Source organism: Coturnix japonica, chromosome 1 (assembly GCF_001577835.2).
Source record: "Coturnix japonica isolate 7356 chromosome 1, Coturnix japonica 2.1, whole genome shotgun sequence".
Lineage (NCBI taxonomy): Eukaryota > Metazoa > Chordata > Aves > Galliformes > Phasianidae > Coturnix > Coturnix japonica.
The window spans coordinates 98856750-98910689 of record NC_029516.1 but is presented as its reverse complement, the minus strand read 5'-3'; the positions used below and the strand labels follow the sequence as shown (position 1 = coordinate 98910689).

The 53940-nt window shown below is 44.0% G+C and overlaps 2 protein-coding genes and 1 long non-coding RNA gene across 10 annotated transcripts; 2 read left to right on the top strand and 1 right to left on the bottom strand.

The window, feature by feature from the left end:
• Positions 1 to 577: 577 nt before the first annotated feature.
• Positions 578 to 13910, top strand: LOC116654393. The gene is made up of 2 exons (XR_004309624.1): positions 578 to 660; positions 11639 to 13910. It is a non-coding gene; the product is annotated as an uncharacterized LOC116654393 (long non-coding RNA).
• Positions 13911 to 22959: 9049 nt separating this feature from the next.
• Positions 22960 to 36232, bottom strand: CRYAA (crystallin alpha A). 3 transcript variants are annotated; one of them, XM_015883544.2, is made up of 5 exons: positions 36067 to 36232; positions 26977 to 27069; positions 26111 to 26750; positions 25066 to 25188; positions 22960 to 24037 (listed from the first exon to the last, which is right to left on the bottom strand). In XM_015883544.2, exons 3-5 carry the CDS (start codon positions 26606 to 26608, stop codon positions 23828 to 23830), a joined length of 831 nt encoding a protein of 276 aa, XP_015739030.1. In that variant the 5' UTR covers positions 26609 to 26750; positions 26977 to 27069; positions 36067 to 36232; the 3' UTR covers positions 22960 to 23827. The 3 variants fall into 3 exon arrangements, with proteins under 3 accessions (XP_015739030.1, XP_032305051.1, XP_032305058.1); XM_032449160.1 differs by having other exon boundaries at positions 26111 to 27069; XM_032449167.1 differs by lacking the exon at positions 36067 to 36232 and adding an exon at positions 27710 to 28509 and having other exon boundaries at positions 26111 to 27069.
• A 1757-nt stretch (positions 36233 to 37989) lies between these two features.
• On the top strand, positions 37990 to 53504 carry U2AF1 (U2 small nuclear RNA auxiliary factor 1). Of its 6 annotated transcripts, XM_015883506.1 has the most exons (10): positions 38046 to 38123; positions 39581 to 39668; positions 39888 to 39944; positions 42600 to 42666; positions 43451 to 43517; positions 46791 to 46840; positions 47448 to 47546; positions 48286 to 48419; positions 48752 to 48844; positions 50732 to 53504. In XM_015883506.1, the coding sequence occupies exons 6-10, from the start codon at positions 46811 to 46813 to the stop codon at positions 50865 to 50867; spliced, it is 492 nt and encodes a 163-aa protein (XP_015738992.1). In that variant the 5' UTR covers positions 38046 to 38123; positions 39581 to 39668; positions 39888 to 39944; positions 42600 to 42666; positions 43451 to 43517; positions 46791 to 46810; the 3' UTR covers positions 50868 to 53504. The 6 variants fall into 6 exon arrangements, with proteins under 6 accessions (XP_015738974.1, XP_015738982.1, XP_015738992.1 ...); XM_015883532.1 differs by lacking the exon at positions 43451 to 43517 and having other exon boundaries at positions 38048 to 38123; XM_015883513.1 differs by lacking the exon at positions 39888 to 39944 and having other exon boundaries at positions 38060 to 38123.
• Positions 53505 to 53940: the final 436 nt, after the last annotated feature.

The following is a 53940-nucleotide window of genomic DNA, read 5'->3' as shown; positions in this document are numbered from 1 at the left end:
CCTGTTCTGCAGCACACCCTGGCCCTCCCTTGGGGAGATGCCAGATCCCCAAGATGTAGTCTTGGGTACTGCATCCAGACTTAAGGCCCCCAGCACAAGAAGGATGCAAAGCTGTTGGAGAGGGTCCAGAGGAGGCCACAAAGACTATTAGAGGGTAGGAGCACCTCTCCTGGGGAGAAAGGTTGAGGCTGCTGGGCTTGTTCAACCTGGAGGAGAGCTCTAGAAGACATCGCTGCAGCCTTCCAGTACTTGAAGAGAGCTAAGGAACAGGAGGGCAGATAGTGGTTTTAAACTAAAATAAGGGAGACTTAGGTTAAATGTGAGGAAAAAATTCTTTCCCCAGAGGGCAGTGAGGCACTGGCACAGCTGCCCGGAGAAGCTGTGGTGCCCCATCCCTGCAGGCGCTCAAGGCCAGGTTGGATGGGGCCCTGGGCAGCCTGAGCTGGTGGGGGGTAGCCCTGCCCATGGCAGGGGATGGGGAGGGTGGGCTTTGAGCTCCCTTCCAACCCAAACCATTCTGTGATACTATGATTCCAAGTGATGGCATAAGGGAGACAAGTTGTTGGATCATGGGTGCTGGTATGGAGGTGGCTAGGTGGGCTGCCTGCTCTTCTTCCCTTCTATGCCTGGTCTGTGTGCTTCCTAGCTACGAGCTGACAGGTAACACAGGAGAAATTCAATTTGCTCCCCTGGTCTGGGGGAGGCAAGGAGGTGACAGGGGCTGAGAGCCACCCCAGGGAAACAAGCCTTGGGCAGAAGAGGTGCAGTGAGGCATCAGTGGGAAGGTTCAGACTGGAAGCATGTGTGCTCATGTTGTGAGGATCATTAACCACCAAAACTGCTTCCCGCAGCCCTTAGGTCAGGACTGGCTGCTTTTCCCCAAATTTATTGGATCTCCAGAGGAAGTTCTGTGCTAGGTGTGCAAATCACAGGCTGTGTTCTACCAGGGGTCACACTAGTATAATGGCTCCTCCCAGCTGCCAAATTTATGGCTGTTGTCAGAGGGACAAATAACTCCTCCAGCAGGCACTGCATTCCAGAGGGAGAGCTCCTGGGGCATGGTACACTTGCCCAGTGCAAATTTCCACTCCCTGTATGAGCGCTGGCTCCTTTTGTGCAGGAACTTCCAGTTTTCTCCCCATGAAATGACAGCAGCAAAGGCTGTAAGGGGGAGGAGAGAGTCTTTGCAAAGCTTTAACCCCGGGGGTAAATCTTCAACAGGATGTGCACACTTCTGGATGTGCAATTGTCATTGACGTTAATGGGAGTCATGTGGCTAAATAACTGTACTGGAAGCACCCTGGTCTCCAGCTGCCTGAGTTAAAGAAACAAAAATAATAAAAAATGCAGAACAAAAAGGTTCTGTTCTCCCACTGCAGGAGGCCAAGAGACCTGTGGCAGAAGCAGAAATGTCACTCATTCCTCACCCATCACTGCGCAGGGCAGCAGGGAATAAGCACTGGCGATGCTGAGGGAAGGCCAGCAGGTCTCTGGGCATATGTTGGTGTAAATTTTAAATTAGAGCCTCCGAGGGGATGCAAAATGACAAACCCAGCCATCTGTGGGGTGCTGGCTGCCAGCAGAGCAAAGTGGCGATTATTTCCTATCCGCCAAAAGATGCGGCTCTTTGCAGACAGGCAGATGTGTGCATCTCAGTCCCTGCCTCACATGGGACCCATGGCTGGGGCAAGGGCTGAGGGCCCAGGACCAGGGTTTTGCAGGGTTTTCAAACCATCTTCAGTGGGGAACCAGGTTCTGAGCTGCCTCTTTTTTTTCCCTCCTAATGGATGCAGCTCAGCAGCACCACACATTTCAGGACAAAATGGCATTTTATGAACTGAGCTCTTGGTGGGAGCGTGTGTAAATAAAGTAGTTGGTGAGGCTGTTTACATTAGCACTCATGCTGGAAGTGCTCAGATTATCTTCCTTTTCAGCTAAACTAGGGAGCAGGTGTGGCTGGGAGTATCACTTTAACAATTACTGTCCTCACTGCAGTTTGGAGAATGGGGGTTGTTATCTTCCATGGAAAGCTTTTATTCAGCAAAAGTTTCCCTCGGTCCAACCACATTTTCTATATTTGGGGTTCCTGCAAGCCTGGGCATGACATAAGCGCTGGTGGCTGCTTAATCAGAGGGCCCTGATGAGGCTCAGTCATCCTAAGCCCGTCATCAAGGCCATGAGTCATGTCACAGGTGGGCTCCAGAGTGATTCAAGGACGAGATGCTCCATCCCAATGCATTCAGTGATAATATTACCCAGGAGAAAACACATTCAAAAGAATAGTTTCTAAGCCTTATACCCCACCTCCTCCACTTGAGCCAGGGCAGCCATGTTGTTAGCTGCTTGGAGGAGTGGAAGATGACTTTTATTCCCCATGACCTCCGTTTGTGACTGGCTGCCAGCCTGACAGAACTCTGTTTGCTACAACCCTTTGAGCCCAACCCAAAAGCTAATTGTTCGCCCATTGACTTATGCTTTTGTCTAGCCATATGCTGGACATTTTCTCCAGAAGGATACTGTGAGAAACAGTATCAAAAGCTTTACTGAAATCATAAAAGATAACATCAACTGGCTTCCCTTGGTCAACTAGATGGGTGACCTTGTCATAAAAGGAAATTTAGTTAGTTAAACAGGACCTTCCCACTTGCTTTCTGTCTACCCAGGCTGGACATAAGAAAAGCGTTTCCCCTGTCTGTCTGGGACAGCCATACCCTCTGGGGGTTTGGGACAACAGTGCTGCTTCTTTGATGGTAAGCCAAAGGAAAGGCACAAAGCACATCTAAAACCAGCTGTGGAAGCAAGGATAGCCACATGTGATTGATGCTCAGCTGTTGGTGTGGGTGGATCACTGGCTACAAGCAGCTGTTTGAGAACTGTGTGCACCCATTGTGCCCTGTAACAGTGGCTGAAGGTCAGAAGGAGTTTTATGGCAATACTTTCCATACTGGTGAACATTCACATAAGGGTGTCTCAGGAGCAGCAGCATCGCTGCTTACCGCATGTACACCATGGGTCTCTAAGAGCCACTTCTTGGGAGAGTAACATGAAGACATATGTTTGTGCATGCCGCAGGGAAGCAAGAATGCCCAGCTGTTCACTTTATGGTCACAGACACGCTGTTCCTCTCTCCTTCTTTATCAGACTGAGAACAAAGGAAACATTTCCGCCTGCAACCTATTATCTGAAATATTTGTACTAATTCTGGTGTCAGCGTTTCAGTAGTGGTAGGTAAGGAACACCACAGCCCAACAAAACAAGCTGGAAACTTGAAAATAAAGGGTTCTCAGCCTGAAGGGAACCTCTTTTGCTACACAATAAACAGGCATGTAAGTAACTCTATTTTATGCTGCATGTGTCCATATTAGGACGTTTTCTCATGCATATGCAAAAGGATGAGACCAGCAAGGCACACAGCAGGGATAAATTAATCTCCTGGGTATAGTATAGGTCTGCACCAAAATCTCTGCAGTTTTTATCACTGATTTCACCTCACATGGGTGAAAGTAGAAGCTCTGATCTGGGAGCTTTGCCCTGCTGGAAAGGGGAAATTCTCTAAGGATGCAGCCAGGATGCATCCAAGGATGCATGCCAACCTTTAGCCTCAGAAGGACTGGAGATGTCAGAGGCTGTCACAGAATGCAATTAATTTTATAGCACTCATGTGACAGACACCATCTCCCAAGTGAGCCCTGTACATTTAGAGCACAGGACAACTAAGCATTGCAGGCAACAGGATTTGAAAAATTATTCCATTTTAAAAATAAATAAATTAATTAAAATGTTAAAACTTCCCTAAGGATAAGCTTCAGCACACCACAGGCGACCTTCAGAGAAACATGGGAAGCTGCTCTCTCGAGCAAGGCATAAGGGGCACTGATGCTTATCATAAGCTGCACAGTGTTGGTCCTGCTCTCTTACTTATGCTTCTTCTACTGTTCTATGGCTGAGCCCATGGCAGGCACAGGAATGTTTTGGTCTGAGGAGATAAGGCATTTTAGTTGGATACTTAGCACCTCCACCCAAGATTTCAGTGTAATACCACTTTGTGTGGCACATGAGCCCCCAGGCAGGGTACCAGTGCTAGAGCTGTACTCCTCTCCGCCTTCCCCAGCCAGGGGTGGCTAGAGGTCAGGTTCCTCAAGCAGAGCAGAGAAACTCCTGAAAGGTTGATCTGGATGAAATCTGAACTCCTTCTGGGCTTTCACTAGAGGGTTTTTGTTCATGGAAATTCACAGGGAGCTCAGGAGGTGGACATCATTTAGTCCCTGGCTACATCTCTAAGTGATGGAGATGGTCACTCCACCACCTGGCATGCCACAAAAGCTGAGCACAGCATGAGTTCTGTCTTTGGGACTCATGACTCCACTGGCACAATGGAAAAATTGGCTATGCCATGTATCAAAAAGCCAAAATTTTCTTGACCTTCCCATTAATTTTCTTGAACTCTTTTCTCGGTCAAGACAACAAAGGGTTTTTGTTTGCATTTGACTCATTCAGTAGCAGTCTTACAAACATAAGCTGCTTGTTTTGTAGATAAAAATGTTTGTTTTATATAAAAATCTGTGGAAGTGGCAGTCTCAGAAGAAAGAGCAATGGCTCTCTTGCCTCCTCTCTCATCTCTTATCTCTTGTCAAATACGTGGGGGCACTGGATGGGCACGGAGGGAAATCCAAGCAGCTACTGGGTAGGGAGAAATATACAAGATTAAAGGTTTGGGTATTGACTAAGAAACAGATGGCAATCTTGAAACACTTGATTTTCCTCTGCTCTGTATTGACTTTCTCTTTCTTCTTACTATAACAGGTAAGAAATCATTGCCTGTGTTTCCACTGAGACAGTTCTACTGTCAGCAGACCCCAGTTCTTCTGGTCTCCTCCTCCCCTTTTTCACAGATTAGCTTCTCACTGAAATGGAAAATTGTCTTCAGATGATGTTGGCAGAGGCAAGGCTGACAGGAAGACAAATCAGGCAGTGGGCACAAGCCATAAATATTGTTTACTATTTATTTCAGTTTGTATTGCCCGACTTCTGGTGGAAAATTATATACAGCCTTAAAAAACATAGCTGCCAGTGAGCATAGGTGATGGTCTTTCAAGGGTTGTGCTTGTCTCTCTGTACCAAAGTAATGCATAGGCATCCCCAGGAAATGCACAGAGAGGTACTGGAGCAATGATTGCTAGGTCTTGCACCCAAACTAAAAAAAAAAAATAGGATAGTTTTCAGCCTTTCAGAGGTTGTTGGCCCTATGGAGGGGTATACAATATTGGAAAAGTCACAGAGCAGACAAATGTGAGCAAAATTGCTGCTCTTCATCATGTTTTATAAGACTGCATGGATGTCAAGGCCTCATAACATCTGGCAAAAAAACATCAGTCTAGTCAGTTGAGGCTGAAGACTGACTGCACCCCTGATTGTTGGACTGAGGCTCACCAGGTGAGGAGGAGTAGAATGCCCTTCAGCAAGGACTGGCCTCATATGGGTGTAGAGTAACTTGCATAGTGAAAACAAGCACAACAACAGGGAAATTACAGTGCATTGAACTGATCTCAGTCATGTATACTCCCTCGGAATAATTGTTTCAGTAAAGAATAATTCCAAGTGGGACTGTAAAAAGGGAAGATAGGTTAGGTGAAAGTCTTCCATGAGATCAAGCTAACCTCTATCTCTGAACACATTAACTGATCTTAATATATATTTTAGGCCTATCCTAAGATGATGTTTTCACAATTGAAAGAAAAGAGAATGAACACTGTTATACCAGTGACTTCAAGAGTCTAGAAGGAATATACAATGCACACTGCTCGTCTTCCAGTGAAGTGACTTGACCTTAGGCAGGCACACAGCAGCATCTTATGGCACTTTTCTTACAGGATATCTTAGTTTCAACTGGAATGAAGCAATTGCTTAATTGTTTGTGCATCACTTGTTATATAGATTTACATGCATACATAGTTATGACTATTACCCTTTTCCTTTTCTCTGTCTTAGTAAATAGTTTTATCCCAACCCGTAAGTTCTACCTTTTTCGTCCCAATACTCTCTTCATCCTACTGGGAAGGGGGAGATTGAACAAATTACTGTGGTGCTGAGCCACCTGCCATGTTAAACCATAACAGTCATCAGACTTGTCACAGGGATGGAGTGACCACAGGACCAGTTGTATGTGTTGTGGCATCTTCAAGGCCTGCTGTAGCAACCACAGGGCCTGTTGCAGAAGCTGGAGAGACCACAGAACTCAGGCAGAATGCACCTCCCTCAGGAGGAATGTTTTTCTTGTCGCAATACAAGCAGCAACCATAGGACCTGTAGCTGGAACAACTGCAGGGCTCATTGCAAGGGCTGGAATAACAGTAGGGTCTGTCTGAGGAGTTGGAGGATTCATTGCTTTGTCATCAGATCCTGAAGTATTCTCTTCCCCTTGAAGATGCTGAATAGTGTTGAACACAGCTCAGTAGGCATAGACCAGGCTCCAGCATGCTGGGGAGGCTGAAAAGCCTGAGTTCATGCATTCCTCTACATCTTCACACTGAAGTCAAGAAAAAGAGAACTCCTTTTTAAACAGAACAACTAAACATAATCAGGAATAAAGAAGTTAGTTTTAAAGCCAAGTGAGGCCCTAAAATATTCTCCAAATCGCAAGAGAGGCAGCCAGCCTCTCTTGTCAGTATTTATGTATAGACTTATAGGACATGGTTGTCATCCACAGCAGGAACCTGAATTCAGTGGCCCAGGAGTTCTTTTCACCCCTGTGCTTTGTATGTGCCTCTGCCTTGCAAAATCATGGAAGCCCTTAGGGACTGTAAAAATACTTCTCTTAATCCATTAATAAATTCTGTCCAGTGCCCACAGTGCAGGGTCTTAAATGCTCTGTGCTGCTGAGATTTTTACAAGCATGTTTTGCTCCGCATTCAATCAACAGAAGCCTACAGCATCAAAGGTCATTTATTTTTGCAAGGCCTTAGCATTTCTGGACCAACAGGGAACAGCTTCCACGATTCATAGACACTTTTACAAACAGAAACAGCATTACCCAGAGGCTTTACTTTGTCTAAGATCTAGGTTTGCTTTCTTGGTATGAACTAATCAGATCATATCAAGTGCCATAAAGGTGTAGAGGAGAGGTAAGGATCAGGAAAATTATACTGCTTTTTTAAAGCCAGTCTATAAGCGGGAAAGATGGATATCAGATACTTCGTTGCTTAGAATGCCTACCTTTGAAACAAGAGAGCAATGAGAAAACTAGAGGCTGATAACAGTAAGTGAAGAAGGGCCTCCTCAGAAAGCTCCTCAAACTCAAATCCATTGTTGTCCTAAGATAAGCCATGCAACAACTCTTTCTTTCTGTCAGAAAACAACTCTTTCACCTCTACTTATAGGCGGTTTTTTCCACCTTTGTAGTGGCCTTTGCTTATATGCGCTTTTCTACTAACAGACTAATCCATCTGTTTGCTTTGTTTCATTTTGCAAAGATAAAATGTATTCTTGATCCCTATATTTGAAGAGCCCTTAGGAAAACATGACTCGAAGAAGGGATAAAAAGTTGTGGCAAAGGACTCTGTTCCGAGGTAATTTCTTCTAAATCCTGCTCTCAGTTTATTACCCTGACAAAGAGTCTCTCGGTTGCAGAGCAGAACCCTACCTCCCGCAGGGGATATACTGAGGATTATCTACCCTGAAATGAAAGTCTGTTGACCTAGGGAGAGCAGTTCACTAAATAACAGCAGTTGTGAATTGAAGGGACCTGCAGGGTATTAGACACGGTATAAAAGCAATTTAAATGGGCTAAGGAAAATATGTGGAAATAGTTTCAGGCAGGAAGGCTAGATAAGGTATGTAAATGAATACATCTGTGGGATGGGTAGAAGTTCTGCGAAAGAAGAATGCATTCTCTTTCCCGAATAGGTGCTGGTGTCCTTTGAAATAGTAGCTGCAGAGGTTTTCAAGCCTGAGCAAAGCCCTATGGCCTCTGAAAGGTACTCTCATGTAGCCAGCAGTCACCTGGCGACATCACATTTTCCCTATGCTGGAACTCACCCCTCATATCACAAGGGATCACTTTGCATTTGAGACTGTCCCCCTGTCTCTGCCTTCACTGGGGACTTCTGTGTTTTCAAGAAGATGATTAAGCTAGCAATGTTTGAGCTATACCAAATTAAATTTGTCAAGACCTATTGAATCACTTTGAGGCAGAAGGTGATATTTTTCTGGATCACATCATTAAAAGTGACATGTTGTTACCGCTATAAGCCAGAGTCAAAATGGCAGCCCATGAAGTGGCAACATGTGAATTCCCCATTGAAGAGAAAGTTCAAGATGCAGCCCTCAGCAGGTTAAGAGATGTGTGCTGTCTTCTGGGATAGGAAAGGGGTGATCCTTCTGGATTTCCCAGAACCTGAACTCTGACCAGTTCATCACAACACTAAGCTGAAGGCTCAAACTTCCAGAGTCAGCTAGAGAAGAATTATAGAATCATAGATTCACCAGGGTTGGAAAAGACCTTCAAGATCATCCAATCTAACCATCCACCTACCACCAGTATTTCCCTACTAAACCACATACCTCGGTACAACATCTAAGCAGCTCTAGAATACCTCCAGGAATGGTGACCCAGCCAACTCCCCAGGCAACCCATTACAGCCCCTGACTGCATCGTGTCATTTGATGAATGTGGTTCTGGTGGCCTAGTTCCCAAAAGGACAAAGTTCCTAAGAACTTAAGAACTTAATGGGTGCAACAGACAATCTTTCTCTTTCAGCATGGTAACACCAGGTACCAGTTTGAAGACCATGAAGCATATTGTCCTGCCACACTCACAGTATAGTCTGGATTTGGCACATTCTGACTTCCAGCTGTTCAGGCTGATGAAAGCTGCACAACATTTTCCTTGCAACAACACCATCACAGCAGCTGTGAAACAGTGGGTCACTTCCATTGGTGCAGATTTTTATGAGTGCAGCATGCAGGCTCTTGTCCATCACTGGCAAAAATGCATAGCTAATGGTGGTGACTATATTGACAAATAGTGTTGTGTAGCTGAGAATTTGCTCTATCCAGTGGTGTTATTGTGCTCTTTGTATCTCTTCTAGTTTCCATGGAAGTAAATAGGAGGCATTACTTTCAGGGTGATCCATGTACATCTGATGGTGGAATAAGCTGCTGAGGAAATGATGGAATAGCTATGGCTTAAGTCATGCAAAATGAGGGTGAAGAAAAAGACTTTGTGTACATGTATTCACAGATCCAGAGCTCACCAGGGGCTCAGCTGTAACTGACGGTTCAAGTTATAATAATGGCAAGAGCTGTCAGAATTGTCTAGTGATGCTCACATTCCTCCGGGTTTGGAATATTTTCTTCCAAAATCCCTTTTTACTGAAACTTGCTTTTATTTTCCTAAACAACTCTGAGAAGAACATGAGAGAAACAAACCCCTCTGTGTGTTAGATTCAACAGGTTCAACAGTAATTGCCAGGCCTGGACCTGAGCTTCTCTTAAAATAAAAATAAGTAAATTAAAGGAATAAATAAATAAATAAATAAAAAGAGAAGGAAGATGCTTCAATGATGGTTGCAATGCTCTCAGACATATGATCTGATTTTTTATGGTCCTGTATGGAGCCAGGAGTTGGACCTGATGATCCTTATGGGTCCATTCCAGCTCAGGATATTCTATGATCCTATGATGATATGATTCTGATTGTATGATTCTAAAGCGTGTGCAGTCCAAGGGCATACTGCTGACAACTCAGTTGTATGTAGAGTAGTTTGAATGCACATTGAATGCCCTGGATTGAAGGAAAATCAACTGACTTCTCTCGGAGAAGTGTGCCTTTTTGGCAAGGAGTGCAGCAGTGAGAGGCCTGTCCAAGGCACCGGAGGTGAGTTGGAAAATGAATTTCATCGTTTTGATCCAATTAAAAATATTCTGTCTGCTGCTTTCTCTCTGCCTCCATCCTGCTCTACACAGTTTCTCTCCCTCTCTCTCTCTCTCACTCTCTCTCTCAGAGAACTATTAGCACGTATTTAGGAAAGTAAACGTCCCTTGAGTTAAATTAGCACCTTAACAAATGTGTGCAAAGTGCTAATTGCACTTTTCAGGCAAAACCAACAACAAAAAACCCCAAGCTGTTAGGGCCCTGGAATGACATGAAAAATGAGGCCATCCTGAAGAGTGGGGAGCATTTTCAAATGATTTTCCAAAGTGATAAAAGTCAAACTGTGACATACAAAAAAATAGGGAGTAAATGGGTAGCCTTTACTAAATGAGTGTGTCAGACAGCTCTTTTGGCCCATGCTCTGCACTTCCAGATATGATGAAATGCTGCTTGAAGGGAGAACATGACCCATACGTTTGGCTCCAGGACTTGCACATATATTTCCTATGGCCTGTGCAGCAAGCGCTTGTCTGAGAAATGGCTCTGGTTGCTTTTTGCACGCTTGATCTCTCATTTTCTCCCATAAGGACACGTGCCAAGCTCTCGAAGGCAGATAGCATAGTTCACTCTGCAGCACAGGCAAGTTTCTTGTCTACTTAAATTGCTTGGGCATAAAGGGTGCTGCTGAAACGGCACAGGGGAAGGTAGTACAGTATCACAGAAATACTCCTGGAAGATAGCAGATGATCCTGCTTGCCAGGAGGGAGGTAGGCAGCTCCATGCCCCAAGCACCATGCAGACAAACCACACACACCCTTTGTGTTATCCCTACATCAGTTTTTTTCCATATGACTGAATTGATGCTCATGCCCATTCCTAGTCATCCTTTCACCTAATTTGCTTACTTCAATAATTAGTCAGATTATGTAAATACTTCTCCTTCTATACATAATCTTCACATTTGAGCAGGAAGCATGCTAATTTATCAGAAAGCTACATGGAATTTGCATGTTTTTCCATATGACTTGGTAGCATCGATGCTTAAAGCAGGTGCAGTGCTAATAAGATAACCCAAGCAGTCATCCCAGGTAGAGATTTGTGAATTGCACAATAATTTGTTTGGAAAGTCTCTGCATGTCTGTGCTTAGCGCTAATTGTAGGTAGGGGATGGGCAGGGAGGGAAGCTAAGTGAATAAACCTGGCCAGTAGGATGGCCATGGCACTGGGTGCCTGTGAATAGATGGTACCTGCAGCACAGCAGGTAAGAACACATCTTCCAGGGTCTTGCTGGGGAGCAGAGATGTGTCATAGAACCATAGAATATCCTGAGCTGGAAGGGACCCACAAGGAACATCAACTGCAAATCCTGGCTCCACACAACACCACCCAACACAACTTGTGTCTAAACTCTATTGAACTGGACTCACTGAGCAGGGAAAGGCAGGCACAGCTCCCATCCAGGCAATGCTCAGCCTGCAGGTGCTCCCACTGCTCCTGGCAGGTCCTGAGGTCAAATTGGACTTGACTTAAATTTCCTTCCACCGCAAATGTTTCCTCGAGTTAATCATTTCTCAACAATAGATAATCACAACACTCGCCTGCATTTTACTTTAAAATAAAAGCAGATAGAAAACAGGCTGATTAGTGACAGAAGTTGCTGGTTTGTTTTCATTTTTTTATTCTTTATTTTATTTTAGATAACTTTCAAGCAGGTGGAAAAGCAATTAATTTTGATCTGATTATGTTGTTTTGATTTATTCTTCACAGGAATCCTTATAAGGACTTCCAGCAAGTTGTGGCCTCATTTAAGAGCACAGATGGAAAGGGGGCACAGGAGGGCCAGCGCACTTCCCTGGGGAGAAGGAGAGAGAAGGACACGTGTCAGCTCACTGTGTTAAAGCAGGAACCCGTATTTGTTTCAAACACCTTCTTTAAACAATCAAGAAGATCCTGTGTGGGGACTCCCTCAAGGAAGCCAAATCCTGAGGACTCTGCTCTACCTCCACCCAGGCAAAACTGCTCCCTACATTTCCTTATGAGGTTTCCCATAGCAGAGAGCAGGCAGAAGCCATGGAAGAGCTCTGGGGATGGGGCTCTGTCCCTACTCCAGCAGCCTGCAGGCACCCTTGAGATATGTCCAAGGAGGAGATGTCCACTGGATTTGACTGGGAGCCACCAGCCTGATTCCAGCCACACTTCCATCCACAGTGCTAATGCACTCAGGCTGGGCTGGGTTCCCAACATTTCACTTGGGAAACCCTGGACATACATAGAACCACAGAATCATTTGAGTTGAAATGGAACCTTAAAGGCCATTTGGACCAACTACCTGCAGTGAAAAAGGACACCTACATCTAGATCAGGATGCTCAAAGCCTAGCACAGCCTGACCTTGAATGTCTCCAGGGGCAGGGTTTCTACCACCTCTCTGGGCAATACACTTTACCTGCTTTGACTTCAGTGGCGAATAAGGAGCCTGCATATTTCATTGCCTCTGAGCACAGATACTTTTAAACTGAAAGCACTTTTTTCCTTTTGCTTCCATGCATATCTGCTTACCCTACATGGGAATGAGAGCACACAGAGAGCAGTGGCTGCTTTGTCTCTAAGAAAAATACCTTGCCACAACTTCTGCCCTTTCCCAGAGAGAAAACATGCCCTGGTTTTACCGCAGTTAAACTCACTGACCTCAGCTGAGCCGGTCTTGACTGTGACCTGGAGCTTCAGGGATCTCCAAACACTGCCATGTGATGGTTGCACCGAATGGCCTGCGTCAAGCACTGAAGGACAACAGCGAGGTTGGCTCAGTGTCCACCTCAGCCACTTCCAACAGCCTTTCTCACACAGTGAGGTGACATTCAACAGGCAGTCATGCTTGGCCATCCTGGCAGAGCCCAGCAGTGCCAAGTGTGGGCAGACTGGGGCAGGGGCAGCCTGTGGGGTGGCTCCTGGGGATCCGTGTCCTCACTGTGCCAATGAACCAAGGAGCACTGGCTGCTCCCAGCTTCCTGTTGCTGCTGATACAAGCTGGGTGCGTGCTCCCCAACCAGGCTGATCATTGTTTTACTCTTCAAAAAACACACGCACTCAGGTGACTTGTTACAGATTCACAGCACCAGGAATTAGGAGCATTTTTTAATGCAAACATGATGTTATGTGTGTTCTCAGGGCACTGCAGCGTGTGGAAACTGAGGAAAACATCTCTCCCCTTAGAGCAGGACGATTTTCTAACTGGGACAAGAGAAGAGTTGTCCTGGGTGAGAGCCAGGCAGAACCGACTGCTGGCCAAGGGAGAAGCTTTACTCCTCTAAAGTCTCTCCAAAATCCCATTGGCAAAGCTGAGTTATACCACTGAGAAATAAACATCCTCATTTTAAGAACTGCAGTGACAAAAACTGTACAAGACACAGGCAGTGGGCACTGGGACTTGGCACACATCCCTTACATTCTGCTTTGTCTCAGTCAGAAACATTAATGGACCTCTTGCCTGGCTTGACCCAAAGCAATAATGCCTTCCTAAGAGGCAGAGAGGTTTCCTAATCTTGGCCCAAACTCATGTGATTCTCATCTCAGGCTCACCTATGCTTAATGAGCCAACACTTTAGTGAAGCTTAGCAACTCCAGGGCTTGTAACTAGACCTGAAACAAGAGGACTCTTGCAGAGCATGGATCAAAACCAAACCTTCAGCTGTCCAGTGGGGAATTCACATCATGGTATAAGGCTGTGCTCTGCACACACACTAAATAAAATCTTGCCAAGGACAAAGCCACAGTGCCAATAAATGACCTGCACTGCTTTGAAAAATGAATATATATTATCTCTCTGGATTACAATATAGGAATATGTCTTTTCCCATCAATTAGGAACATCCTACTGTTTATTTTAGTTTGCAGACCTGCTGCCAGAAAGGAAATGAGAATATTATCTCTAATGAGTCTTCTCATAAGAGTAATTTTCTGAAAGAGGTACCAATTCTAGATTTGTGTCAATAGTCCCTTGTCTGCAAGCCATGAAATAAACCTCCCAAGGATATTACTTCTCCACAGCCATTGTGATAATGTCTTGACAGAGCAGCAATTCAAAGTTTAATACTGATGTACGTTCTTCCCACATGTGTACAAACACATCTCAACCCAGACTGAACCTCTCGTCTCCTCTGAATCACCTAGCCCACATTACTTTTTCCCATTTATCTGTTGATTCTTTGCAACATTCTGGCTGCTCATCATTCAAAATACCTCCCCACAGGGATGACATCCTGCCTCATTTCTTTGGAGGTTCATCATTTTAAATAATTTGAGCTATGTCCATCAAAGTCATTTGAGGGAATGAGGGCAATATCCAAGAGGTCCTTCTGGCATCTTTGGGAGACCTAAAGCTCTCACATTCCTCATCACATCTACAAATGGGCCAGAGTTCAGTTGCCTCCTTGGTCTCAGTGCTGATTGGGTGGATGAAGCCCTAATCAAAAAGGCTTTACAGAAACAAGGTCTAGCTACTTTTAAGCCAGTTTTCAAGAGCAACTGAGATGTGTCAGAAGTCTTTCACCCAATACATAACCTAGCACCACGTGGCCAGTGATGTGAATAGGCAAGAATAACGTCTGCAAATTAATTCCACTGCTTTGAGTACAAGTTGGGTAAGAATTCTGCAAAGCCATCTTCTGTCTGGCCTTTGCACAAAAAGGTTGCATTGAACCGTGTCTAGCTGTTTTGTCTGGTCTAGATTTGATCACTCTGGGTCATAATTCTCCTTTTAAGAGAAAGTGTGAAAAAAAAAAATAAAGTAATGCTTGAGGGCTACGCAGAAACCTGGAGGTCCCCATATGGAGAATGCAGTTTAAAATACAGTGACACTATTACCAGTGACAAAGGTGTGCAACTGAATAGGGCTGGATTTTAATGGACCATTAAAACAGAAAATTCAGCCATGGAGTACATACTGAGTATACATGACACCAGCTTGTTTTTCCCAGCACGTAAAGACCTCAGTAACCTCACAATCAGCCAGAAGCATCTGAAACCTTTGCAGGATGCCCTTCAGCAGGACTTTGAAAATGAGCACTCTTGGTCAAGGACATGCTGGCTGAGTATACCCACAGGGAGCAATTAATTTCTGTGGCCTGGTATTAACTGAAAACCCACGAGGTACCTGGAGTTGTCCTGTTGTGGCAGGATCTAGATCTCACTCCAAGAGCACAAACACTTCCCATCCTCCCCTGAACAATACTCTCCATGGACACAAGGTCCCTGTTGCGTGTTCAGCTGCATCAGTCTCAGCTTCCAATCTGCTGTTTACTTCCCTGAAGACTGCTGCATTCAGACAATGCAATTTCCTACAGTTTCCTCTTCTTCTCCACCTTAGGAAACCATGGGTCTGTGTCCAGGTCATCACTCAGAAAGTTTTGGACAGGCCTCAGACCAAAGAAGGAAGGTGCCTTTCCTAGGGAAACCTGTGTTTTAAATCTTCCAGGAAAAGGAGATTCAAGTAAATATTGGAATCCCAGAGTCAGGATCTCCATGATGATGGGAATTACAGACAAAGGGACTGCAGAATGCTTCCACACCAGCACCGGTGTTTTAGGTCCCCATTTGCAAACTTTGTTTGCAAAATGGCACAGCATAAATATTGTACTTCCTCTTAAGCCAATAAAGCGAGTGAGACAAAATCAAAGTTGAGAGAGGTTCACAAATATTTCAAGACCAGTTCTCAAGCAGGCCTGAGCCAACACCTTCCACTTGTAAACTATAAAATAACCTTAGGCTGTGATTGAAGTGAGCAATGTAGAAGGGTTATGGAAGCCAAATCTACTCCTTACTCTGAGACTCTTTCAAACCTAGAATAGTGTGTCCAACTCCATTTTCCAAGTTAAGTGAGCTGAATCCTATCCTTACATTCCAGAAATGGGACTGCAGAATGCTCGAGCCATAGAGCTTGCCATTCACAACCTGATGCTAAGCCCTTTCTCAGCTGAACATTGCACGTGCAGTTCTGGATCTCACCTGCCATCATCCTGTACTGTAGCAAAGTTTATGGTCTTTTGTCCTCTTGATCTAAATTGGCTTAAAGATGGTCAGGAAATGCTTTGCGGTCCAGAGTGCAGTGAGGTGTGGGGAGAAAACCTTCTGTGAACCCCTGCTGGGCAGGATGGGCCTTGGGTGACCCAAGCCTTAGGTGTTCATAATGGCAGTAGGTCATAATGGCAGACAGCTCCACAGCCTCCACTTTGTCTGCCCCATCTTCTGCAACTCGTTTGTGCCCTTTTCTCTGACATTTAAAGGACAAAAGCCAGAGAGCTTATGTTTCCGCCAGCCCTCTCCAGGCACAGGGTGTATTCCTGCTAAGCCAGAACAAGCTGCACAGAAAGTAAATATACAACCAGGGTTCTACAGCAGTGCTGAATGCCAACCAGGTTCAGTGGCAGCCAGTGAGTTTGCGGACGCAGGAAGGACACTGCTTGGAAATGTGACAGAAGACCTTGATGACTCCAGACATCCCTGGTGCATGCGCACAGTGGTTATCTCAGTAACAGGTGCTAAAAGTTGCAGCTGGCTCAGGAACAGGCACTGCCACCCTCCCTCTCCCCATAGGATCCTATTCTCAGCAGGCTGACAGTGCCTAACCTGCTTATCACGCACTGTGGGCACACCAAATATTCAAGAGGGGCCATCCTTTAGAAAGGAGGGCCTATTTTCAGCAGCAGCCTTTTGCTGAAGCAGGGAAGCTCTGGCCAGAGGCCATGGAATTTTGTGAGGCTTTGCTGGATTGCTGTGCCAGCTGGTTCCTCAGCATGGCAGTGTCACAGTATCCACACCAGCTCTGGTAAAGCGATAGCTTGTTAATGTCAGCAGCTGGAGATGGTGAGGGTGCACTCTTTGCTCCTTCTCAGCTGAAAAACAATACGGCTTTGCTACTCCTCAGCAGTCAGCGGGGATATGTCCTGAGAACTGGCTGAGCCTGGCCAGCTGGGGAAGGGAAAGCAAGGGGGAAAACTGATGCTTATTGTACTGACAGAGAGGTGCCGGCTCTGGGATTCAAGGGGAAGGAGGAGACAGATGTCTTGGGTGGTTAGTGCTCAATGACAAGTACAGCTGCATTAAGACAGGCACACCAAAATGTCACCAGACCACTCTGTCATTGGTAGAAGGGACATGTTTCTTGGTTTCCCATTGCAACCTGGACATATTTGAGAATAAAAGCTGTAATAAACAATGGCTGAACTAGGTCATCTTAAAGGTCTTTTCCAACCTAAGTGATTCTATGATTCTATGTCAGAGGGGAGTTCCACCTAGGCACAGCTTCTGCCTTGAGACCTTTATTGCCTTACACTGGGAATAGTTTACTTCCACTCAGAAAGCAACCTCAGCACCTGTGTACTGTACACCAACAGAGCATTTCTTCAGTTTGAAAGGGGGTAATGTCTAACCCACCATAACAACCCTGGTCAAGGCTCATCTCTCAAAGTCTTCAGTGACTCATAGATGGGCTTTCATGCCCAAAAAATCCTCTAATTTTTTCAGCTCTGCCAGGGGGTATAAAGAAAAATATTACCTTTGTCTACAAACCTTTGACCTGGTGGTGTCCTGAGTTATTGCAACTATGGCAAAAAATGCTGGAGGCATCCAAGCCTGGTTCTTTTCCAAGATAAAGAAAGCATTTCACCTCAAATGCTTAAGAAACGTGAGATTATGTCTGATTAATTGGAGGACTTTATTCTGCAGTGCAGACAGGCGCTGAGTAACTCCTCTGAGCCCCAAGCACTGTGAGGGTGCACAGCAGAGCCCTGCAGGAGAGGTTGCCTCAACATGGTAACTGGTCACATCAGGCTGACGCCATCTCCCCAAGGCATCCATGCACGCAAGCCCATCCTGCAGCAGCTGGCAATGAAAAGCCCGTGCAAACAAAACCACAATTTCTATGGATATGCATTGTTCCTTCCATTGACACCATCTGCTTCACTGCAAAATTTATAGGTAAAGCATTGTCAGCTTCAGATTTCTTGTGGGGTCATTGTTGTTTGTTTGTTTGTTTGTTTGTTAATTTTTTCAAATCTTTTGGCTAAATCAATGTACTTCCAGATGATATATTAACAACTCAAATGCCAGTCACGCGGTTAGGCTGCTTTTCCACAATGAACCAGGCATGAATTGGAATGAGAAGCTGAACTTACACCTAAGCCCCCAACACTGGCACGCTCCATGCTTCAGCTCCATGCAGCAGAACATTACAGTCCAGCTGCAAAGCATTCACACACTGAGTACTGCTGCATGCTCTCAGAGAGCATTTACTATTACTCTGGATTTTAGGGCAGCTTCTGCACTTTATCCTATCAAACCATAAGAAAACACGTATCGCCTTTAGGTTTTGTGGTTTGTTAGTTCAGTTGTTTGGTTTTTGTTTTGGTTTTTGGGTTTTTTTGTTTGGTTTCTTTTTTCCTTTTAGTTTGTGTTACTGAACCAGAAATAAGTGGCTCTGTGGGTATTTATTTAGCTGGAGGCTTTGTCTCAGAGTTATCTGTCTGATCTCTGGGGGAGCACATGCAGGCTGCTCTTTTCTAGGCAGATAGGAGAGACAAGGACCTGTTAGAGCACATCTGAAGGAGGGCCACAAAAATGATCAGGGGGAGGAAACACCTTCCCTGCGAGGACAGGCTGAGAGAGATGGGGCTGTTCAGCTTGGAGAACAGAAGGCTCTGCAGAGGGCTGAGAGCAGCCCTTAGTTACCTTAAAGGGAGCTCCCTTAAAGGGAGCTGCAAGGAAGAACTCTTTAGCAGAGTCTGTTGTGATAGGACAAGGAGAAATGATTTCAAGCTAAAAGAGGGGAGATTTAGGTTGGATATAAGGGAAGAGTTTTTTACAGTAGGGGTGGTGAGGCACTGGCACAGGTTGTCCAGAGAGATGCTAGATGTTGCATCCCTGGAGGTGTCCAAGGTCAGGGTGGATGTGGCTCTGAGCAATCTGATATAGCTGTTCTCTGTTCATTGCAGGGGAGCTGGACCAGGTGTCCTTTAAGGGTCCCTTCCAACTCAAACGACTACATGATCCTCTGATTCTGTATGATAGAAATGAATGTTATGGCAGCTTCACTGGTTCGCCCACTGTTTCCACTGTTTGTCTGAATCTTCTGTTCAGGCCAGTCTCTGTTTCTCTCACTCTGTGCTCTCCTTCATAATGAGTTAAAATGATAGGGGATTACTTGTTGCTGGAAGAGCAAAGCCAGCCCGTGGGGCTCGCCCTAGGATGTCATCTCTGGTTTGTGCTGCTAGAGAAACTCCTGCCAAGCAAAAAAAATCATCAGCGATTGCTTTTCTTTACAAAATCCCTTTCACTGGCTCCACTGAATCACTCTGCCACTGCTAATGAAGTTCACTGTGTTCCATTTTCTCCACACTGGTGTGACAGGGCATTCATTTTGTGTTATGTTCAGGTGAGACTTGCAGCTGCCACACCAAAAATCAATGGGACAAAAGGAGCACTCAGGAGAAGCCAAAATGCCATGGAGCCAAATGAGCCAGACGTGCTTCTGCTTTCTGTCATACAGAATCATGTTGCGGTGTTGTGAACCTTGCAAGCAAAATGCTGACACCTTCACATTCTGAAACAAAGCTTTGCATGGATTCCCTCACCCTGCAGCCCACTGAGGACATAAATTTAAGCCAAGCGTTCCGCATTGCTGTTTTGTGGGCTGTTTGGAAGTGCTTCATAAATTATCAGAGAAAAAAAGGCCAGGCTGTTAGTGAATGCTTTGTGAAGTCAGCATCATTGAGAAGGGTTTGACATGCTTTGTTTATGGTGGGTGAAACGCCCAAGAAGCCTCCCAGCCAAACCAGCCAAAACGAGGTGAGATGTCCTGAATACTTCTTCTTAAGTAAAAACAAACACAAACAGTGAAAAAGCAGGAAATTAAAGCCCAGGCCTTCCTTAGGCAGCACTGAAAACCACTAAGCAGGTTACTCTCAATGAGTAACAGCTCAGCTTTGAGCACTGCCATAGGTTCAGGGTGGCTTATCTCAAGGAGTGGGTTATCTCGAGATAAACACCAGTAGAGCCAAATGTCGTGCCAGCCCTCAGCTGTGCATCCCAGGCTTGGTCATGTGCTGTGTATGGAGGAGCAGAACACCCCTTTTACCCCTTATCCTTATCACAGGGTGGGTGAAATGGGAAAGCACCTATGGGACCCTGTGGCCCATGCCCTGCCCCAGCAGGGTGTGCAGGCCCATGTTCAGGTGACTTCTGAAGGGAAGGAGATGAACAGTTTGGGAGACATCTGCTCACTCCATCCCCTTTGTTTCCATCCATCACACAGCGTCCTTCTGAGAGCATTGTCAGTGATGGAAGGAGAAAGAAAACTGAAGTAATTGCTGCTGGGAGGGGAAAAAAGAACAAAAGAAGAAGAAAAATAAAGACACCGCTGGAGGAATAGTCAGGAGATAATCAGGAAAATACCAAACGTGACCTTCCTGTTTGGCATTTCCTTCAAGCAGAAGGCCATGAAATCCCAAAGACATGCGGCTGCTGCCATCTTTTGGCCAGTCACGGGGCTCCCGGAGCTGCCTGATTTCAGAGGTCAGAAACAGCCATCACTTTGTTCAGCTGTCTTTTTCTTTCCCAGAGCAGATACATGTATTAAATCCGTTGATATGGCATCTCTAAGCAGTGCATTGGAGGTGTCAAGGAAACAAAACTGGGGCCTGTAGTTCTCTGGATTCTCCTCATGAGCCTTCTTGTAGACAGGAGCCACGATGCAAAGTTCCAGTCCTCTAGGGCCTCTCCAGTTGACCAGGAACACTGATAGATGGTGGAAAGTGGCTTGGCAATCACCTCCACCAGCTCCCTCAGCACCCTTAGATGGATCCCATCTGGCCCCATGGACTTAACACAATACAGATGGAGTAGTAAGTCTCTATTTCCATCTGAATTGTGGGACTTCCAGGTCAGGGGGGAAAGGATCCTGAGGATAAGTGATCTGACTTGTAAAGACAGGTGTAAAGAATGAATGAGAACCTCAGCCTTTTCATTATACTCAGTGGTCACATTCCCCACCGCATCCAATACAGGATGGTGATTCTCCCTAGCCCTTCTCTTACTGTTAATATACTAGTAAAAAAAAAAAAAAAAAAGTTTTTTATCTTTTACTAAAGTGGCCAGGTTGAGTTCAAGCTGGGCTTTTGCCTTTCTAATTTTCTCCCTGCATATCCTAACAATTTCTTTGTACTCTCCCTGAGTTGCCCATCCCTTCTTCTACAGGAGGTAAACTCTTTTTCTCTCCTGGAGCCTCTGTACATTTTAGAAATCTCCTAGATGACTTCTGCACTGTATTATATTTCCAGTATGTATCAGGAAGTTGAAGTCTTCCATGAGAACAAGGGCTGGTGATTGCACAACTTCTGCCAGCTGCTCAGAGAACACCTCATCAGCCTCTTCATCCTGTTCAGGTGGTCTATAACAGACCCCCACTAGGATTCAGTCTTGTTGGCCTTCCCCCTTATCCTTACCCATAGAGACTCAGTTTTATAATTTCCATTAATTAAATGGAAATTGTGCCTTTCTTGCAGGTACGGCGGGCAGTTACTTCACTCATCTATCTCTGCTCACATTCCCTGATGCTCCTTTACCTCACCATGCTAAGCAGATCTTCCCTCTGCTCGCACCTTACACAGGTGGAATCCCTGCTGCCCTCCACTGGCAGCAGCAGGCTCAGGCATTTCTACCTTGCTTTTGCTACACATACCATGAACGCCTGTACCATAACCCAATCTCATGTTTTTCCACCAAAGTGCCAGTCAGTCGCAATCTAAGTGCTAATCTCTTAATCCAAACTGGGATGGGATATCCCTGGCTGCAGTCCTGCTGTTTGGATTGTGCAGCGACTTTCCTGTACCATCCCCAGAACTCAATGATCCTTGTGGTTCCCTTCCAACTTGGGATATTCTATGGTTCTCATTTTATAAGCCCTGGTGCTGTTACCATCCACCACACTGTCTGGACACTGCCAGGTGCCATCAGCACCCTAAGGCAGGTCTCCTTTCACTCCACAATGAAGTCATCGTTGAGTTTCTAATAAAAAACCTTTCAAGAAATCGTGTTAGTACTTGAAGTGTGTTAGCAACACCTTGTTAACAGGTGAATTTGTACAGAAAAGCTCCCTCTTGAAACTGTGATCGTGGTTTGTAAAGACTTTTGTAAAAGAACATTAATCCCAGAGAAGTGAATGGTCTTTGCAGAGCCAAGTGCAACAAAGAGGAGGAGTATCCCAAAACCACATAACTAGAAGAAGCGGTGCCTTATGCTTGAGGCCTCGGTTTGAGCTTTAGGCCTCTGGGGTCACATTCCAGCCCTGCACAAAACACCAGCGTGTCTTCATACAGAAGCTTATAACAGCCCCTCACATTTTTAATAGGATCATAGAATTTTTCATAGCATAACAGAATGGCTTAGGTTGGAAGGGAACTTAAAGATCATCTAGTTCCAATCCCCTGTCATGCATTGCCATGAGAATGGCTTGATTCTTTCCTCCCAGCTCCACTGGGTTGTTGCCAGGAAGGAGAGATGCCAGCACCCAATAGGTGCCTCAGAAGGCAAAGGAGCAGTGGCCACTGGCCCTTTACAGTCAGGTGAGACAGAAAGAGGCAGCTTTTGTTACCATGACCTCTCCCAGCCTCCCAGCCCTGCAGTAGCAGCTCACTCCCAGTACAACGCCATCCTATTCCCAAACATGCTCATTCATGCATTTCCCCTAGAGATGGCACATTTTTTGGTTGAAAGCTTTGGAATTGCCTGATAATTAATCACAGTAAAAATAGGTTTAAAATAGTATTAGAGTTCACAGGAATGCTTTGCTCTCTGATTAACAACCGTCTCCCTCCTCAGCTTAAGAAATGGCTCAGTGCTGGGGTGTTGAGAATTTTCTTTGTGTTTTTTAATCCTTTTGTTTTGCTTCAGTGAAGGATAACAGGAAGTTGAAAGGACAAATACACAAAATAATTACAGAATGTGGTGGAAAGTGCATCCTCCGAGTGGCGCAAGGCACCACGTTCACTTTTCCACTTCAAAACCTTTGAAAAGGAAAAATCAAACCCCCAAAGCCAATTGCGTGTTTCCTATATCTCTTTATTGACTGCCAGGGACTGAGTTCTCAGGTTGACTGCCAGATACCAGTGGGTCAGATGGAGCTACACTAGAATTACAGCGAGGGCAGGAGCAAGGGTGTGATACGCACAGGCTGGGGAGAGTTTGGTGCGGTCTGAAGCCTCTGCAGAGCGGTGAGCCCCCTCTCTCCCCACTGCTACGACATCGGAAAGATGCACTTGTCCTTGTGTCAGATGTCCCTAAGGAAGTGACAGGCTGGTGGTGTGAACAGACACAATGAAACACTTTGCTGAGAAAAAAATATATGCTGTGACCCTCAAACATAACACGTTATTATCTGTCCTGTGGTTGCAAGGAACCTGTGGTACATTCGTCGCACATACACAGTATCCCAGTGTAGGGCTTGGCTTGGCCAAGTTGTGTTTTTTGGAGTAACCAGTTAACTGTGTGGGATAGAAAAAGTCTCTGGGGCTTCTACCCCACTCCAAGTCCCACTGCAAGCATTTGTGCACCAGGAGATGGTGTTACTTGCGCACTCCTTTCTGCCTGGTGGTGGTTGTGGACTACTATACCAGAGAAAGACCCTGTTGGCAACTGAATTGGCACGGCAGCATGTGAAATCCATGCCATCCTGACAGCTTGAATTGCAGGTTTATGCCTCAAAGTCCACCAGCCATTCACCCAGCACCTCATTCCATACAACGGGAGAAAAGAAACATAAAGGGGAGAAAAAAAAAAGAAAAAGAAGAAAAAAAAAAAAAAAACCAGAAGAAAAACCCTTCTACCCCTCTATGTATTCACTGATATCTATGCAATGGCTCTAGAAGTGAGACCTGCAGCCGGTGGCAGCCTGAGTACCGCAGAGGGTTTAGGAGGAAGGTGCAGAGGTGGGTTTTTCCTCCCGGGACACAGGGATGGGCCTCTCACTGTGGCTGGGGTCCATATTGGAGGGGACCTTTGGGCCCGAGAAGGTCAGCATGCCGTCGCTGGACAGGGAACAGGTGATGGCGGACTGGTCCACGTTGGCGGGCAGGCGGTACCGGCGGTGGAACTCACGAGAGATGTAGCCGTGGTCATCCTGAGATGTAGAGGAGAAAGCCCTGTCAGAAGCCCCTGGAGCCCACCCTTCCCTATCGTCTATCATTCATCAGAAATGGTCTGCATTGAACCTGGCTTGACCTGAGACCTTACTCGGGGCATCTCTTCTTTTTGTTTTATTTGGTAGGTTTGTAGGATCAGGTGTCCCTTCATGACACACTGAAACCTCAAAAGAAGTGTAACTTAAATTTGTTTGTGGGCTGTCAAGGCCTCTGATTTCAAAGACAACAAAGAGGAAGCCTGAGGCTCTACAAAGTGAAGAGCAATGCGTGTATTCACATGTGTTTCCCTAATAGGCAGAGGCACTTTGTCAACCAAAGGATATTGTCATGGACCACCTTTTTTTTATCAAAAAAACACATCTATTTATTCATTTACTTTTAATTCAGCCATGAAAAGGGCTGATTTTCTTCTCTGTAGTAACAGTTTCAGAAAAGAATAAAAATTATATTTAAAAAAAACATACACACACACAAGAATACTGTTTCCAGGCTAGAGTTTTCTAAGTCCAGAAAGTTTAGAAGAAGAATTAACCCCCCACTAGCATAACTCACTTTTCAATATCCACCAATATTTCCATGACATATGTGTTAAAAGTTTCCAAGCCTGGGGCATTTGGTTGTTTTGTTTTGCTTTTCTCTTCCAGATCAGCATATGAAAACTCTGTACCCCCTAATAATTCTGGCTTATAAAAACTCATCCATGCTGTGGCAGCACTGAATAATACTCTTCTTCTGGCCTGGTGTTATTAGTGAACAATGCACATTGTCATCTGATGGTTATGGAAGATGATGGTCAAACATAAACAAAGGAGAGCTGGATTAGCTCATTACTGCCATCAGATCAGATCTGGGCTCCATCAGGGCTGGATATGCCAAGAATGACAATTTGTAACTCCTCTTATTTGGCTGGTTTTGTTTTTGAATTTTTTCTTTCCTTGGGTAATGTTGGAATGAAATAAAACAGAGCTTGACCAGTTGCTTAACCACCCTGCTTACTTCCACTTACCTGTCTTTCACTGTGCTTGCCGTGGATTTCCACAAAGTCATCAATAATCTTCACGCTCAGATCTTCAGGAGAGAAGTGTTTTACATCCAGCATGATTGTAAACTTGTCCCGGTCAGACCTTACCTGAAAGGAACATTGTTAGCAATTAAGTCCCAGGCTTTACACACAAAGACAGCATCAGTCTCAAAAGCCAACAGCCATACGGTTCTCTCTAAAGGGGCTACAGGCCAGGCTGATCCACAGCCTTGTGAGAGTGAGAGTGTGAGAGTGAGACATCAGGGACTCTGGGGGTATTTGCAGCGCCCTTTCTTTTGCCCTGGGCAGATGCAACTTTTCTTGCCCCTATTCTTTTGCCAGACACCCCTTTGACTGCACTTAGAAATTTACCAGATGCACTGAGTATTTGTGCCCAGTAGCAAGAGGGGATTAAAATTAATACTCTGTGACAGCATGTGTTTTGTCCTTTCAGCAATTTAGAATGTCTTCATAGTTTCAGCTCTGTAGCTAGTTTCTGGGAGGAAACCAGAGGGCTAGAGACAGCCCCAGTCCCTGAGCTTCAGACTACAGCTTCCACTGCTCCTCATGCCCGTGAAGAACTGCTCCTAGGTCCTCCAGTATATGCTGGCAAAAACTGAGGAGCTGCCAAGGCAGAGAAGGGGACTGGAGAAACTCCTGCTTGTGCTCGCCCATGTCCTCTCCAATACAGAGCCCAGCTCGTGGGCACTTATTCTGGGAGAAACATCAGTTCCTCCCTTACCAAACAGCTGACAACTGTGAAGGCAACACAGGAATTCTGGTATGTGACATGATGAACAGTAGGGAGCCAAACAACTTTCCATTGCTTGAAGGGCAGCTTTCTCCCAAGCTAAGGATCTGGGCTCCCAGAAGGGGTAGGAGGCTGAGTATGGTAGCCCAGGCTGAATCTGATGGCCCCAGCACAGGGCTAAAGCTTTTGCCCCGCTCCAGAAAACACTGGGCAGAAAGAAGCCAGCAGAGGTGTGGAGAAGGACAGGAAGGCAAAGGAGGGGGCGGTGAGGAGCCTTACCTCTGAAATGCCCGACTCCAGCACGCTGCGGAAGAGGGACTGCCGGTAGTAGGGGCTGATAGTGGAGGAGAACAAAGGCAGGAGATCGTACTCCAGGAGACCCTCTCCAAAAAACTGGTCGAACAAACGGCTTGGAATCAGGGGTCCCAGGGCGCGTTTGAACCAGGGGTGCTGGATGGTAATGTCCATGTTTGCTGCTGCTATGTCTTGTTCTAACAGGAGAGCGAGGGAGCTGTGCAACCGCTCGGAGGACAGCGATGCCTTTGCTGGCCTGCACAGTGCAGCCCGGGGAAGGCTGCCCCTATATATACTGCACTCGCAGAATGAAGGCATTAGTGGGATTTCTCTGGAAAGACATGATCTCACGACGAAGGCAACATGGTCAGCAGAAATGCGGAGATTGACCTGGGGATGACAGTCTGGTGGGAACCAGCGCCAGATCTCCTGGAGGGATGCTGCCAGGCTGTGTTGCATGGGACAGTTTCTGCTCACGGGCATCAGCACATCCTCTGGATGCACAAGAGCTGCCAGGCAGATTCTTAGGGGTGTTTGGGGAGGACACCCATTCTGTGGGTCTTTGCCCCCAGCCCTTGGCTTCTTGCTTATGTGCTTTTGTTTGTGTCATTTCTTGAAGCAGTGTCTGCAAAAATACACATTAGTTTTCTTCCAAGAGAAGAAATAAAAGGTCTAACCTGAGTTTGTGAAAGGGACAATTTTTTGCAGTGTGCTATAAAGTGTGTCTGATACATCTGGGCAGGGATCCTCCAGCAAATTCCCCATGAGGAGCAAGGATGGGCTGCTGAGAGCCCCCATAGGCTGTGCTTCTCTGAGTAACAACAACCAGCAGAAGGAGAACAGCCACTTACCTGCACACCAGCCACACAGGGAGCTCAGCAACATCCAGCTGGTGAGATTAATCCAATACAGTCTGACTTGTGTCTCTCAGAAGGAAACTGTGTCTGGGAATACAAAGAGTGAAAGAGTGGTCATGAACTCCACTGATGTTATATCAAAGAGTTTGAAGAGAGGAGAAAGCAACAATTCTGCACTAATTCAGGGGACCAGGATGCACAGTCTCTGTATTATTATCATCTACTGAGCAAAAGCAGTGAGACTTGTTGATGTTATCATAAGAGGAACAAACTGAAGGATACATTCAAAGGTGCACCCAAAAGCTGTGCATCAAAGATGAGGCTCTCTCAAAGCCCCATTGCAAATCTCTAATGCAAGTACAACTCAAAAGGCCTCACTATAAGATCTGCTGTCTAGCTTGTTCTTAAAAGAATTCCTCCCTAAGCTATTATGAATAAACGACAGCACATGAGACACACAGTGAAGGCCAAGACATTGCCCAGGACAATTAGCAGAAATCCCAGTAAATCCGAGTAAAGCAGGCTCCAGCAACCAAGCACAGTCCTAGCTTGTTTCCAACTGCTTCTAGCTTGGATGCATGGCTGACCCTCACCTATTGGTTTCTGGGTGAAGCCAGTGCTGCTGGTAAGCACAGCACAAGCCTAGCACAGAGAAAAAGAATATTGAAGCGACTGGACAAGCACAACTGTGGAGGGTACATACGTGATTCTGAAGTGCTAATCTCACCTCAAGAACTGCTTTTGACTGCTGTGTTGCAACCCCAGGAGAGCTCAGATGGCAATTTCTCTGCTCTCATCTGCCTGCCCTCTCAAGGCAAGCAGTCTCTCCTGACCTGCAGGGTGAGTTATTCTTCAGGCAGATTTTGAAGATGAGAATGAGTTCCGATGCTTTTACTTTCAAGACCAGTCAACCTGAAAAGGCAGGACTGTATCCACTTAGATAGTCCTCTGCACTTAGGTGTAAGCTGAATAATAACAACATCAGGGACTGAATGACATTTGCCCTTATTTAAAGCTAAAATTGTTGAAGCACAATAATTAAGAGTTTTCCCCTTGGAGAAACATTTCTATGAGTACAGAAAAGGGTTAATGACAGACCCGCAGGTAATAATGTGAGTTCTTTGCAAGTTTTATTCCCAGCAGACTGGGTCCTGTAGAAAATACTCTGAAATATCTGTGATAGAGCTGGTGAGCAGGGAAAAAAAAATAAACAGCATGCTTTTCCTAGTCTTACATAGACCCAGCTTTGGAAAGGATGCAAAAAGCCCATTGAAGTCAACACACAAGCAATAAAGCCAAGCAGGCAGACTCACTAGGGAGACAATATTATCAGTTTTGGCTCATCCTTTGCCAAGCTGCTAAGCGCTTATTAGGTGCTTACTCGAGCAGTGAACACACAGTATTTAATTTTTTTCTTCTTAAGGTAAGAGTCCTTTCAGTAGAAACCTCATTTTCTATTCCTCAAATACACACATAACACAGAGAACAATATCATAGAATCATAAATGTTGGAAAGGACCTCTAATAACATCCAGTCCAACCACCAGCCCACCCTGCCCACTGCCCACATCCCTCAGTGCCACATCCACACGGCTCTTGAACACCTCCAGGGATGGTGACTGCACCACCTCCCTGGGCAGCCTGTGCCACTGCAGCACCACTTGTGCTGAGAAGAAATGGTTCCTAATACCCAACCTGAAACTGGAGTATCCAACCTATCACATCTGCCCTGGGATGCTGATGGAGGCAAGAATGACTGAGCACAGCTGCAGATGGCCTCACTTTCCCCAGCACTCAACCCCCCACTTAATACCACGGAAAGCACTAAAGTAACAATTTCTGCTGAGTTTTGGGTACTGTTGATATCCTACTAAGTCCATATTGATGGAAGGAAGTAAGGCCATGTTATCAGTACAATTTGCACATCTTGATTAACTATGGCTGAGGCTGTAGGGTTAACACAGTGGGAGGGCTGAAGTGAGAGGGGGCATATTTTATATTCTTTTATCACTGGATGAACAAATGTTTCTTGTTAAAAGCTAAATAACCATCTGAAAACCCCTCTTTGAGGACAGCTCTAAGAAAGAGATAAGATAGTGAGAGGGTTGTTGCCCACTGAGCATCTTTGAAAATCAGGCCCTGTACTAAGAAGTTTAAATATGGATCTAGGAATCTATCCATCAGCAAGTGTATTTAAAAACAAAAACAAAAACCCAAAAAACAATACTTTGGGTTGCTTTTCTTTTAAAGAGATGTCAGCATGTTCCTAGGGAACAATGCTTTGGTTTCACAGGTACAGCACTTGTACAGTTACCACTGGAGCCAAGGAGAGGCAAGCAGAGAAGGGACAAATAGTGGAGATGACGGTTCTAGTTTTCTTCATAAAAAGACATCTTTGTCTCACTGTTTTTGAGACACACACCACTGCTTTACTGCTGGCCTTAGGGATTTCCATCCCCACAGCTCCTTCCTCCCCATTTTAAAGAGATGGGGCTATTTTTATTTCCTGGCTTAAACAGATCCACAAATTTACTGTTCAGCTCTAAGCTGGAAAAGTTAAATATCCACTCTCCTTATGCAAAGACTGATATTTATTTTATCTAAAGAATTTATATAATACCAACAGTCTGCCTTGGTGAAGCCAAAGAGGCTTAAAAAATTACTAGCAATCCCTTTTTTCCACCTCAGAGCCCACATCCTAAACACTGAACAAATCCCATCAGTGTTTGGGGCACATAGCATCATTGTTGTCAAATCAATGGTGAATTTACATGCTGTTAATCCTTGGCATTTATTCAAACAAGCTCAGCAAGTTTTAGAAGCACAATGCATTTCATGTTTTCGTCAATGGATTTACATAGTGAATGAGAGATGCTCTCCTCTTCCCAGTCTGCAGCAGCACACCAGTGTGGGAGACATGAAGGCAGCATCCAGCACAGAGAGCAGGAGAAGTGGAAGAGAAGCAGGTCTGGAAATCTACAGCTGCTGAGTAATGGTGCTTCTTCCCACCTGTAGATCTCAGAGCACTTTACAGAAGAGGTATGTATCAGCATGGTGACTAGGAACAGTAAGTAAAAATGAGTTCTCACCCTGAAAGGCAGGGGTAAAATCTGAGCCCTTTTCACTCCCCTCATCTTCTCCATGAATAAAACTGCCTTTCCTCCAACTGCCCAGAGCTTGCTGCTGAGAGTCCCTCTGCCTTGCGACCAGGCCTCATCTCAGAGAGTTTTCCATGGCCTCTGTTCTTACAGAATCAAATATTACCTTTGCTGTGGGAATAATAACCGTTCTTCTCAGACTGCAGAACCTGAGACTGCAAGATTCTTTTGGGAGATGATGCTTACTGATCCAAAGCAAATAATCAAGTTGAGTCACATGAGAGTTTAAGGAATTAGAACCTTAATTGCTGTCCAGAGGAAATGAGGAATAACATCCATTGATTATGGCATGAACCCCCGTGTTGTTTCTGCATGGTCAACATGGCATTAAGCAGATCTTCCTACAGTGCCTATAGACTATTCCTGTAGATATTTTTTTTCTTCAAAGGATTACTGTGTGACCTGGAAGGAAAGTACAGCATACAAGGAAGAGCAGAAGCATGTCAGAAAATGTTCTATCATAGATATTCACTCGGCAGGTTGGTAATGTGGAAGGCTTAGGAAGCAGTCAAGACTAATGCTGCAGCCCTCTTAGTAACTCTACAGTGACCCACACAGCCCTCGTTTGAGTCCATCTCATTGTGTCTGAGCAGGGCTTGGGAGGAAAACAATAGACACCAAGGGTAGATGCTATTGAATGGGTAGATGTTATCTCCTGGGTGAAACCTCAAAGGAAAGTTCAATAAATTGCCTGATCACAGGTGATGCTGCAGCAAAGTCCTTAAGAGCAAGCTTGAGATCAATTGGACAGTGCTCAGGTAAACTGGCACTGAGAATTGAGATGGTTTTCAGCACTAAGAAAAGCATGGAGATCAACTCACAGAGAAGATGGGGTGGGTTGGACAAGAGGGCTGTGTCGGATACAGAAGGGACACTGATGGAAGGGGTTTGGGCAGACAAGCTGTATTAATGATTCAGGTTAGAGAGTTAGACCTCTGAACCTGCTACTGTATGTACACAGGCTATCAGTATAATTAAGTTATTTAAACTTACTTTAGACAACCTAGTGCACCTGCACAATGCAAGCACATCCAGCATCTACTGCAGGAAGCACATCCTTCAGCAGGAAACCATGGGATGCACCTCTTAACATCTGCAAAGCACCTGGGGAGTGCTACAGGACCTGAAAACTTCCCTGTGCTGTGTCCAACCAGCCAAACAGTGTGTAAAAAAGCCAGCTCGTGATGGGCTAATGATCGCCAGTCCCTCACGCATGGACGCCAGATGAGTCTGTTATGGTGGCTGCTGTCTGGTGACTTGGAGAATTTATTTTTACAGTAGATCAGTGATGGGAACCTTGGGAAAACATAACTTGGCAGAGAAAGACCCTACTGATCCATTTGTTTCAGCTGCTCCCAAATCCCCTTGCTGGTTTTATGTGCGCTCATGTGAAGATGAGCATTAGCATGAGAGTGGTGGAGGTTAGCAGCAAGAAGATTAGGGTGATAGGCCAGTGAGCACAACATTGAGACAGGCTCTGCATGCGTCACTGTGCACGCACAGGAAAAACGCAAAGGCTCGCTCTCAGCCCTTCTTACTCATTATGCACCACAGGTTTATGTCTGCTTTGCATCACCAGAGAAAGGAAACTAGTCGATGTAAGCCAGAGGTCTCCCTGATCAAGGTAAAAAGAGCACAAAGGCCATTGGCTGGAGCACGCTTCTGGGGAGAGGATGGCAAACTAGGGGATAATGAAGCTGAAGAGCGGCTTGTTTCCCAGACTCTAACCCAGTGGAAAGTGCTACTCTCAGGAACAGCAGATGGGAACAAACTTGCGCCAGCTAATGTAACACCAATGAGTAGGGCTCTGCTGTCTATAATTAAGGTTAAATGACAAAAACTGTCACAGGAGCTCCGGTCTAAGCCAATCTATCTTTTCACTTTGTTTTCTTTTCACCATATGTGTTATGCTTTTTGTCAAAGGTCATAGCTGTGGGGACCAAACATGGCGAGGGAAAACAAGCAAATAGAAAAATCCCCTCTGCAGCTGTTCAGTAGAAAGAAAGAAAGGAAATTTGAAGTTTACAACCCAGAGGAACAGCGTGGAGGAGGGGAACTGCAGCTCTGAGTGCAAGAAGAGGAAGAAATGTTAGAGCTGTAATTTTTAAACGCGGGGTCCAAAATCTAAAGTCACAGCATGCAAGCACAGAAGTCCTTGCATAATATTTTTCACTTACAAGAGTGACACAATTCTGATGGTCTCAGCTATAAAGGTTTAAGTAATGCATTTGATGAGTGGCTGTAGATGTAGGAGAGTAGTTCTGGAGGTTTCTGATAGTATTTTGGCAGAGGAGCAAATTGAAATCTACACTGGGTAGTGCTGCCCAATCCTTTTAGGTTCCCTCTCCATCTACTGCATGACTTGCTGAGCTATATGAAAAATGACCCTCTTCTAGTCCTAAATATTGTTTTAGCACTGACTGAATGCATCCAACCTTCCATTCTTATTCCAAAGTCTTTTATGACTCTACTCCTGAGTATCCAGGTTTCATTCACTGGGTTACATCTGCTTATTTCTGTGCTGATAAGTGACAAAAACTCTATTCAGTCTTTCTCTGGGTCTGTGTTGACTATGGCCTGGTTCCAGGTTAACTTCCCAAGAGCTGCTTGCTACCTCCACAACTCCCTGGAGAAAAGCAAACCACCACACGAAGAGAATAAAGACTTGATGGCTTTTACGCCCTCATTGTGCCATCTTCTCTTAGAGTCTTCACCTGTCCTGGAAGCTGGCTCCTACCCCAGGGGAGACCAAGAAGCAAGAGATGAGAGAAAGGGTACAGAGTAACTGACATGTTGTAACCAAATGTGGTCTTCCAGTGTGCATCAGCAATTCTCCTTTCTGAGATGAGGAGTCCTTCCTGGCTGGTAAGGTCCTATGCACAAGATGCTCAGACTGGTTTGAGTTACCCTGAAAAGGAAAATGAGGAACTGGGCACAATCACGTTGGCTGTAGTACTTTTTTTGTGTTGGAAGGGATCTTAAAGACTACCTCATTTCAACTGTCCTGCCATAGACAGGGACACCTTTCACTACACTAAGCTGCTTAGGGCCCCATCCAGCCTTGCCTTGAACACCTCCAGGGATGGGACATCCCTAGCTTCTCTGGGCCATTTATTCTACTGCCTCATCACCTCAGAGTTAAGATTTCCTACTTAATATCTAATCTAAACCTAAACCCTCATAGTTTGAAAACATTACCCCTTGTCCTATTGCTACTGTCTGTGATGAAGTGTCCCTTTTCTTTTATGTACTGGAGTATCTATTTATGTATCTATTTATGTATCTATTATAAGTTTTCCCCAGAGCTTTCTCATCTCCAGGCTGAACAAGCCCAACTCCCTCAGCATGTCAGAGTTTCTTCTATACTAGTTTGTTGGTAACCATCCAGTACTTCAGCTCCTGTGTGTTGCAGCAGATATTCCGCCTCATTTTGACCCCCTGCTCTGACCCAGGCAGCTGGGTTCTCTTGGCCTACAGGGACACAGCTTGGTCAAGGAATTAAAAAGCCAGCAACAAGAATACCTGCAGTAATCAATAAAAACATGAAAAGAGAATGGAATATGTCTTTGAGAAATTGAGGACAGCGTTACTGAAAATTGCTCCCCTCCTTCTGGGTTTTACAGAGCCCAAGAACTTCAAACCACATAGGAGAACTGCAGCTCTTGCAACATCACGCAGTAAATGTCCTCAAACAAAGCAGTAGAGACACGACCTTCTGTGACTGTTATTGCAAGGACTTCGACACGGCTACTTCATGGGTTACATACCATAGTTGGCAAGTGCTATTTCATCTCTGAATTGTAGCACAGGCAGTTTTTCCAGTGTGTTCACAGCGTATCAGAAGCAATGTGCAGTCTTCGGTTGAAATCACAATATGCTCTACATCCATTTAGTATTTATTCCCATAGGCCGCAAAGCTGGCTTTCCCTTTACAAAGCACTCAGGCAAAACACGCTCTAGGGGACTGAAAACTTGAGCAGCTCTGGAAGGGGTTAGTGGGGTCTCTGTTACAGTTTCCAGTCACATGTAAAATCATTTTTGAACCTCTGAGAAGCAGCAACACCCAAATTGCCTGAAGATAACCTGTGTTAGCTTGTAAGGCATCTGATCCTTCCACCAGCTTGCTCTATCAGCATTACTTTCCACATGAGGAGAGATACAGGTGCTTACTTTCAAATGATCTTTGCTTTCATTTTCATCCTTAAGCCAAGGTTTGGTTTTTAATCGCTTGTCTTCCAGCTCATTCTGGACCACAGACAACTGGATTTTCCCAAGCAGCCCCAAGCCTAGTAGACAAAAGATGATGTGTTATCATCTCAACAAAAGAAGCTGCAAAGGAAAGAGTTGAGGTTTCATGGGTGCTGTTGCCTTGTTTCACACATTTTTAGCTTTCTGTCTTCCAGACAGCAGCAGCTTTGGAGGTAAGAACTTGTTTTAAGTTGCTTGTGTGTTCTTACTTTCCAAGCTGAGTACATTTCCTTGCCCCCAAAGCTGAACTCTTCCAAACACTAACAGAAGCTCATGTCCAGAGCAAAAACACAGAAGTGGCCTTCAGTATTAGACTGATACAGTCAAGTTCCCTGTGGTGTACAAAATCCAGCCATGAAATGCCAAGCTTGAGACCTAAGCTCTCTAAGCACAGCTGCTGCCTCCATGGCCAAGCAGGCCCCTTCACTCCTGCAGGTGATGGAACCTTTGTAGCAAGTCCATCACAAACCCAAAAGTGGCACGTGAACCTCACATTACATTCAGCATCATGCTCTTTGAACAGAGATGGTAGAGGTGGGAGGGGACCCCTCTGCAGCATCTCAGCCTTCCATCACTGCATGGACTTCTACAAGCTGTAGGCAAACAGCATGCCTTGTGGCAGAGCCTCTGGTACTCAGTGCTGGATGAGCAATTTGTGTTGCTATTTTTCCCCCAGACTGTAGCTGGACTTCATGAGAGTTCAGGACCAGACACAGAAAATCTACCATACCAAGACAGAATAAAGAGTGACAGCTGTAAGATTTAACCTTGCTAATCCAGCTATTTATCAGAATGGGTAAATCAACAGCAGCTGTTAATGAGCCTACATCAATATACCTGCTCAATAACCAAGCAATGCCAACAGGGCATTTTTTCACAGCTGGGACTTTAAAAGCATTTCTGGTCTAGAAACAGTATGGCAAAATTCCCACGGCATTCCAATGAAGACAACTGCTTAGGAAAGCAGTTTACATGGGGATAAAAAACAAGTAGGCTCTTTTGTAGACATTGGCAAACTGATTAAAGTGTCATGTATCTCGCCTTAGGGTGCTCATTCTATCTGCTTATTTACTGAGAGAAACAAAGGACGGAGAGAGCATGCGTGAAGAAGGGCATAGAAATGAGCTTGGATGGACATCTGCTGCTGATCAGCCATTGCAAAGAATTAGCGTGGTCTGTTGTAACCACTACTGTTGTTCCAGGTGATATAAAGTGTAGTGGTAAAAATCCTTTAAGTGTTTTAATTAGCTGGTAGCAAAGAAGTCTGTCACTACAGCTACTGCCCCATAATGAAGTGCTACAAAAAGAACTCACAGGAGGTGGCACAGCTCTTAGCTGCACCAACACCAAAAGCTTTGATGCTGGTGATTTCAGAGCACTGACTAAACAGATCGATTAGATCTGCATCTGCGAGTCATAAATAGAAAGTAATGTTTGCACAGGATTAGAGTTTCTTGTTTTGCAAATAAGCAGCTTGGCTTTGGGTAACATTTCCCAAGGCACCTATGCAATAAAGCTGGGAAAGCAGAGCTTGTGCACCACAGCTTCTCCAGGCCAGGCACACCATACAGACAGGTTTTTCTGCCATCAGCTCCTAAGGTGTCACATTCACACACACTCAGGGACTCCCTACAGCCATCTGGTTCCTCCAGGATGTTTCCAGGAGATGTCACCTCACCTGGTCTAATAACGGTGTCCTGAGAACTTCCCATGTATATATAGGGTCAGCCTTTCCAAAGCTTCTCCCTCCTCCAAGGCAGATTCATGTCTCCTCACAGGAATAGAATCAGAGAATCATTAAGGTCAGAAAAGACCACTAAGATCACCCAGTCCAAATGCTAACCCATCCCCACCATGCCCGCTGCCCACATCCCTCAGTGCCACATCTATACATTTCACGAACACCTCCAAGGATGGTGCCACCACCTCCCTGGGCAGCCTGTGCCACTGCCTCACCGCTCTTTCTAAGATGAAATGTTTCCTGATATCCAATTCTGAACCTACTGGCTCAGGTCCTGCCAGTAATTGCACGGCCGCATCGGGTGAACCCTTTTAGCTGGCGGCCACCGGAGGGAGCTACAGGAAAGCAAATGAAAGCTCGTTAGCTATCATTTAGAGCGGCGGCTTCTGTCCCTTTGCAGCCAGCTTATTATTTTGGAGTGGTCAGTGACAAATAGCAGTTAAATCAGCAGTGTTTCTAACCAGGGCTGATATTACAAAAAAAAAAAAATGCCCCAAGATGAAGTTTCCTTAGCAACACCCAGATCACTCATCCACGTTCTGAAGTCTCAGGTCTAACACTGTTCACTTAGTCAAACACTCGGCATTTCCTATCCTCTTCCTTGCCACTCTTCCTGCTCCTCACGCCTGACTAATTACATTTACCCTAACCCCAGTGTCAGTGCAGGGCCCTGATGGCGATCAGTGCTGACCTATGAGTGATGTAAAGGTATGAATGCATGGAGAGGACCTTCTCCATGTGGCACAATGATCCTTCATTGTTGTACACCGTGCTCCTGATACGTAAACGCGTTCCTCCCCATGTCACAGAATCACAGAATGACCCGGGTTGGAAGGGACCTCAAGGATCATGTAGTTCCAACCCCCCTGCCTGGCAGGGCCACCAAACATACACATTTACTAGATCAGGTTGCCCAGGGCCCCGTCCAACCTGGTCTTGAACACCTCCAAGGACAGGGCATCCACAACCTCCCTGGGCAGCCTGTTCCAGGGCCTAACCACTCTCCTAGTGAAGAACTTCCCCCTAACATCCAACCTAAATCTTCCCTCTTTTAACTTAAAACCATTTCCCCGTGTCCTGCTATTGTCAGCCCTTTCGAAAAGTTTACTCCCCTCCTGAGTGTAAGTTCCCTTCAGGTATTGAAAGGCCAACCTCATTGGAATGAGAATACAGAGAATACAGATAAAGGGATCATACTCTATGCTGTGACACTTACTCGGGCTGCTATAATTAAGGATCTTTGATAAGATCTGCTTATATAACCACAGTGATTAGCAAAGTATAGAAATGGAAGCAGATTAAATGAGATTACCAGCTACAGCTGTATTATAGTATACACAGAATCACAGAGTGACCCAGGTTGGAAGAGACCTCAAGGATCATGTAGTTCCAACCCCCCTGCCTGGCAGGGCCACCAAACATACACATTTACTACATCAGGTTGGCCCCGTCCAACCTGGCCTTGAACACCTCCCAGTATACATAAGCTGCTTTCTCTAATTAATTTTCGATGCAGCCTTTCAGCACCTGAAGGGTACCATAACCAGGAGGGGAGTAAACTCTTTGAAAGGAGCGATAGCAGCAGGATGAGGGGAAATGGATTTAAGTTGAAAGAGGGTAGATTTAGGTTGGATGTGAGGTGGAAGCTCTTTCCTATGAGCGGTGAGGCGCTGGCACAGCTGCCCACAGAGGCTGCGGACGCCTCCTCTCTGGAGCTCAGCTCGCAGCGCCGCACCGCGCATGCGCGGCAACGACCCAGCGATGCCGAAGGAGCTCAGTGGGACGGCCCGCACAGCTCCACCAATCGGGCGCTAAGCGCTCATCGCGCATGCGCACAGAGCGGCGGCGCCCCCCGCCCTCCTTCTCAGGTCCCGCCGAGCAGCGTTTCCGTCGCGGCGGCTGTGACGTGTGCGGTGGGCGCCGGGCTGTCCGGCGGGCGGGCGGTGGGAGATGGCGGAGTATCTGGCCTCCATCTTCGGAACAGAGAAGGACAAGTGAGTGCCCCATCCCTCTAACCGCGCCGCTCCCGACATCCTGGGGGGGCTGGAGGGAGGCTGGTGTTGGGATCCGCGCTTCGCCCGGCCGTACCCACAGCTTCGCGTCGCTGCTTCCCCTCAGGGGCTGCGTCGCCCCGTCCCCTCCTCCGCGCGGCCTGTGCCGCTGTGTGGAGCGCAGCGCCCGCCGACGGAGCCAACGGGAGAGCGGCGGCAGCGATACCCCCCCACCTCCCCCCCACCCCGCGGCGCGGTGCCCTCCCCTCCCCCACCTCAGGGCTGGAGCGCGCGTGCGCGCGCCGCCTCCGAGGAAGGAGGGGGAATGCGCGCCCCCGTGTGCGCGCGTCAGCCCCGCCCCGTGTCCGGGCTGGGTCCCCCGGGAGCGCCGCCGCCATGCGGCCGTGCACGCGCCTCGTGGCGCCGCCGGGCTCCGGGCCTCTTCCTCCTCCTCCTCCTCCTCCTCCTCTTCTTCTTCTTCCCCGCGGCTGCGCCGTGCGGGTGGGTGTTGGGTGTTGTGTGCTCCGCGCGGCCGGGCCTCGCCTTCCCCTTTTGTTCAACGCTCGGCCCTCGCCGCACGGTGAGGCTGTGCTTCTCCGGGCCGCTGTTAACCATCATGTCCTTCATGGTGTAAGCGCTGCGATATCGCGGCGTAAGTGCACGTCCTGCAGTGAGAGTCCAGTCCCTCTGCTCACACTGTCTGTCTGAGAGTTAAAAGTTAGAAGGATTATTACTACACGCTGTAGAGTTATGAACATGCGAATAATGATTTTTTTTTTTTTGTCTTCCAGGAGAAATTTTCTTTCCCCTTTATGCACATCTAGCCCATCATAGCTTTTATGCCTTTGTAACTTTGCTTTCCGTTTTCCCAGCCGAGTTAACTAAACATTTTATGCCTTTTCTATCACTATTCTGCATCTGTGAGAGTTCTAGTGCCACAGAGCTGAAGCTGTTGTTGGGTGATAGTCGGATCAAGAAAAGATATAATGACCTATAATGAGCTTGCTTTGCAAAGAAATAGATCACAAAGGTGGCTGGGCAAGGAAATACACATCAGTGAGACAAGTCCTTCCTTTATGTAACACTTCTTTCCTGTAACTGAGTTATTTCAAATACCATCTTGGTAGCGCTTCTAGTTCCCATTGGAGTGTAGCCTTAAACAGGTGGGTTTTTAAAACGTTGTGTAGGTGTAGCTGTGTTGGCTTTAAAGCACGTTGTATTTACTAAAAGAAGAGGTTGGACATAACTATAGCTCATGTAACTTTGCAGACAGTTCCTCACCTCATTTCCTATCCCACCGCGCTACACAACCGAAGAGAAGACTGGAAGGGTAGAACAGCAGCAATTGCTCTCTTACTTTTCCACGTCAAGTTAAAAGCAGTTGGGGCACATCATATAAGAATTATATACTACTATCTTTCTATTCCAGCACGTAACTACTTTGGGTTTTATACTTGCAGAGTCAACTGTTCGTTTTATTTCAAAATCGGAGCTTGCCGTCATGGAGACAGATGTTCTCGGTTGCACAACAAACCAACATTTAGCCAGGTTTGTTTCCCTTTTGCTTCTTTGATTTGTTCGTTTTTAATTGGTAGAAGTATATTCTTTAAAACATAGATTCTCAAATAAAAGTGAATAATTACGGAGCTCCAGATTAAGTAGTTCGCTTTTGGCCCCAGTTTGTATGGGATTTTGCTTTTTTTGGGGGTATTCCATTTACTTCTCCCAGCATTTCTAATCATCTCCTGTCACCCTTAATGGCTGCAGGAAGCGATGCTGTTGTAAGCTTGCCTGTAGTAGAGACCAACCAGTGCTAACTTTCAGGTGAGTGTGCCTTCTCAGTGATGTTAGGCACTTAAACCTTCCCAGATTTTTTTTATTATCACAAGTAATAGCGGCATGTTCCACCCAGCCAAAAGGTGTGAACTTCAGTCTTTGCATATGAGAGAGAAACAAAACCCAAAAGCAACTAATAAGCAAATAAATGACTTTCCTGTCATTATCTTTGCTCTCTGACCCAGGCTCTTAAGTTTCAAATGTAGCTTCCACCATTCCTTTGAATGTGGAAAGATTGTTCCTCAAAAGTAAGTTGCCTGGTTGCTGGGGGCATATACATCAATTGACATGACAGCTTACCTAGACTTTGGTTATCTAAACGTTAGGGACAAGATGAGTGACTGCACATCTGCTTAAAGAAATGGTGCAGTGGGTGATAGGGTTGTTTTTGTTATTACGAGCTCTACGGTTTTCAGAAAACTATTGTTACGATATGCTTTTCCTTTTTCTATCACCGCTGATTGTCAAGGTATGCAGGTAAATAGATTTCTTTGGGAGAACTGTGTATGATGTGCTCGTGGAAGCTGCTGTTTTAGGAGCAGTTTTAGCTACAAAGGTGAAATTTACGTAGCGGTGGAGTCCTCTGGGCTGGTGGTGGTTAGGGGGGACTTCAGAAGGCAGGTAACGGCCATGAGGCTGGAAGTTAGAGGTGGTGCTCCTGAAGTTAAACCTACTAAATACAAGTGGGCTGTGGGAGTGGGATGCAGGAGTGGTTTGAGGGGCGGAAAGTGTCAGGGTTGTGATCTGTGAGCGCCACTGCTGGTACTTCATCAACACAGCGAGTTTTTCCATCTAAGGGAACTTAATTCTTAGTGTAGACACTGTTTATCAAAAAATATTGTCCATTTGCTGAACGTGTTACTGATACACATGGCCAGTATGCAGAAATCGATAAGTAATGTAGAGGCTTCAGCTTAGTTTCTTGGCTACTACAGAATCACAGAATGACCCGGGTTGGAAGGGACCTCAAGGATCATGTAGTTCCAACCCCCCTGCCTGGCAGGGCCACCAAACATACACATTTACTAGATCAGGTTGCCCAGGGCCGCGTCCAACCTGGTCTTGAACACCTCCAAGGACGGGGCATCCACAACCTCCCTGGGCAGCCTGTTCCAGGGCCTAACCACTCTCCTAGTGAAGAACTTCCCCCTAACATCCAACCTAAGAACCACCTAGAAGAAAGATGATGTGAAGCTAGACAGCTTCCACAGTGGTTGTTATAATGTAAAATATATATCTTTTTAGAGAGGGTTTATATGCAGCCATGTGGCTGCATCCTTCAGTTTTGCTGCAGAAGCTGCAGTTAGTGCTGCTGGCTGAAGGGGGTGAGCAGGGCATGCTGGAATCGTCTGGTGACATCTGGGAGCACTGCTCTTGGCTGCCACGCTGTATTGGAACATCTGCAGCGTGTGGGATTCCTTACAGAAATCTTTATTTGTGTGCGGATTGGTAATCAGCTGTGATAGAAAATAGAAGAACAAATGTGTTATTAATGGGAAGCCACTGCCTCTGTGTTTTTATCTTCCCCTAGTTCAGCCCTTAATGAAGGGCTGTATTAGGAAAGGTCATGCAATCCAGAGTGATCAAATTACCACCAATTAGCAGAAACACTGTAACTGTGTTTCTGGCTCTCTCTAGTTGTAGAGTAATACAGCTATTTTAAACCTGGGCCACAGAAGCACAAAGCTTTGGTCGCTATGACCGTACCTATTATAAAACACATGTGTGATTTATATGTGATCCTGCAGTTCCTGTGACGTTAAACGCCAGCATATGTAGGTATGACATTGCTGGTCCTATGACGTTTTTCTTTATGATGTAACTAATGATAATAGTGTGTAAGTTAAGATTATTTGGGGACTGCAATTGGTACTAACGTTGAGCTTGTATTTTAAGTAAGTAATCACGTTTCAGTTTTTGAGCTGCTTACAGTGATATGGACATTTGGATTTTATTTTTATTTTTTATTTTTTTTGTAATATTAGTTTACTAACTTAAACATGGTTTGTTTTTTCAGACAACTTGATTTTAAGAAGAACGGTACAAATGTAAGGTTTCAAGTCTGCCTGGGCTAATTCTTCAAGTAAAAAGCAGAAGGGCTAAAAGGATATTGCCCTTATTTGAAGGATCGGAAACATGCGAACCTATGATGCTATTATATTATTTAAACAGAAATTCCACCAAGAAATTCCCGATACACAAAACGAGATGCAGCTCGTGCCTAAAAACCCTTATTGTGTGGTGTAACGTTCTAGGCTCTGTGGCATTATGTATTGTATGCTGTGCACATAACGCTTACTTTTTTTTCTAGACTCACAGTAATGAATCTGATCTTCAAAATAAGATGAAGCTAGGCGTATCCATCCTATCACGTAGCTTGGTGTTTCAGGTTACTGTGCCTCACGACTCCCATTTTGAGGATAGCTGTTGAGACAAACGCAGCTCTTTCTTGGTGGTTAATTACAACTGTTTTCATAATATGATGGTCTGGATGCAATTGGAAGATTTTCTGCAAATACAAAAAGGAAGTCTTAAGAACAAACTATAACTATTAGATGTTTGCAAACAAGTTGTCTCTTTGCAATTGTCTATTATATGCACAGCAGCCAGTAGAATTCCCCTTTTTATTTTTTTTCCCCGCAGACCATCTTGATTCAAAACATCTATCGTAACCCCCAAAACAGTGCACAGACGGCTGACGGCTCACACTGTAAGTCCCACAGTTGGAGAAATTTTTTTAAAGAATGGTGTTAAAGAGCCCACTCCTAATTATGAGAAAATAATGTTGGCTTCTGAGCTGCTGACATAAAGCTGTTGCAAACAGGACAAGTGACGGAACTCTTCTTGCGCATATATCAAGAACTTGTCAAATGTGTGCAATTCAGAATGCAGAACGTGATTTCCTAAATTGGACTCGATGCAAATTTGATCGCTTAGTAAAGCTGCATTCTTTTGAAAGGGTTCAACTGCAGGCATTTATCAAATTCTTGATCCAACAACAACAACAAAACAAATAGGTCTATTTGTGATGTACGGTAAGTTTCCCGAACTGTGGTTTTTCTTTCGCCTTAACTTTTATAGGAAAATGGAGATCTCATGTCATGCTCCGATACTGTATTATCCATGTTCCTGGGGCTTTGTTGCTTAGAATCCGTTCAAGAAAACAAATTGAAGCGAATATGATTGCGGTTATAGTTTTGAATGCTGCTTTTGGGGGCCATTTATTACACACCTGCATTAAGTCACGCAAAACCCCTCCCCAGATTAATATTGGTTAATAAAAGTAAAATACAGTAGTGGAGTATCATGAGATCTCTTATTTTACAGTGTTAGGATCATTCAGAAAGGTCACCAGTTAAGTGAAAGTTCTCCTTCTTGGGAGAAAATAACCACCTCTCTTTCAGCACAGACTCGGCTAGAGCGACCCTAAAGGAAACCAGTTTCTTGTTAAAATTATTTTCTATAATATAAAGTTGTTGCGTTTTGTATTTCAGACCATTGCCCTCTTGAACATTTACCGTAACCCTCAAAACTCTTCCCAGTCTGCTGACGGTTTGCGCTGTAAGTTCATACAAGTTCCTTCACTGGTTCCCTGGGCTTGATTGTCAGAGCTCAGTGTCGACTTAAGCTGGTCTACCATATTAGTTTAACAGATCAAACTGACCACGTTTAATGAAATGTGCCCCCCAAAAATACCCAAAACTTTTTGTCCCACTCACCTTCTTCCCTACTCTGAAAAATATGAGGGGAATCTGAATACCATCTATTAAATAAGTCAGAATTGTACTTCCCCTATAAAGCAGTTTTGATGCACTGCCTTCATCCGCCCCTCCTTTCTCCTTGCTAGTTGTTTGCATCCTAGCAGTGCTTTTCTGTATGTTTTGTGGTATCCATAAGATTCCACCACCTAAAAGAGCAGGATAATGACACGTTGGCTTCATCCAGAATAAATTTCCTGCTCTGTCAATGTTAAGAGAAGCTGAATTTGAAACTCTTCAGACTTCATGCAGAAATTTGTCCCAGGTTAATGTGGCTTCCATTTGGAGTCTGCTTTGGAAGAACGCACTGATAATAGCTTCCCTTTTGGCAGCTGTCTTTTTGGATAGGTGCATGGTTACAATTCTTTCCATGCTTTGAAAATTCAAATTCCAAAACCGAGTTGAATATTCGTGTAGGAAAATATGTCTTTAAAAGTACTTTTGAGGAGGGGCAGCTGTTTGTGCGTGGTCACAAACTAACTTGATGACTCCTCAGGAGGTAGGAATGGACAAAGGAGGAAAGCATCTACTCTAAGACTGGTAGAAATTAAACGACCAAGATTACTGACCTGTCGTTGTGACTGAGACATCATTTTAGAATAAGATTAAATTTTAAAACTAGAATCAAAAAGGTTCGATATTATTCTCTAACTAATATTTCTTGTTGAAGTGAATATGACTCGTGTGGTAATAAAGCTTTGTTTGGCTATTCCTTTTTTTGGACTGTTGGATTATAGACTAGTTCAGATTAGTTACCAGCATTTGTGAAATCAGCCGCTACCTCAAAAGTCAACACTGTGTCTTCTGCTCTAGAAGTAATAATGGCCCAGTTAAGCAACTTGAGCTTGTTTTATGTGATGCGATCAAGCTAGATGCATAATGAGCTGTGTAAGTTTGTCTAGACGCTAAACAGTTCTATTGGTTTGTAGGGCTTGTTGCAGATGCTTTGTAGTTAATGCTGTTTTGGTAAAAAACAAAAACGTTCAGTTGGGTTTTTCCACTGTCCCTAAATTCTCAATGCGCTGGTAACTAATTTGCACGGTGACAGCAGTTTGGTCTGTGGAGCTATTTAGATTGTACAGCTGCAAGGGTCTTGACTTGAACAGACTCTCTAGTCTTTTAAAAGCTGGTGTCCAACTTCAGTTTGCCTTGATGAGTGGGTAGTCATTTAACGGAGCCCAACTGTACCTTGTGCGGTAGAGCTGGAGCTCTGTTATCAGTACGTTTGCTGAAACTCCCAGCTCCCTGTTTTTTTTTTCCATATTTTTGTCCCCACTTAAGTACTTGCATGTATTTTAAATGGATAATTTGGGTAGCTGCTGAATGTGTTGTTTGTTGTTGCTTAACTGTCTTCCTTTCTATTGCCGTCATAGAGGATTAACCTTAGTTTTGAACAATAATAGTTTTCCTGAGTATTTTGATTAGTAATTGGGCTTCTCAAGGTTCAGATACCGGTGGCCCTGGAACATGAATGTTTGTAAAGCCTGTGCATTTGTATGCTTCCCACCTAGAAGGACCTTCACATAGTCATTAACTAACTGTTGCTTGTGATCTCTTAATTTGACAGTGGAATCTCCTTAAAATTTCTAGCACTCGTCCATTTGGTCAAAATTAATTATTCCCTGTTGTGGCTCATGGAGCCCCCATCTGATATCCTAAAAATAAATAAATTCTCAGGTATTAATTAGCTATTATGAGTGGTGATTGCACCACCTTGGGAACATAGTTAACTATTACCTGGCTAGAAGAACTGGTTTAATGTTTGGTGTTTCCTTTGTTCGTTGTGTAACTGTGGGAAAGTGGTGGAGAAGAAGAAAGGTCTGAAAGCAAACATTTTTCACATGGGGAAACGTGAACCTAAGCTGCATGTCAAGCCTCCCTTAGCCTTCTTCAGGAGGCAGCTGGATGGGGGGAAAAATAACTGCAGTTCCAGAGAATGTGGCTGGTTACCATTAGAGACTTTAAAGAAAGATGCCGTGTTCTTCCAACTGGTTCTGCTAGCCAAAAATGGCTGACCCCAAGGCATCTGTTTTTTTCATAGCAGCCCAAGCTGAATAAACTTAGCCTTGTTGGCTCTGTTTCTTTCACATTCTGTGAACTAAAACAGCAGTGTTTGTAATTTAAAGGCGAAAATATTTTTCTAGCATGAAATGCAGGGTTCATTTTAAAACCGCTCCACTTGATCGTAATACACCACTTAACTGCTGAAGAGCTAATCCATTAGGCTTTAATGTATATAGCTTAAAATACAGTAGAGTAGTGGAAATAAATTAAACTCGTTTTTATGTTCTTAATGCTCTGAAAAATCAGCCAAACTTATGTTGCTTTTTTAATGGCAGCAGGCAAGCAGCGTTCATTTGTGAAGTCCAGCTTGGAGCATGTCAAACAGTTTAACCTATGTGGCTGGCTTATCTTGCACTAAAATATTTTTGCAGGGCTATAGAAAAAACTAAGTGATACTTTAAAAAGTGCTTTCTTGTGCAAGGCATTGTAATAACCTTCTATGAGAGCACTTATTAAAATGGTGCTTCGTAACTTCTCTGAGGAAATTGTTAAAAAAATGAAAGAAAATTCCAAGCTGCATTACTTTGTGAGCTCTCACATTCTAGTGTATATGAGCTGGAGATGGATAAATGGATTTGTTATGAGGAAATCCTGCATTTAGGAAGAGAAACGCTGAACTCTAATCACGCTTAGAAATATGCAGATGTGACAAAGCACTTGCCTTCTGTTTAGGTAACGATGGTGGTAGATAAAGGGTGGAATTGTGCATCACATGTAAATCATACTTCAAAGCAATTCCATTCCCTTTCCTCCCTTTAGATTCGTGGCATACAAGTTTGGTTCTGATTTAAACTTTGTTCTGATTTGATCGTGTCAGTAGAATGTTTTGACGTATTATTTTGGACTTCAAATTGTTCACATATACTGATTTTCTTTAATACTTCTGTTAGTTAGCAACATGATAAATGGTGTCCCTTATGCTCCAGATGGCACCTATAGGTTATGTTTTGTAGTATAAGCATTTATTCCCTTAGTGACAGGCTCTAATCTGTATGACTCTTGATTTTTACAGGTGCTGTGAGCGATGTTGAGATGCAGGAGCATTATGATGAATTCTTTGAGGTATGCAGAAAACAGCGAATGTTCAAAATGCACTGAAATATTCTCAAACTTAACGGAAGCAAATTGCTTAAGTGGGTTTTAGCATATATCACAAGTAATTGGGTTCAGAGAAGACCATTTGTTTCCTCAGGTGTTTGTTTAAACTTCAGACTTTCAGTGCTAAATATTTGCTGGTGTTAATTCAGTTAGTTTAGCTTTACTGTATGTAGCAGGCTTTGCTTAAAAATCATCAGCCTGTGCTATGTGACATTTGGATTCTGTAATCTCTTCTGTAAATTAAAAAAACCAACACATTACTCATTTGTATGGCTGTACATCTAAGGAATACTATATCTACAAGGCTTATGTGTGGTATTTTCAGTGTGTCCTATGTGTTAACTAAATACTGTTTGCTTAATGTTTTTCCTTAGCTTTGTATTTTATCCTTTTAGCACTGTGCTTAGAGATGGACACAGTAGAGGCCAAGCAAGTACCAATTTTAAGATGGGAAATGTAAAGACTTTTCAAGGAATGGTCTTGTTGTTGTTTCTAATAGTTAAATGCATCCATTCCATACTTTAGCATGTCCCAAAATTGTAATTTTATTCTTAAATCGGTTTGTGTTTAGGAGGTCTTCACAGAAATGGAAGAAAAATACGGTGAAGTTGAGGAGATGAATGTTTGTGATAACCTTGGAGATCATCTAGTTGGAAATGTATACGTAAAGGTAGGAGGAAAAGAGAAATGTTAATTTAAGTGAATGTTATGGCTATACATACCTGTGTAGACCATAATGATCAGAAATAAAAGTTGCTTCTGAAAATTTATGTTGGACTTTGAAAAAGAATGCTTTTCATCTTGTTTTTAAAACAAGATCTAAGTTAGTTTAAGTAAACAAGGGCTTCAGTTTTTGTACTGGTTTCTCTTAAATGCTTAAAGTTCCAGTACACTTGGAGCATTAGTATTACGTGGAGTACCCCTAAGTATTCCTCATTGTCTGAAGTTGTGGTGAAAAGACTAATGGTGAAATAGCATTTGTTGTGATTAGCCCTGAATCCAAATCAGTGGAAAGCTGAGTTTTTTTAAAATTATTATTGCCTTTTTTTTTTTACCCTGATGAGACTGTCTGTCCTAGGAGCAGCTTGTAGTTTCATTAGTAGTCCTAAACCACAGCTAACATAGACTCATAGAATCACCGAGGTTGGAGAAGACCTAAAAGATCATCCAGTCCAACCGTTCACCTGTTACCAATAGCTCCCACTAAACCATGTCCCTCAATACAACATCCAATTTGCTCCTTGAACCCCCCAGGTTTGGTGACTCCATCACCTCCCTGGGTAGCCCATTCCAGTGCCTTGCCACCTTTCTGAGAAGTAATGTTTCCTAATGTCCAACCTGTTTTATCAAGAATCTTTCATCTACTTCTATTGCTTCTCTACAGTGTGAGAAATTATTTTTGCTTTTAGTTTCGCCGTGAAGAAGATGCAGAAAAGGCTGTGATTGACCTGAACAATCGCTGGTTTAATGGACAGCCTATTCACGCTGAGCTTTCACCTGTGACCGATTTCAGAGAGGCCTGTTGCCGTCAATATGAAATGGGGTAAAAAGCAGTTTCCTGTTTGCCTATGGAAGCGTCTTTTGAAGTGTTTGCATAGACAAGATGGTTGCTTGGGTGTGGGTTTTATGTGTAATTCAGAGTAGGATAAAAAAGCACTTCAGGCAGTGTTAATCTGGAGTGCCTGTAGTCAGCTTTTTGACTTTTACTGTCTTTCAGAGTTTGATCCGGGAACAAGTCAGTCTCAGTAAATGATCTTTACTGTTTTTTGTATTAGAGGCGATTAACTTCTGAATGGCTAGAGGCCTACTAAGGGCTTAGGGCAAACAAATCCACTGTAGAGCTGAGAATTGTAACTGTCTCGAATTGTGTTTCAGAGAGTGTACACGAGGAGGTTTCTGCAACTTCATGCATTTGAAGCCCATTTCTCGAGAGTTAAGACGCGAGTTGTACGGGCGTCGTCGTAAAAAGTGAGTTTGCTTTTAAACACAATTAGAACGGATAAAACTACACATCAGTTGCGTAATGTTCAGGGGTAAACTTTTAAAACTTGAATTCTCTCTTGCTTTTTCTGACACCCACCTGTGAAAGGCATCAAGTGCAGCTAGAAAGTGGCCAGCTTAGAACAACCACAGTTATGATTCTGTCAAGAATGTGTGGATATTTTCGGGACCTGATGAGTATTCACTGTTTCTCTATAGTTTAACAGTTAATGGCTAGCTTTTGTAGCCAGTATTTGTTCTGTAGTAACAGGAGGTTAATACTAGAGCATCTGATTATTAAGATACCTTATGGAAAAGCTTTCACAGCTGCTGTTAATGAAGCATGTTTTTGTGGATGGTCCACTCTGAGTTGGATTGAATCTCTTTGGTTTTAGGAATGTGTTATTAAGATTAAGCATATTTAATTGTTGGATTTGTTCTTGTATGGAGCAGTTTTGTGTGTTTTTTTCAATCACAGAGGGAGCCTGGGAGCATGAAAATGTTTTTCCTATAAATGTCTCTAATTGGCAATATCTTAATCTGTGAGGATAACTTTAACTCTCAGAATGTGAGTTAACATGTTTGTGCCTAAATACTTTCTTAAAATATCCCAATTTCAATGTAATTTCTTAAGGTGTGTGGAAGAAAGGTGAGATACGCTCATCTTAACCTTTGGGTCACTCCCAAGAGTATGAATCTGGACCTCTCTGACTTAGGCACCAGTGTGTCATCTTTTATTGCACTAAAGATCAGACTTGCGTGTTTAGCTATGGATTATGATTGTTTTACCTATGGCCTAATTTCAGCCTAGGATCGAACAAATAAAATAGCTGACTCCTCAGAGTCTTTATTCGCCCTGTTTAAATTCTTGGTGGAGCTAAGACTGTCACTTGCATCAATAGGGTTTTGCAGGTAGATTGTATAGATCAGAATGACCTGAAAATAGTCCTTTGTTAAATGACATAATTCGAAATTTCAAGAAGAAAAAAAGAAGACTATACCAGAACTAGTGGATAAATAAGCTAATTTAGTAATTCTGAAGCTCAATATGCAAGACCTATGTATCTCCATGTCAGATTAGATTCTGTCCCCACGCTTGCTCCCGTTCCTGAGCACCTCAGCATCGAACAATATTTTGTAAAACTAGACTTGTAGCATTTGTTTATGTGGCCTTTTTAATTCTGCTGTATTTTCTACAGCTATTTAAACAGTAGCGTTTGCTTTCTTCCTCCTGTTAGTGAGTTTTCTGAAATCCTTATAACCGTTCAAAACACTCTTTCCTTGACAAGTGCCTTATAAGATATCAATCTATAGTAGCTGTGTTAGCAGTACATTCTGCGTGGTTTTAGTCATCTTCTTGAAGTCGTCAAAACTGGAGGCAGGGAAGGATTATTTGCAAAGGTTGATGGCTTCTGAAAATAGAAGGCAAAGCAGAAAACAAGCAAAAATGCATAAAACTCAGAGTTTTGAGCTGCTAGATAATGCTGTTGATTTAATGGGTTTGGACTCGTAAACGTTTTGCTGAAGGTTTTTCCTCTGTGTGCTTGACAGCTATTATTAACTGCAGAAGCAGGTGTCCCCTTTTCTTTTTGCTTCAATTAGCAGCTGCATAAAAAGGCATTTGCTTCCTCTACGTGCCTCTCCTTAAGTTTTATGATTGGCAATGAACAGTGGAGTCTTTTTACAATAGTCGACTCCTCAGTGTTACGTTTGTTCAATACATAAGTGTATGATTTAACAGCGTGTGCGCCAATTTACCATTGCTCCTAATATTCCACACTGTTTTTCTTCTGTCCCGTTACTTTCATCCCTAAATATCCCACGGAATGCTACTGAAAGTGATGAAGCAATAAATTGTTCAAACTTTCTTTGAAGGCATAGATCCAGGTCGAGGTCCCGCGAACGTCGGTCTAGATCCAGAGATCGTGGTCGTGGTGGCGGAGGAGGAGGAGGAGGACGCGAACGTGACAGGAGGCGGTCAAGAGATCGTGAAAGATCTGGTCGATTCTGAGCCATGCCATTTTTACTGTATGTCTGCTAGAAAGTGTTGTAGTTTGACCAAACAAGTTCATAATGAGATTTTTTTTAAAGATGGGCTTCTGAATAAAAATTTGTAGTGATACAGTATTCTTTGTGTAACTTGTTTCTTGTTGGGGGGGGGAAGGGGGGAAGTCTTTTTAACTGTCATTCCTCTATCTTGACAAATACCTGGATTAATACTATGCCTGAGGGAAAGGTGGTAAATGTATTGGAGGAGCGCCAGTCTGGGTTTTTTTTTTATTTTTTATTTGGATATGATTTGAACTGTTGATGAAAATGTGTGTGTATATAATATAAAATATTATATACATATTAAAAAAAAAATAATATACTGCTTAAGAAACAGTTACTCATATAAGTTTCCCTTTTCCGCTATGCTGTCTGCTTATTTAGGTTAGTTTAGGCACATTTAAAAGGAAGGCTGTGCGAAGTGCATTTATTTACCAAGTAGAAACGCTTAGTTACCAAATGTATGTTTGTTTGTTACCAGAAGTCTGTGCTCTGTCTATCAATGTGACTGTGGCATTTACAATAAATCCAGTTTCTTGGTGTAAAATCTAAAGCCTTTTTTCTAAGCACTCTGGAGTAGTTGTGTTGCTACTCCTGGCAGTGCCAGAGTTCATAGTTGAGGGTTTTTGGTTTTTTTGATTCTTGACTGATTTTCCTCATCTTTGCTAGAACTGAAGCTACCTATTGCAGTGCATGGGAGGGGTGGGAAACAGTATTTTTATCTCGGTAGCAATGAGTTTCTGTATTAAAAACTCATGCTCCATACAGCAGGAAGCATAGAATCTACTGAAAGAAACAAAAGGCCTGAAATAGAAGGCCCTAATTTCTTAAGAGGCTGGATTTTTTCACTGTGTTCTCCCAGCTGTTGCTTAATGAAAGTGTTTCCCTAGTGTTCCAGACAACAGAGGACTAATTGGATGCTAAGGAAAATACTGGTTTTTTTCCAGTTTTACTTGCTTTTGAAGAGATGTAAAGTGCAATGGAAGCTGACAAACAGGTGGCAGTTTCTTCACAAGACTTTTTCTGTCTTGGTTCAGGTGAATGGCACAACAGCTGTGTATCTTAGGTTGTGCATCCCTTCAGGAGTTAAAAGTTTAATTGAACTGTTGCCTGAGAGACTGTACAGCGTACTTGCCATTTCAGGTCATTCGTGTCTGCTTTTATTCAGCTCATGAGGTAGCATGAAGTTATGGACAATGGTCATATTTATGTCCATTAAACTGCCTAATGCAGTATAGCTTTCTGACACCACAGAGAATTTAGCAGCTCTTTAGTTCTCTGAGTATGGTAACTTGCTAAGTGATATATCTGCTCCTTAATCATTTAATTTAACTAAATAAAAGGACGGATAATAAAGGATATGGAAGTGTTGCATAGACAGATTAACAAACCAGCTCCTCTGTCTCAAAAATAAATGCAAAATCACTTTGCTCGCTGTAACCTGGAGATGGCAAAGAAAAAGATATTAAGAAGTGTGCATTTCTAATTGAATATGCATTGTCTTTTAGAACTATATTCCTGTACCAATTTAAACTGAGTTTATTAACATTTGTTCTGGGTGGTTTGACCAGCCAGATTGTGGGCTTTATTCTGCCAGTAACTTTTACAAGGAGAAATATCTCTACGTGGAGACAGCTTTGCTATTTATATTCTGTTGCAAATACATGGATTATGAATTCTTTTTCACTGGGAGAAATTGATTGATGCCTAGAATCGATGGCTGAACTGAAACCTGTTGTATGCCTGCTAGGTATTAGGAACTGATAACTTAGTTCTGGTTTAAAGGATGTTAATCCAGTTCCTCAATGAGACATAGGATTATTAGTGAGCTAATTTAAATCGCAAGCTCAAAAAGATGAGAATAGCCACTATTTTTTAATACAGTATCTAGTATAATGTGATTACTACTTAAAATGCTTAAGATCTTATTTCCCGTGGGTTATTGGCACAATCTAGTTTGCTGTATAAACGAGTTCATTTTAGACTCATATAAATGTATCTCTATAATGGCTTTCATCTGTTTATCTAAGCACTGCAAGTACGTTTTTTGTGTGAACAGATAGCAAACAGTTGCTTTCCTCCCCCTCTTGTAACTGGAAGATGTCTTAAAGGGCACTGAAAGCAATGGGTTTTACTGGTGATGCCATTCAGCATATAAACTAGAAGCATTTGACATCTGAAACGTAAACTGCACAAACATAGTTAAACGTGGTAGTCCAAACTGGATTCATTTACCAATGCAAAGGTAGGGAATCCTACCCACCCATTCTGTTCTTATTTACAGTGTGTTTAGAGTTGAGTTAAATTTCCACACCTCCCCACCCCCCATAGGTTCCTATATCTCACAAATACATTGTTGTTGGCTCTTAGCAGTGGATCTTAAGGAATTCCTTTACCTCAAATAAGTGACAGCATACAGTATTTTCTGAAGTCCGAGTCAATTAGATTGAAACTGTTAATCCCGAGTGGCTTCCTCTCAATTGTATTTGGCTCTTATTCTGTGAAAATGCTGCTTGTCCATGAATATGATGTATGTTGAGACTGTAAAACCAAATGGAGAAAAAATTGTTCAAAAATAAAGCCTTTTTTTTACTAAGAATCTGACAAAAATTATCCCTTTCCTTTAGATGGGATGCTGTTCTATAAACGACTCATGAGGACCATAGGCTACGCATTTCAACTAACCAGCTTTTGGCTCAAGTCGCTTTTTTAACTGCTACTTGTTTTTGTAGGGCTGGTGGAGCACGCCTTAAATACATAACAAACAAAACAATGGTATTTACTTGATACAAGTTGAAGTATCAAAAGACTGGAACTTAGTGGGTTGGTTTCTGTTTATTTTCCTAACCCGATAAGGGCTCTGGTTGAGTAGTCCTGTAATTTTCTATTGTGGTGATCGATGGAGAACAAGAATGCTGATTTTAATGGGGAAAAAGAAAGTATGTTTAGTTAAGGAAACAAGTGGCTGAGAAGGGACAGTTTTTTGAAGGCAATTTATTTACCCAGTGTTGCGTGGTTTGTGCTGTAAAACTTTG

Bases quoted from the DNA above. Each gene is read 5' to 3' on its own strand.
- CRYAA (XM_032449160.1), bottom strand. From the start codon at position 26,608: ATGCCCGTGAGCAGAAACTGTCCCATGCAACACAGCCTGGCAGCATCC. The intron at 25,189-26,110 runs GTAAGGCTCCTC...TGTTCCTTTCAG, and splicing joins TGGAGTCGGGCATTTCAGAG to GTAAGGTCTGACCGGGACAA. The intron at 24,038-25,065 runs GTAAGTGGAAGT...TCTACATCTCAG, and splicing joins GCAAGCACAGTGAAAGACAG to GATGACCACGGCTACATCTC.
- U2AF1 (XM_015883488.2), top strand. From the start codon at position 38,080: ATGGCGGAGTATCTGGCCTCCATCTTCGGAACAGAGAAGGACAA. The intron at 46,841-47,447 runs GTATGCAGAAAA...GTTTGTGTTTAG, and splicing joins ATTATGATGAATTCTTTGAG to GAGGTCTTCACAGAAATGGA. The intron at 47,547-48,285 runs GTAGGAGGAAAA...TTTTGCTTTTAG, and splicing joins TTGGAAATGTATACGTAAAG to TTTCGCCGTGAAGAAGATGC.